The sequence below is a fragment of the Lactuca virosa genome, chromosome 3 (assembly GCF_052849685.1).
Source record: "Lactuca virosa cultivar CGN04683 chromosome 3, Lactuca_virosa_CGN04683_v6, whole genome shotgun sequence".
Taxonomy (NCBI): domain Eukaryota; kingdom Viridiplantae; phylum Streptophyta; class Magnoliopsida; order Asterales; family Asteraceae; genus Lactuca; species Lactuca virosa.
The window spans coordinates 51,160,020-51,232,108 of NC_136428.1; the positions used below are offsets into that span (position 1 = coordinate 51,160,020).

Sequence of the window (72,089 nt, forward strand, 5' to 3'; positions counted from 1 at the left end):
CGAAGCATGTCCTCAAGAGTCTGAATCGTCCTCTTGCTCTGTCCGTCCGTCTGAGGGTGGAAAGCGGTGCTGAAGTGGAGACGAGTACTCATCTCGTCGTGAAACCGCTTCCAAAATCTGGAAGTAAACCAGACATCTCGGTCTGACACCACCGAGACAGTCACTCCATGACGTGCCACTACCTCTCGCACATAAATCTCGGCCAACTTCTCGGCCGAGATGCTCTCCTGGATCGGTATAAAATGGGCGCTCTTGGTCAACCGATCCACGATAATCCATATCGAATCCACCCCACGTGCGGTCCTGGGAAGCTTCGTAATGAAGTCCATAGTGATATCCTCCCAACTCCACACAGGAATGTCTAACGGCTGCATCTTGCCGTGAGGCCTATGGTGCTCTGCCTTGACCTTCCTGTAGGTCAGGCATCTCTCCACGTACCAAGCTACGTCCCGCTTCATGCAGGGCCACCAGTAGTCGGGTCGAAGATCCCTGTACATCTTTGTCGCCCCTGGATGGATGGAGAACCGCGACTTGTGGGCCTCATCCATCAACACCTGCCGTACTCCTCCCCAGCACGGCACCCAAACCCTCCCATGCAGGGTCAACAATCCTCGACTATCGTAATCAAACAAAGCCACTCGGCCAACTATCCTCTCGCACTTATGGCGCTCCTCCTTCAGGCCCTCAACCTGCGCCTCCCTAATCTTCTCCAACAATGGAGTAACTACTGTCATCCTCAGGAAGATATCTCAAATCAGAGCTGCTACCGCCTTGCGGCTCAGGGCGTCGGCCACTACGTTGGCCTTGCCCGGGTGATAAATGATCTCACAGTCGTAGTCCTTCACCACATCTAACCACCGACGCTGCCTCATGTTCAGATTCGGCTGATCCATGAGGTACCTCAAACTCTTGTGGTCCGTGTAGATAGTACACCGGACTCCGTAGAGGTAATGCCGCCAAATCTTGAGGGCGAACACCACTGCCCCCAGCTCCAAATCGTGTGTCGGATAATTAGCCTCGTGAGGCTTCAACTGTCTCGAGGCATAAGCTATCGCATGCCCCCGCCGCATCAACACTGCTCCCATACCTGTGATCGAAGCGTCACAGTAGACTACAAAATCATCTACTCCCTCGGGCAGGGTGAGAATCGGCGCCTTGCACAGTCGCTGCCTAAGCGTCTCAAAGGCTGTCTGCTGCTCAAGACACCAACGAAACACCACCGACTTCTTTGTCAGCCGGTTCAGCGGAACTGCTATCTTGGAGAAATCCTGGATCAATCTCTTGTAGTACCCTGCCAATCCCAGGAAGCTCCGAATCTCGGATGGAGACCTCGGGACCTCCCACTGCATCACAGCCTCAATCTTGGCCGGATCTACTAATATACCCTTCTGGTTCACAAGGTGCCCCAGAAACTGCACCTCGCGCAACCAGAACTCGCACTTTGAGAACTTTGCGAAAAGTCTCTCCCTCCTCAAGGTCTCAAGCACCTCCCTCAGGTGTTCCTCGTGCTGATCCTTGGTCTTGGAATAAACCAAGATATCATCAATGAATACTATCACAGACCGATCCAGCATCGGTCTGCACACGCGGTTCATGAGATCCATGAACGCGGTTGGAGCATTGGTGAGCCCAAACGGCATCACCACAAACTCGTAATGACCATAGCGGGTCCTAAAAGCGGTCTTATGCACGTCATCATCTCTGACCCGCATCTGGTGATATCCGGACCGTAGATCAATCTTGGAAAACCAAGATTCTCCCTGAAGTTGGTCGAACAAATCGTCTATCCTCGGAAGTGGGTAACAGTTCTTCACCGTTATGTTATTCAGCTCCCGGTAATCGATGCACATTCGGTGTGACCCGTCCTTCTTCTTCACAAACAGGATCGGGGCTCCCCATGGTGAACTGCTCGGCCTGATAAAACCCATGTCTAGCAGCTCCTGTAGCTGCGTCATCTGAGCAAGAACTCGACGAGTTTTCCTTCAATCATAACCTCGGGACAATCTTCATCTGACTCGTCGAGTTCCTCCTGAACTCGTCGAGTTTATCTTCATCATAAGAACGTGTCTAGTCTATGACTCGCCAAGTTGTATGAACAACTCGTCGAGTCCGTCTTCATGAGTTGGCAGATGGCCTTGGACTCGCCGAGTACGTTCCTGCACTCGCCGATTCCCATGGTTTCCAGTTCCATGGCTATGTCTATTTCGTTGAGTCCTTTCTCTGGACTCATCTAAATCCCTTCTAAACTTGACTGGGTTCCTTTGAATCATAACAGTTTTGGGAACCAACCCACGACTCGCCGAGTCTCAAGAACGACTCCTCGAGTCTATGCATGTCCGAGTCTATAACTTGATTCCTGATGTGCAAAACTCATCCAAAAGGTAGATCTAGGCTCCTAAGATCGATATGACACGTAAAGTCATGAACTTTACGTTCATGCATGGGACTCTTATGCTTAAAGGACCAAAAATTGGGTTTATTTCATACATGGGGTTCTCATGGCCATAGAGATGGCACCTTTATGCCATAAGGATCCTCCAAGTAGGGATGAGAATTTGGCCAGAAAACCCGAACCGAACCGAAAACCGAACCGAACCAAACCGAATTAGACCCGAATAAGCAATTCGATTCGGTTTTCGGGTATCTATATAAGGCTTATTCGGTTTTCGAGTTATTCGGTCCGGGTTACCCAAATAAGGGGTTATTCGGTCCAAAAGGACCGAACCGAATATGAAAAGTTACATTTTTTTCCTAACACGATTGCTTATTCAGTCTTCTTTTCTAACGATTGTTACCCAACAAAACCCACGTAATACACCAAAAAAAATCAACAAAATCGAATTCGATCATCCGTATTACACCAAATCGACAGTAGCGTATTACACCAAATCGACGAGTCGACGACATTACTCTTTGATCGATTGAGGTTTTTCTCATCCTTGCGACATTACTCTTTTAGTGTTTAATTTGTTTCTTTAAAATATTTGTTATGAAATCATAAGCTACAAAAGTCATACAAAATACAATATTTATAATTACATTGTAAATGTTATTTGTAAATGTTATTTGGGTTATTCGGGTTATTCGGCTCATTAATCATCTTGTACATGTTATTTGGGTTATTTGGTCCGAAACCGAACCGAACCGAATAATACCCGAACCGAACTGAACCCGTATTTCTTATTTGGTTCGGTTTTCGGGTCATACAATTACCCTTATTCGGTTTTCGGTTTATTCAGGTTCGGGTCGGGTCGGTTCGGTTCCGACCCGAATAACATCCCTACCTCCAAGGTTCCAGATCTAAGGGTAAATCGACTTGGGACGTCCAAGTCTCAAGGATCAAGCTTCTTGGACCCAAAACTCCATAAAAGTGACAATAAGAAGATCTATGAAACTACAAGTCAAGTATGAAGCTTGATTACCAGAAAGTGAAGAGAAACTGATGTTGTTCTTGGATCTACAATCTTCTCTTGAAGTCCTCCTTCTTCCTCTTCTTCACACAAGCTTCAAATCACACTAGATTACTCAAAAATGGCATTCAAACACTCACAATGCTCAAGGTGGTGAGTTAGGGTTTTCTGGATGTTAAGGGGGTGATAAGGGAGGCCACAAGGATGATATGTTTCTTTAAGTAGGGGGACAAACCCTTAAAATTAGGGTTTCCATCTGACAGCTCCTACTCGTCGAGTCGGTCTTCCGACTCGTCGAGTAGGTCACTTAATTCCCGACCCATATTCGATCCTACTCGACGAGTTGGGCCTCCAACTCGTCGAGTCCAAGGTAAAATATGATGTTGACTCAAATTAAATGCATACCTGGAACTGGGTGTTACATTTTCATATTAACATATTTAGTCCTTACAATATATAAACTTTGTGAATCTCAACTTTGGCCACACAAGTTTTAAAGGTTGGCAATTTTGGTCTCCACAACAAAGGTTTTCCATTTTAACAAATTTAGTCCCTACACAACTTTGGCCACACAAGTTTTAAAGGTTCAGAATTTTGGTCCATACAACAAAGGTTCTCCATTTTAACAACTTTGGCCATACAAGTTTTAAAGGTTGGCAATTTTGATCCCTACAAAAAAGGTTTTCCATTTTAACAAATTTAGTCCCTACACAACTGTGGCCATAGAAGTTTAAAAGGTTGAGAATTTTGGTCCCTACAACAAAGGTTTTCCATATTAACAGATTTAGTCCTTAAAATATATATTATACACATATTAAATCTAGACATGGCTTAGGAATAATAATCTTTGGGGGTCTACAATTTTTGCCCAATGTTTCTTACACTTTGTCAAATATGGTCCATTTTTTCTTTAATTTGCTTAGTATTGGTCGTTGCTTTTACATTTTCGCATATTTAAAATTTGGCAGATTTACTCCCTAAAATTTTTTAATTTATAGAAAAGGTATTTGTAAAGTTTTTTTTTTCAAAACAGTCCATATGTGTAACATTTTTGTATTTTGACATGTTTGACCCCTATGTACAAAACTAATTACAAAGACTGTCCCCGTAATTTAAAGAAAATGTCTACGTGCTTCACACTTTATCTAACCCGGGGCGAAGCCCGAAATTTTTTTCTAGTAAAAATTAAGAAAGAAAAAAACAAAAGAAGAAGACATTTTTGAAAGAAGAGAAAACGGTTGAATGAGGAGATTACCCTAAACTCCTAAAGGTTTATCGATTAAATCATCAACCAAACAACTAAATTCAAAATAAAAAAATAAAAGTGATTGACTTAATAAGTAATTAAATACTATCACCCGTCTTATAGAAGCCCAGTAGAATATTATATTGTTTCGCAAAAATCAGAAGAATTGAATTCAAGGAAAACCAATCAAAGACTTGCGACCGTTCCTCCCACTTTACACCTTCACGGACTTGCTGCTCCCAGCGTTTTTTTTTCCGGCGGTGATACTAGATGGTATTGGTGAATTGAAACAGGAAGTGGGTTGAATCAAGAGATTTCTCTTGTTCGATCTGGAGATACTAGATAAGGTTAACATTATAGAACAATTGTAAGTTTGATGAATTTTGTCATATTTCAAGACATTTGACTTCGTGTTTCTTTTACACTTGATGTTGGAAATTCCAGGCCTCACGATACTTTGTCAAAGTATCTTAAAAAAAAGATAAAGATATCTTGGAAGCAACTTCATTAGTAAAAGGGAGAAAAAAATCATTGCTAGTTTTGAGGAAAGATGAGTTTCCACAAATTTTTAAGAAGGTGCGCTTTTTGTGAAAAACATAGTATTAGAATTGTGGAAATGTCAGAATATTATGTTACCCCACGAAACTGTAGGACCAGTATGACTAATCAACATCATTTTGAAGTGTGATTTTTAACACGGCTTTGGATATGCAAATTTAAGATTTTCGTGATCGATTTAGTGAAGTTGACACATAATTGATAGAGAACATGATAGGTGTCAAGTGGATGTGCAGTGATGTATGCAGCTGAGGCATCCTAACAAACCGGTAGACTTCGTCTTCAAGATGGATCACCCTTACGCGGTCAACGAACTCATACTAATGCTAAGACTTGTCGCAAGCAAATTCGGAAATAAAAGAAGTCTACTGAAAGCCTTGGTACTTGTCTGATAAATCACACTGTTCAATAGTTCACTTCAATTTTGATTGGGGGATTTCACCGGTTACTAATCCAATATCGGTATAGTAGGCCTCCTTGGCCACTCCACTAGTGGCTCAGCTTCGTCCTAGAAGCTACTGCTTCCGCCTCTCTAGGCTTTGCTATCATTTTTTTAGGTTTGATATATCAAAGTTGTTGAAGTTAAGTGAGATATACAAAAATGATTTTGACGATTCAGAAATGGTGCATTTTAATGGACAACTTGACATCTATTATCACTCTTTGCTCCATGATGAGAAATTTGTCAACTTGAAGAGAATTGCAGAACTCTCTTGTTTGTTGGTGAAAACAAGGAAACACCTCTCTTTTCCTTTGATTTATAGATTATTAAAACTAACTTTGATTTTGTCTGTCGCAACCACAACCGTTGAACGGTGTTTTTTCTGCAATGAAGTTGTTCAAGACCGATTTGCGTAATTGAATAGGTGATGATTTTATGAATGTTGCTTTGATTTGTAGTGTAGAAAATGAAGCACTTGAGAATGTTAAGACTGAAAATGTAATTACTCGCTTTCGGAAAATGAAAGAGTGAAGATGTGAACTTTAAATAGTAATATATATATTGTATAGTCTATTTGGTCACTTTATTATGTTTAAGGAAATTGCGGTTTTTATACTTTTCTTATTATATATCACGCAGATTTTTTTTGTGCTACCCCTGAACTTTAATTCTGGCTCCGCCACTGACGTATATGGTCACTTTATATGTTGACATATGTCCCTTGTAATGTCTATGTTACTAAGAAATTCAATTTGGACAATTTCAAAGTTCTAACTATGTATCATAACTATAAGATTCATTCTAATGTTCTTTATCCACTTGCCATTTTTTATTATATGAATTAACACGAGTGCCAATATGGATTTAGATTATTATATAATACAAAGTCAGAATATACAAAGTGTACATTTGTATATAAATCAAGTTTAATCCTAATAACGAAAGAGACGTAAAAAGAGCCGCTCTTCTTGCATGGTCCAAGGGGCAAAGCCCCTTCTAGTCGGTGGTGATCCATTAAAATGACATGATTCAATGGATTAGCACTTGGATCACCCACAAACCCATTCATGACATGTGTTTGAATATTTAAAATACGGTAACAAAATCAATTTTCAATAGAAACGTTTACCATGCAAGAGTAAATTTATTGTCTGTCTTACTGTCTAATATGATATGATTTATCTTGTATAAAGATGTTGTGTTGAAAGATGAAGCTTCCATTGTAAAGTTACATACTAAAAACAAATGTGTTTTATATTGCGGAGATGTTTTTTGAAATTAAGTTAGAAAGATATAAATATTCAATTTTATTTTATTTTATCTTATCGTATCAGCAACCCAAGATCGTGATACTAATTATCTAAAATTGATTATTTGTTTTATAATTAGACGACAAAGACATAATTTATTTATCCATACACTAAAATTCAATTTTTACAAACTGAAATAGTAATAATTATACGACATTCAAGCACCATATAACTATAGGGAAAATGACGTATAAGCCCTATAATGTTTTTAAGGTTTACCCATTTAGCCAGTTAATTTATTTTGTGGTTTAATAAGGGAACGAAGTATTTGTTACCTATCAATATAATCCCTTTCACCTATTGTAGCCGGTATACGTTGCCACATAAACCTAGCCTAACACGTAAGTGATGACATGGCAAGAATTTAAAGCGTCGAACTACCGCAACGACGTCGTATTGAAGGCGAATCGTAAGGAGCAAGGATTGACTATTCAAGCGCCTCCATATAAAATCAAGACTTCCTTGACCTAAAATGGCACATCTGCAAACTTCATTACCCCAATCTTGTCTCTAAGTTTACTCCAAAATGCCTTCGATCGCACATGCAGAACATAGTTGGTCTCCAAACTACCGCCGTCACATGGATGAGAATCATTTGAATGGTGTAACCAACGAAGACATGTCCATCAATCTACTGCAAACCCAGCTGGAACTGTCTCTTATACGAGAGGACTTCCAAGACCAGTTGCGTGAGCTCCGTCAGGCAGTTAATCGAGACTTGGATGCCATGAACCGTGAGGTCGATGACGTCCGCGCTGGTCAATTGGATATCTCAATATGGTTGCTGATCTTAAAAATCATTTCGTTTCTCTGCAAGGAGCATATGTGAAGATGGTCTTCCAGCACAACAAACGTAAGAAGCTGAAGTATTGTATTGGGATTGTTGGTGTTGTTACTGTGTCTGTGGTGACGTATATGTTCTTTAACTAAAAAACGTTGTGTAGGTTGAAGCATTTCAGTCCTGGGTTTGTGTTTTGGTGTGTTATTTATGTTGTTTAGTGTGTTGCTGGTATTAGTTTGTGATGTTGGTGTGTAGATTTGGTGGTGGTGTTGCCTGGGCTGCTGATGGTCATCGTTTTTTGATGAAGTTTTTTGTCGATGATCTGTAATAGGTTATTCAATAGCAGAAAGTGATGTAAACAAACCCATGACTGAAATGTGTTTTAATATGTTATTATTAAAAAAATTTGTCTTACACATGTATCTGTATGTGTGCATGAAAGAAAGAAACATTTGGGGATTATATATGTTTCAAGAACTTGTTCCCAAGCCAATCATGTGGATGTCCATCGACTGGGAAGGGACCACAAGCCAAAGAAAAAGGAATATACCTTTTTAATGCACATAGACAGGGACCACAAATGGTGCAGTTTGGGAAAAGGGACAAAAGTAAACAATATCTTTGCACACGATGCATTGTGTCTGCTTGTCTGCAAACTGTTTTTGGAAAAAAAATATAGGGGAGTTTTTTAAAGATGGACTTTTTTCATGTTGAATGGATTAAGTCACAAGTACCCTGTTTTTGACAATGACTTAATTACCCCCACGCCCAAAATGGTCAATTTACAATGACTTAATTACCCCACATCCAAATTGGTCGATTTACAATGACTTAATTAACCCCACATCCAAAATGGTTAATTTACAATGACGTAATTACCCCCACACCCAAAATGGTCAATTTACAATGACTTAATTACCCCCACATCCAAATTGGTCAATTTACTTTGTAATGACTAAAATGCCCATAAAACCCCTACATATTCGTGGCACGGGACAACAATAACATTCCATATAACAACTTACCACACAACAAAACAACATAGTTGACCATAAAAGAACATACGTAGATCATTTGTTTATTGCAATACACATTCACTACAAATAACAAACAATTATCTAATCCAAATCCATGGTCGTTGCAAGACTGCTACCTTCACCTCCCACGTTTTTTGCAAGCTTCATTTTAATGATTCTTTCTGACTTCTTTCGTTTGTTAGGCGGTTTAACATGATTGACTTGATGAACACGAGCATTGACCTTCACCCTTTCCTCCCGTCCATTGACTCCCACCATCCGCTCTTCCTTACCAGTTCTCTCCAAAGCATCACTAGCATCTACCATTACCTCATCATCCCCAACCCCTGTGGCAACGTTTACAGAATCCTGCGTAGGTATAGTTGTTTGTTTCTTTTTTCCATTTTGTTTGGATGTCCCTACACCTTTACTACAAGTTGCCTTGTTGTGTCCTTTCTCCTTACATATACTACAAGAAACTTTCTTCCCTTCCTTGGAGACAGTGTGTTTTCCCATCCGTTCAGAAGCATCTCTTCTTCTCTTTATTGTTGTCCTGTCTGGCATACGTCTTTTCAATGGAGGCAAAGGGGGTATCAAGTCAGTAGAAGGCCACAAATTTTTTCCATTCATACCATGGATTGGCTGTTTGTAAGTATTATGGTATAATGCAACCAAGTACATTGGATCTACATATGGACCATCAGGTGTGATATTTAAGTAGGCTAAGGTGGCAACTGAGTGTACGCAGCCATATCCATTAAGTTGCCATAGCCTGCAGCCGCATTCCTTTTTTTCAACATCAACAGTAAACGCCTCGTCCATTTTCCTTGCCTCAAACTTAATCCCCCCACAAGATATGACCTGCCAATGCCTACATATATAGATGAAAACCGCAAATATCATGAGATGTGAAGAGTAAGGTACTAATGTAATTGGATAAATGTACAAACCTTTGCTCAGTTTGGAGCATATTCAACCGTATTCTGATATTTGGACAAACAGAATAACGATTCCATCCTTGTCCGGTTAGTTTCATAGTCACCATCCTTTGCATCACATATAAACGAATGTCCTCTAAAATGCTTAGTATTGGTTTCTTTCGGGCATCCAAAATCACACTATTAAAACTCTCTGAAAAACCATTCTCTACTGACTCACAAGAATTATGAACTCTGAAAAAAGCCAAAGACCAAGTCTTTGGATCTCTATCCATAAGATGCACAACTGCTTTCGGATTTAATTTTCCAATCTCTTTCATAACTACATTAAATTGTGCTTCAGTTGTTGCCTTGCTCGCTTTCCAAAACAGATTTTCAAACTTGGATCCACTAAATCTCTTTCTAAAATTCGCATAGATATGTCTAGCACACTGCCTATGTTCGGCTGCTGGAAATACTTCCTTTACTGCCTCAATCAAACACTACATAAGTCACATTAATGTTTGAAATTAGAATAGCAATTAGTAATTTTAGAACATGCACTAGTTTTGAACCATACCTTGTGTTGATCCGAAATTAGAACCATACCATGTCCATCATTCCAACATTGCAAATCTTCTGAAAGAGTTTCTATGAACCATTTCCAATTCTCTTTGTTTTCCACACTAACAACTGCCCAAGCAATCGGGAATATTCCATTGTTAGCATCTCTACCCACAATACAAAGCAACTCCCCTTGACAAAAACTTTTCAGATGACAACCATCCAGGTTAATGATCCTCCTACATCCTCCCCTCCATCCCTCTTTTACTGAAGCAAAACATATGTATATTTTGCTGAAATAATTCTTACCATCAGGCATTGAATCAACACAAATTTTAACTGTGGATCCAGGATTTGATCTTCTAATCTCCTCACCATATGACCATATTCTTGCATAATTTTCAGCTATTGTGCCTTCAGCTAGACTCAATGCATAATTCTTGGCTCGCCTACACTGACTCATACTCACATTAATCCCAAAAGCGGTTTTTACCTCCTCTCTAAGTAATCAGACGCTCATCTTTTGATTGTTATAAAATTGGTGCTTAAAGTGGGTCCCTATCCATTTGTAAGTCACAATTGATCCGAAATTTGAAATTTTTTGCACAATTATGCTCACCGATAAGAGACTTTATCTGAAAAGACTTATCATCACTCATCCAAGAACCCCAAAGCCTAAAAGTATATTTTCCATCACAGCATTTGACAAGTAATCGTCTAGTATCATTCTTCACAAAACATAATTGATAACCATTCGCGACAACATAGTTACAAAGCATGTGTTTCAATTGCTTAGGACTCTCAAACCTCATACCTAAAACAGGTTCCTGCTCCTTCCAATTGAGCTTATCATTGAAAATGTTTGGCAATTCGGGGTAAACATCTTCATTGTCACCCATGTCTTCTTCTACTGCCCCACCTACACCTGCTTTCTCACCCATGTCTACCTGAATCTCATTACCCTTTATATAAAAATGAGGCTTCTGATGGTCATCCTCATCGTCATCGGCATCCTCATCCTCGTCGTCATCATCGCCGCCATTCGCTTCCTCATCGTTTGTGTCACCCACATCCCGATGCCCTATTGCAACTTCCTTAACCAGTCCTGCACCATCAAGTACTTCTTCCTGTACGTTACCAACAAACTCGTCTTTGTGTTCATCCAACCATTCCTGTATGTTACTATTCCCAAAATGGTCTACATACATAGGGAGTATAACACCACATTCATATGCAATTGCTATGAAGTCGTAATAATCGGAGTCATTACAAATTAGAGTCAAACCTTTTGGAAAATCAATATCAGGTTGGCAGTAATAGAGCTTCTCACACTTTTCCCCAGTGAACCTTTCGATGAACGCAACACACCCATCCTTGTCCATTCCTGCGAAATCGATGTCCGAAAACCTCTGAGTAATTCCACCGGTGTAGTGTATGGGGTTTTTGGCGAACATTCCTTGGAAGTGGACATCTACTTGTAAGAATACAGGTTCCATGCTTGAGGATGCAGAAGCAGCTCACAAAAAAGGGTTTATCGATGAGGTGTTGAACAGTGGAGGTAAAAGGGTTATTTTATAAAGCATATACCGACAGTAAGAAGGAAGCGACTAATTAATGACATGGCATTAGACGAAAGTCACAGTCAGCATTCGATGTGGTGTTAGTAGAAGGAGGTGGACTTAAAATGACCGGCTAACCCCTTCACAATTGAAATAAGGACTTAATCGACCCGACAAATAGTAATTTGTTACCTTATTAAGCCACAAAATAAGTTAAGTGACTAAATAGGTAAACCCTAAAAACATTATAGGGCCTATTCATCATTTTCCCTATAACTATATTGCAAAAATCTATTATATAATATAAATTTGGATATTACGATTATCAACTTACACTGTATAAGTCCCCGCATATTTATCTTATGGGTAAAAATGTTAGAACTAAATCTTATGTTTAAAGTTGGACATAACTTCTTTATTCTATTGATATTTTGATAATCTTTTTTATATTGGATGTAAAACTGGTTTAATAAATATATGCACCAATGATATTTAAAGAGATTTTTACATTATCTATATAACTTATTGCATTGTATTTGTTTTGTACAAATACAAATGTAAATTTCACTTGCAAGTTACAAATGTAATTTAATCATCAAATACAACTTGAAAAATGTTATCTTTTATTTTTCAGAAGAAGTTATATTCCAGGTTACCACATATCACATGTGGCATGGCCCACAATTAGATATGAACGAAAAGATGAACATGAGACCCGTCATGGGTTAGCCTCCTCACTGCCCATTTCGAAAAAACTCTGTCCTTTTACACACGGTTAAGCCCAACTATCATAACCGGGTTTGATCAAGTAATAGTCTCGTTAAACTATATTTTATTGTGTATTTGTCAGAAAAAAAAATGCATCTTATTTGTATCGTTTATAGTATATAAATATAAATATATATTGACTTTATTAAACACAAAAAAACATATATCACATTATATTATGGAAGTATCGCCATATAATAATGATTTTTCAAAAATATACTACATAGTTCGAATGTACTATAAAATATAATATTTTCGAAGTAAAAATTTCTGATTAACTTTTTTTTCTCGAAATGGCACCCTTTAATCCTTTACATAAGGCGCTATCCTTTGCACAAGTTTTTTTCATGAATTTCGACTTCAAACCTTATTAAATATTGTTTTATTAAAAAATGTGTTTGAATGTCAGAAAACATGTCTTCGAAAACATGTGAAGCAATTCCATTTTCGAAATCATTTTTTCACAAACAGAAGTACGTTTAATCTTCAGTTTATTTTCGAAATGCCCCTGATAATAATTTCAAAATGATTGAATATTTTTTGAAAACTGTGAAAATTACTATATCCGAAAAACAAGAACTAGTTCATAAATATCGACTGTACTTTTCGAAAGACTAACGATATGGATTCTGTGTCTTCGTTACGGAAGTTTCATTTCCAAAAAATGATACATTTACGCTCACAAATTGCCACTTACAATGTGAGCTACAATTCTAAGGTGTTGTTTGTTTTTTTAAAGTGAAAATTCATAAAGTCTGCGAACCACCTCTGCAACCCTTTGCAAAAGAATAAGTGGATCAAACGACTGCAACCTGTAATAAGAAATCTGTTTGTTTTTTAACATTTTCAGGCTGCTGCAATAAACTGGAATTTGAATAAACTGATTTTACAAACTGAAAATAGTTCTCAACACCGAAATTTTAATAATTGTAGTCTTAGAACATTGAAAGAATACTAAAAAAAAACAAAAATATAAAATTTCTACAAAAAATATTAAAAAATATAAAAGAAACTATCAGTTTTTCTAGAATTTTTTTAAAGAACATAAAAAAATTAAAAAAAAATTAGAAAATATTACAAACAATGTCTAGAAAATTCGTATAAAAATCACACATGTTAAAAAAATACAACCGAAATTGAAACTATTATTAAAAGAAACGGTAAAAAAATCAATTTTTTTTAAAAAAAAATCAAGTTATAAAAAATTATAGAAATTTAAAGAAATTGTATCAAATCCGTAAATCAAAGTTTGAAAAAAATCAAAGTTTAAAAAAATTCAAGTTATACCAAAATTTTAAAATAAAAAAAAAAACTTGGAAAAAATAAAGCTGATAAGATTTGAAGAGACAAATCATGTATTGCGTCGTATAGAACATGTGTAGGGGTTTTGTAGTCTGAAATCTTCAAAAAATAAAAAATTAAAAAACTACTGCAAAAGGAGACTCTAGCAACAAAAAAATAGTTTAAAGAAGTTTTCCTTAAAAAAAAAAGCCTCTTGTGGGGACCCATCTTGTTGCCGGGATTCTTTGCCAATCTAGGCATTAGACTGGAGGGTATGGGAGAGATGCTTCCCTCACTTTTTGTGGGTCATACCACTATTTCCCTCACTTTCCTTTCCTTCACCTAAAACCCAATGAATGAGTGGGAATGACTTTCCTCACTTTTTTTTTAAATAAAATTAATTTTTTTTATGATTTATAATTTTTAAATTAACACTAAACATAAAATTTAATTAAAAATAAAAAGCATTTCATTAATTAAAATAAAAAAATTACATTAAGCCTAATATTTAAATAAGTAGAAAATTAAAAAAAAAACGCAAACAAAAAATCAAACAACCCACAACATAGAAAACATAATCAATATCCTAATTTTAAATAAACCAAAATACGTCACTCGGAATCATCGTCCTCGTCATCGCCCTCATCGTCCTCGTCATCGTCTTCATCATTCTCCCCAGCGTCACTCTCGTCGTCGGAATCTTCGCTCTCGACCAACATATCAGAATCCTCGTCTAATTCGTCAAACAAGTCATCATAAGAAAACTCTATCGGAGGCTGAATATGAGCCCTATAAATGTGTTCCACCAAATCAGCACGAAGGGCGTGATGAATGTCGCGATTGTGTACTTTTCTTCTATTCACCCTATACTCTTGTGTACCAACGACTACTCCTTCGACATTTGGCAAAACTTCATTTTCGTTGTACTGACATATCGCTCTTCCTTCGTCTTCAAGAATCATATTATGCAATATGATACATGCATACATTACATGCTGTAACCTTTTTACTTCATATGACCTTGCCCCGACAGTTAGTACTTGCTAACGTCTCTTGGGTACACCAAATGTTCGCTCCATATCCTTCCTAGCTGACTCTTGCGCCTCTTTAAACTTTTTCCTTTTCGGGTCGTTAGGACATGTAAACGATTTCACAAAAACAGACAAGGGAGTATATATACCGTTAGTAAGATAATATCCACACTTATATGCTACCCCATTTTCTTGAAAAGGTACATCATGCGACTTTCCAAGGTAGATATCGTTGAATACCGACGACTGGTCTAGCATATTGATGTCATTGTTTGCACCAGCTGGACCAAAGAATGCATGCCATATCCAAAGATCATGTGATGCGATAGCCTCTAGAATGATCATCGGCTCTTTGTGGCCGCCTCTCATGTACTGACCACGCCATGCGTTGGGGCATAATGACAAACTCCAATGCATGCAATCGATACTACCTAGCATTCCAGGGAATCCATGCTTGCCTTCATGCACCATGTACAATTGGTGGATATCGTTGATAGTTGGTTTGCGCAAATATCGTTGCCCATAAACCAAACAGATCGTTTTGCAGAACTTGTACACACACTCTCGCACGGTACGCTCTGACATCCTAAAATACTCGTCCCATTTGTCTGCCCCAATGTCGTATGCTAACTGACGAATTGCAGCCGTGCATTTTTGAACGGGAGAGAAACCTTTTATCCGCCTTGCATCCATTTTCTATTGGAAATATGGAAAGCGGCCTTCCAAATCGCCAACAATACGTAAGAATAATTCCTTCCTCATCCGGAACCGACGTCGAAACTTTACAGCGTAGATGACGTCATCTGCAAAATAATCTTCTATGAGACGATCGTGTCCGGCTTCGTGATTTCTACGCAGTCGCGACTTTCTTGGTTTAGATCGTGCACGTGATGTTTCGCCTAGTCGGTTTTGATAGTATGCAACCGTGTTCGCCATGACGGAACCGAGAAACTTAGCCTCCCCTAGAGCCGTCGAATCGGATGATGACATTTTGATTAATATTTTTTGGAGAAAAGTATAAGGTATGGGTTAAAAAAATGGTTGGATGTTGTGGTATTTATAGTTTAAAAAATGTAATATATATATATATATATATATATATATATATATATATATATATATATATATATATATATATATAACCGTTGGAATCAAAAAAAGAAAAAAAAAGAAAAAAAAAATAACGGACCAATGAGGTGAGGAGTGAGAACACGGCATCCCCATCCCCCACCCTCTTCCCGCACCCACGGTGCGGTGTTCCCCTGTGCGGGAAACGTCCCGCACCCCCTCCCCGCACTCCATACCGTCCGACTTAGAACTGTCTTTGACAAAAGATCATTCATCAGGAGACTCTAGCATAGGTAGGATCCGAAGGGTTCTAGAAAATCATAATGCCTTTTTCCATCTATTTTTTATAATCTTTGACGTGAAAATGTGTTAAATACTAACATTTCACACGAAGCAATATCAAATAAAAAATAAAATTTTATTACTAACTTTCTATGTACAATAATCAATTAATGTTGGGAATGTATTATGTAATAGAACTTTGTTATAAATAAAGTTGTTTTATTATGCAAAATACGATTATAATGATTTTTGTATTTCCATTAATTGGTTTGTTTCTTAACAGTTAGAACTCGAATATTACAAATAAAACACATAAAAACTCATAACTCGAACATTAAAAATAAAAATAACCGGTATGAAAAATCAATCTCCTAAAGAAAACCGAATAAAACATATATTTTACCATACTTTTCATATATATCATATTAATTAAGAAAAAATTGACAGTAATTAAAAAGTTAAAATTTGACGATTTAAAGTAAAATTACAAATTCTACATAGTTCTTATATCAATTATGCTATGATTTAATATTTTCCCATAATTTATTTCAGTCATTTACATCAAACTTAAAAAGTTATTTAGTATTTCAATACAGATTTATTTGACATTGGAATATTGGATAAGACCATTTTAAGTTTTACAACATACTACAGCTGGGTTGAACGATATGCAAGCTGGACATTAACCTTTTGTATATTTATCAATAATTTAATTATTTAATACGAGTAAACGAAAAAAAAAAGTTGCAATTTAATTGATGCTACCGACGAATGTATCGTTGTTATATATATATATATATATATATATATATATATATATATATATATATATAGAGAGAGAGAGAGAGAGAGAGAGAGAGAGAGAGAGAGAGAGAGAGAGAGAGAGCTAGGTTCAAATGTTTTTAGCAAATATTGTGTGCATGTATGCACCAATGAGAATTCAAGAAAAAAATAAATCATTAATGTAAAAAAAAGGGTAGATGAGTCATTTTGTTTTTATAAACTAAAAATAAATTCTTATATATTTGGTATATCCCTTAAATCATGTCTACTATTGTTTGACTTGTTTAAAATCATCGTATCCACAACCCTAAATGCACAAAGAGGGGACGCGTCTTCTTCAACAGATCGGGAATAAGGAACGATCGAATGGGAGCAGTCAAAAATCAAGGGCACTAGTGAGGGTCAAACAGATTTGCAAGGAGGGCTGAGAAAGGGACTTCGGTCCTCATCGTCGTCTTCATCAGATCGAGAAGGCATCAGGCGATTTTCACCTTCGTTTTCCGGCGCCGTTTGTTCCTCCGGTGGTGGATTAGCTCGTGGCTGGTCTTAATCTGTTCGTCTCTTCTTCCTTATTCCGTGGATACTGTTAGTATTGTTCTCATGGAGGGGGTTCCTCCTGATTTGGAACCTGATGTTATTATGAAAAGAAAGGGGAAAAATGCGAACCCGAGAAACAAGCTGAAAATCGATTCTGGTGAGGCTTCTAAGTTACCGTCTGATCCTCTGAAAGCTAAATCAGTCACTCTTCTTGTCAATAAGTTTGAATCAGAAGTGAAATCTCCTGTGATAAAAGGATCGAGTGATGTGAGTAAATCTGAAGGCCCTAGGTCTGGAGTGAATTTGGTGGATTCCCTTTTGGATGTTGGATGTGATGCGATTTCTATTGAGAATAAGGGCTTGGGATTGTCGAATGGTTCTGAGGGTGTTGTGATGGGATCGAAGATTTCTTCTAAAGTGGTTATGGCTGATATCGCTGGTTCTCCAATGGTTAATCATGTCATTCGCAATCCAATTAAGAAGGAGGATGGAGTGATAGAAGGTTTGAGCTCCCCTGTGCTTGAATTTGAAAAAAACATTGAGGAGCCAATTATTTATTTAGTGCCTACAAACTGTTTGTTAAAAATCCTAAGAGACAAGATTTTTGTTTTTCATGTTTTTCACAGGTTTCAAGATTGGCCAAGGGATAAGCTGTCATTATTGAGAATTTAAAGAATTTAACCTTGTGGTATGCATTCTGTCAGAATTACTAGCAACACATGTTTTATGTAATTGTTTAAAAAGATAATTAATTTGTCTGTGTATTATTTTGGTTCAATTTGTGATTTTGAATTCCAATTTCTATTGTCCCTCGTTATTGTATTTTTGAAATCTAAAATTATATTAGCAGTAAATACAATACTTTTGAATGTATTCTATGTATTCTATCAGAATGTATTCTACCAGAATAAAATCGATGTATTCTGCCAGAATGTATTATATGTATTCTGTCATATTCTATGTATTCTACCAGAATATATTAAGTGATAGTTAATTGCAAGTAACATGTTTTTAACAATTATTGGTTTTTGTTGTATTTGTGATAGGAATGGCTGGAAAAAGGCGTTGAAGACCTAATATGAATAACTTGAAGAATGAATAAAGTTTGATCATACTCACAATTTAAGAATGTTGTTAGTTTTTAAGAATTTTAATCATTTTTGTTGATATTCTTTTAAAATATGTATAATTATATTAAAATGTATAAGGATTTTAGTCTGTAAGAATATGTATGAATTTTCTATTTAAGTTCGGATGTATAAGAATATATTAGAATGTTTGTTATTTTTCAACATCTGATTCAAGAATTTTGTTTTTCTTCAATAATATTCTATTAGAATAAAATTATGAAAGAACATCATTCTAACAAAAAATATTCTGACAGAATAAAATCGGTAAAAATTGAAATTGAATTAATTAGAAAATTCAGATTTTTTTTAAATTAGGAGAATTAATCATCCCTAAAAATCCAAAAATTTCCTTTTATAAATGTAGTTAATTGTCTAAAATACCATTTTGCTAAAAATTGTGTGATTATATAGTACATGTTACCCCATTGTAATATCATACACTCTCAAATCATATCCATTGATTAATTTCATCCGTTGGTCCATATCTGTGCATTCTTGCACACAATAATTAATAAAAAAAAAAATAACCTAAGCATATATATATATATATATATATATATATATATATATATATATATATATAACTGTTACATGTACAGTTTTATGATATAAAATAGTTATGGGATTCTTGTATTTTTCATCTCCTGGGGTTCTTTTGACATCATCAAATTACATAAGAGAAACCTCACAAATTTATAAAGAATAATAAATAAAACATTAAAAGAATCGTAAAATTTAAGAAATTTAGAAAGTCCATTTCCAGATCTTGATCCGAAGATCAAGCTTACATTTGGCAGCAGAAACAGTAGCAGCTACTGATGAAGATGATGAATTTCTTGAATTCCCACTGCCACCCTTTGGAATTAAGCTATGAATTCCTTCGCATTTTATCCGAATCCCAATCTTTTTGCTTCTTATGGACTCGATTTTGACTCGAACTTTAGTATCAAGCAGCAACTTTAATGGCAGCCCTGATTTCTTTTTCAGATCCGATCTCATTCGATTCACTGTTTCTGTTTCCAGAAGCAGGGAGTTGCTAGACAATGATGAGCGGATAATGGTGATGTTATTCGGATTACTAACAAACGAGTTAGCGAAATATCCGTTTGCGACTTGCGTTCCTTCGGATAAACACGTAATTGAGATTGAATCATAGTAAAATGTGATTTTCTTGTTTGGGTTTCTGGTAGAGATGGTAAGATTGAGGTTTGAAGTGAGTCGTGTGGTGTCATCGGCGGTGGTGGTGCGGTTGAATTCCGAGATTTTGAGGGAGGCGATAGAGAACGTTGGTCGGTGGGGGCGGTAGAGGAGGTAAAGTATACAACCTGCGATAGCGGATATGAGAAGGAGGAGAGTGATGATAAGAACTGACCAGAAGCAGCATAAGCAGAAGCATCCACGGCGGCTGCGGCGCCGAGTTCGTTGGTTGGTGACTGAGTTTGGCCGGTAGGGGTGGCGATTGGGTTGCTGGGCTTTGCTTGGTGGTGGTGGTAGTCTTGTGTTTGTTGTGACGGCGGTTGTGTTGCCGTTGGGTTTTGATGAAGGATAAACTCTGTCAGTCATTTTAGAGTCTGAATTGGTAAACCGGCGGCAGACGGTGGTGGTGGTGGCGGTGTCAGCAAGCACTTGGAATCAGAGGAGGAAAATAGGAGGTTAATAAAAGACTGATAAGAAAGGAAATGGAAATGGAAATCGAAAGGCTTTGTGGGCAACAAGTTATTTGTGAATTGTGATACGTGTACTAATGTAAAATATAAAATAAGAACCGACCATATACTAACCTCCTTATCAAATTAGTCAAAGACTTTCATATTTTTTATTATCCGGGAAGGTATTCATAAATGAGTCTTGCCCATCCACCGAAAGCCAGAAAGCGATTATTTTTGGGGCAGAAAGCGATTATCAATACTTCAATAGGGTACGAAATAGTACCTTTTATATAAAAAAAGAAAAAAGAAAAATCTTACACATATTAATTTACTATAGACAAAATTGCAAAAATGGTCCATGTGGTTGTGATTGGCAAATTTATATGCTTTTGGTCAAAAAAAAAAAAACGTTGGTGCACCACTGGTCCAAAATTAAATCTTTTTATCAGTTTTGGTCCCTAGCCACTTAAAAAGACGATTATGCCCCTCTTATTGTTTTTTATTTTTTATTTTTTTATTAATGTTAATGATTTTTAGTAATTAAAAATTATAGAATATCCCATTATCCCTCTGTCACTCTCTCTCACTCACACACACATATACTCTCTCTCTCTCTCTCTCTCTCTCTCTCTCTCTCTCTCTCATCACCGGTGGTACCTCTCATCTCTTCTACCCCTCTTACATCTCTTTCACTCTCTCAAGAACACCCTGACTGCCACCACCATTCACCTACACCGTCTGCCGCTAGATGTCGCCCCATAACCTTCAGACGCCACCGATCTGTTTGTACACCGGGGAAGTAGCGATCAACTGGATCAACAAAGACGACGCCACCGATCTGTTTGTACACCGGGGAAGTAGCGACCAACTGGATCAACAAAGACGATGAGGGAATTTAAACCCAAATTGGGTCAAGACCTACATTCAAACTCCGATGACGAATTTAGATCTGGATGTAGGCTCTTCTGTTGATCTACACCTGCATCTCCTTCTCAATCCTAATCCCGGTTAAATGTATCGATGAGTGGTGGTGAACGGTTTATGGTCGACCGATGAGTCAAAGTCATGTCTGAACCCATCGATGATTTGCAGTGGGGGTCACAGATGAGTATACAACTCCTCTTTAACACATACACACACAAACGAACAATCAGTTTTCAGAGTTGTCTCTTCTAGAATAATCGAATTTCTTGATTTGTTTCTAGAACTGGAAATCGATTTTGGAATTTAAAAATGATTATGGGTAATCGGTGGTCCGGTTAGAGAGTGAGAGAGAGTGGTGGGTTTATTGTTTTCGTTTTTCATTTTATTATAAGAATAAGAAAATAAATAAAAGAAATTAAAATATAATTATTAAGGGGCATATTAGTCATTTTAGATGTGATGTGGACCAAAAACACAAGAAAATACAACCATAGGGACTAAAACCACACAAGGTATCTAAAATTGGACCAGTGGTGCACCAACATTTTGTTTTGGACCAAAAGCACATAAATTTGCCAACCACAGGGACCATTTTTGCAATTTTGTCTGTACTATATATCAATTTCTAGTCAAGGTTTTTTTTTAAGAAAAATTTTAATTTCTTCTTTCTTTTTTTAAAAACAATTTACTAGCGGAAATATCGTATCAATATAAGTAAACTAGACGAATTCCCGCGCGTTGCGCGACACAGGTTAAAAATATATTGTTAGAATATAGTTTCCAGACACCTTTTAGTTAATTCGATTCATCAATTTAGGTTCTTTTATTATTATTATATTTAATGTTTTCCTTTTAACTATGTTAAAAAATATATATTGAATTTTTTTAAACATTATTTCATATTTTACTTTAGGTTTTAAATTTTACACTAAAATTTTAAGCTTATTTGATATATTAATGTAAGTTATTTATTTAACTATATATTGAAGTTAACAAATTAAGTATATCATATTGATAAGTCACAAATTCTTCCATTTATGATAATGTTTACAACTAAAAGCATATGTAAGTTAATAAATTAAGCATATTGAATGGAAATATGAAAAGTTGGGAGTTTCAAATGAATGTGGTGAAAGAAAAAATGTTTCCTTTATAATATAGTATGATATGATGGTTAGCATATTTATGAGCGGATATATTTATGGGAATCCAATTAGACAATTGTGTCCTATTTTTATCTAAAACAGTACACCACGATAAAACTTTATAAAATATTAATACCACACAAAATAATGGTGTATTATTTAAAACCAAAACGAAAACGATTAAGTTAAAACAAGGTCAATACGAAAAACATGATAAAGATAATATGAAAATAACCATTATTTTGGTTAATTCATACTAATTTTTCATATACAAAATACGACAAAAACATATTGATATCTTGTCAGTTTCATGTAGACCTGACATTTCATGTAGACCTGACAAAACTTGACACGTTACGACAACTTGACACGAACTCGATACGAAATTAACGAGTTTGGGTAAAAGATTTCGACACGTTTATGTAAACGGGTTAACACGACATGACACGATAATTAAGCGGGCAGGGTTATGGTCAAAACTTTCAACTGATGACTCGAATATGACCTATTTAATTATATATAATTTTTTTTATAAATTTTATATATTTATAAATATTTTAAATATTATACACTTGTAGTGGTCCAAACTTAAAAATTAAAAGTAAAATTCAAATTTTCAAAGTGATTTAATTTTACACCTCATCATTACCTATCTCATTTCTTCCTCAACTCTAACTTTTTCCATTTTGCTTTCTAAACTTACTACGTATTATTTTTTTTATTCCACCTCCTAACTCCAGTATTTCACTTTTTGATTTTTGCCTCCTCGTCTCTTACTTTTCAACCTTTAAAATGTTTTAACCCGACATGGCACAACACATTTATAAGGTCTAAACCTTGAAACCCGACATGAAAATAAACGGGTCGGCACGACACATCGATAATTAAACGGGTTGGGTTAGGGTCAAACCCTCTCAATCCATTTAATGTCTTGACATGACACGAAATCTACGCAACACGTTTGTCGGGTCTAGTTTCATATTGAATTTTGAACACAAAACGACATGACGTCAGGTTGTTACACTTTGAATCTCAATTCCGTTCCAATTTCATTTCGCTTTGTGCATTCAATTGACACCCCTAGACATGTTTAAATATCCTATACAAAAACAACATATTTTAGAGCAACAAACACATACATAATTTTCTCTATCTTATATTTTTACTTATAAATTAGTTTTTTTTTTTTTTTTTTTTTTGTCTCAAACGATACTTGAAACCTCCCGTTCCACCAATACATAATATTGACGGACTATAAGTTATTTGTTACAAAAACAATATTACATTTCTCAATAAGTTAAAGTGTAATTTTTTAAAGGAAATATTCAAGGTTCTAATCAACATTCAGAAGTTGTTGGCGTTTCACGATTTATTTCTCATGCCATTCACTCAATCACTCCTCTCCTCACAATCATCTTCGAAAATTGCTTCCAACCCCTGTGGTGTTTATTGAATTCCAGTAAATTAGCCAAAGATAACCCTTGTGGTGTTTAATGAATTCCAGAAAATTAGCCAAAGATAGGACGAGGGACTACTAGACAAATAAAAAGAAAAACGAAAAGTTTTTTTTTTTTTGATAAAATATGTCAAAAGACTATGAGATGAAAACTAAGAGAAATCATCATAGACCTAAAATATATGAAACTTTTAACGTAAAAACGAGACTAAGATTTGAGGGGTTATAGCGAAAAGGAATAAAGTGATTTTTTTTAGAACAGTAAAGATTTGTTAAAAAACAACTAGCAAGAAGCTAGAAATATATTACATCACACTAGGTGTGAGACCCGTGTAGTATACAGATTGAGTAAAAAAAGTTAAATACCAAGGTATAAACTTTAACAATTTTTTAAATAAAATTTTGAAATAAATACAAATGAAATGCTGAATAAGTAAGAAATTAAACTATTAACCTATTTTAAATAACTTTTCAAAATCACAAATTTCAAAAACTTATTTAAATACAACATTAGATGTCCTATTGCTAAGTTTACCATTATTATCTAAATTCAATATATTTAATCTATCTTTGTTTTTAACTATGAACAATGTAATATATAATTGTCCATTAGTAACATTAGTTCTCTTGAAACCAACCTCACATTCGATAGAGATCGTTGCATTCCATTATATAAACCACACTTCTGATCAATATTTCTTAGTAAAATAACTGAAAATTTGACTTTTAATACCAATTTATCAATTGCTAAACATTGGCATCGTACATGAACAATACCAAAAGAAAAAGAAGCAATAAGTTTTTGTCAAAATACCACCGCTTCCAACCATATGATTCATTTTTTGATACAATTTTCTTTCCGATTTATTGTGATTTGCTGATTTTTAAGGATGCAAACTTATCCCAGAATGGAATCCAATTTGCATAGTAATTCGAATTAGAAAAGTAATAACGAATTTGTTAATATCTACAAGTTTTAGAAAACAATTGGTACAAATTATAAGGAAAATATAACAAAAAGAAATAATAAATATAAAACTTAAAGCCAATATTATATAATCTATAGTTTAAACATTTATTTGGAAGGAAATTTTAAATGTTTAATATTTATTAGAATAACATCCTATATATAAGGTAAATGTAATTGTAATTCCAAAAGATTGAAAAACCGACCGGAAGGGGTGATAATTTGATTCTCAATTAATGTCTATTAATTTTATCATTTAAAAAAAATAAAAAATTCTCAAAAAATGACAAGTGGAAAAAGCTTATGTGTCATTTTTAGGGAGCAAGTGAAACAAAAATACAAATTTTGAGAAAATGACAAGTGGCAGAATGTGTTTTCATTTATTAGGGTATATATATATATATATATATATATATATATATATATATATATATATATATATATATATATATATATATATATATATATAGTAGGCGAATGCCTGCGCGTTGCGTGGGATATAAAAAAATATTTTATATTAAAAATAACTAAATTATTGTTATTAACAATTAAATAATAATTTCATAAAAAATATAAAAAATGATTTTTAGTATTGTTATTATGTTGAACTATATTATAAGAGATAAGGTTGGAACTTGAAGTTGTTTTGCATATACAAAGTTATATGATTAAAACAGAAAAAAAATTAATTTTTAAAAATAAATAAATCATTATTGTTATCTATTAAATAATAATTTCATATTAAATTAAAACGTTTATATTAAATATTATCATTATGTAGAAAATACGATAATAGAGGCATCTTTTTATCTATCTTAAATTTTATCATTCTGTACAACATATGATAATAGAGACAACTTTTTATCTTAAATACTAAAAAAAATGTTTTGTATCATAAATATTACCATAATTATGTAGAACATATGATAATAGTGACGTCTTTTATAAGGTTAAAACTTTAAATTGTATTACATACAGGGTTGTAAAACTTGGCTAACACAACCAAATACTCGGCATGTTACTTAAACTCGGCCTCCAATGGAAGCGAGTTTGCCTAACTCAGCCAGAAGACACTCGGATCCTTATTAAACTCGATCCAAATCTAAAAGATACGGTCCAAAATCATTTTCGAAATTCTGAAATTTAATTGGTCACTTGTCGACAAAGACAATCTCACCAAAGAATACATTCAACGTCCTACAAAGTTAGATGCAAGGAAGATCTCATGGCTTAGTCCTTTTGAAATATTTCACAACCTTTCCTATTTATAGAGGAGAATATATTCTCTTGTTTACTCTCACGATCAATGTGGGATGAAGACATTTTAATTAAACTCATTTCTTTATTTGCCAATAATTTCATTCTGTTAAATAAAATATTAAATAATAAAAATAAAACGTTATCCAGAAAATTTATTGTTCAATAGTTCCATTTTTCAGTACTCTCGTAAGTTGCTATAAAAAATTAAGTTTTTATTGAATAACTTTTTGTTAAATCCTAAAATCATAAATTCAGTTAGGTACTTAATATAGAAAGTTTGTTTATATGTATTTTCATGATTCAAAATGTCATTATAAAATGAATTCATTTATAAAATATAATCGAGTATATATTTCAAGCTTTTGAATCAAAGTGATTTTTCAAACAATTATAATTTTATGTTTAGGTAGATTTTTTTATATTTATATAACATTATGTAACTTATAATATTATTATAAACAATTTGAATAATCATGGGAGTTTCAAATGTATGTGGTGAAAGGAAAATGCTTCATTTATCGGTCCAAATTGATCAAACTCGGACCGATTCAACTTAATATACCAAACTACATAACGTTTTTTCTATTAAAACCCGGTTTGTATATATTTTGTGTTTTTGAATCAAATTTATTTGTCAAACGATTATAATTTTATGTTTAGGTAACTTATTTATAATATTATTAGAAACAATTTGAAAAATCATAGGAGTTTCAAATGTATGTGCTGAAAGGAAAATGCTTTCTTTATCGGTCCAAATTGATCAAACTCAGACCGATTCAACTCAATATACCAAACTACATAACGGTTTTTCAACTGAAACTCTGTTTGAACCTAAAAAAATCTTGTTCAAAACCATTTTCGTGATTCTAAAACTTAAATAGACAGTTGCCAATAAAGACAATCTCACCAAAGAATACCCTCAACATCCTAAAAAGGTAGGCATAAGGAAGTTCTCATGGTTTGGTCCCTTTGAAACATTTCACAACCTTTCCTATTTATAGAAGAGGAAACGTTCTCTTGTTTACTCTCACCATCGATGTGGGATGAAGACATTGTAATAAAACACGCTTTCTTGTTAATAAAACATTATTCAACTTATTTAATAAAACACCCTTTCTCTTGTTTACCCTTTCTTTATTGTTCAATAGTTCCATTTTTCTATAATCTCGTAAGTTGCTATCCAAAAAAGTAAGTTTTTATTGAATAACTTTTTGTTCAATTCTAAAATCATAAATTCAGTTAGGTACTTAATATAGAAAGTTTGTTTATATGTATTTTCAAGATTCAAAAGTTCATTATAAAAAGAATTCATTTATTAAATATAATCTGCGTATATATTTCGTGCTTTTGATCAATCGAATTTTCAAACAATTATAATTTTATGTTTAGGTAGATGTTTTTTTTATATTTATATAACATTATGTAACTTTTTTAAAATATCATTGGAAACAATTTGAAAAATCATGGGAGTTTCAAATGTATGTAGCGAAAGGAAAATGCTTCTTTTATGGTCCAAATAGATCAAACTCGGACCGATTCAACTAAATATACCAAACTACATATTTTTTTTCTAGTGAAACCCGGTTTGTATATATATTTCGTGCTTTTGAATCAAAGTGATTTTTCAAACAGTTATAATTTTAGGTTTAGGTAGATGCTTTTTTATATTTATATAAAATTATGTAACTTATTTATAATATTATTAGAAATAATTTGAAAAATCATGGGAGTTTCAAATGTTTGTTGTGAAAGGAAAATGATTCCTTTATCGGTCCAAATTGATCCAGCTCCGGTTCAACTCAATATACCCAACTACATAATTTTTTTTCTAACTGAAACATGGTTTAAACCTGAAAAAATTCGGTTCAAAACCATTTTTGGAATTCTAAAAGTTAACCGGACACTTGCCAATATAGACAATCTCACCAAATAATACCTTCAAAATCCTACAAAGGTAGGCATGCGGAAGTTCTCATGGTTTGGTCTCTTTGAAACATTTCACAACCTTTCCTATTTATAGAAGATGAAACATTCTCTTGTTACTCTCACCATCGATGTGTGATGAAGACATTGTAATAAAACACCCTTTCTTGTTTATAGAACATTATTTAACTTATTTATAATATTATTGTAAAGAAATTGAAAAGTCATGAGAGTTTCAAATGAATGTGGTGAAAGGAAGTTAAAAAAGGGGGTTTCAAATGCATGAGATTCAAGAAAAAATACTAGCTTTATAAGTATATATATATATATATATATATATATATATATATAGGTTTAGGTTCTATGGAAAACAAAAAACCCTAAAAATCATAAAAATACATAAAAAAAATACTTAGAGATCACAAAACTTTTTTTTGAATTCTTTTTTTTATAAATAATCGCAGTTTTTTCTTAAAATTCGCTGAAAAAAAAATCAAATTTCTTTTTTTTTCTTTTTTTTTATAATATTTTTTTTCAAAATTTTTGTTCAGCGAATTTGTATAGAAAGCTGCGATTTTTTCAAAAAAAAAAATTCTAAAAAAAGTTTTGTGATCTCTAAGTATTTTTTTTATGCATTTTTATGATTTTTAGGGTTTTTTTTGTTTTCCAAATAACCCTTCCCTATATATATATATATATATATATATATATATATATATATATATATATATATATATATATATATATATATATATATATATATATATATATTAGTTTATAACCCGTGGGAACCACGGATTATAAAATTAATTAAACTTTCATAACAAAAAATTATAATTATTAATCAATTATTTGTAACATCCGGATTTCCAGGTATCATAATTTAATTATTTGTTTTTGAAATGAGAAAAGGGACTCGACGAGTTGACGCCTAAACTCGTCGAGTAGGATCGCGACTGATGACTCGGATTAATGAATGGACTTAACGAGTCGGAGAGTCGACCCGACGAGTCCGCGCTGTTGGCAGAAACCCTAAATCTTTGGGCCTGAGCCCTATTTAAAGGCACTTATGGCCTTCAATTGCGGCTACCTTTCCAGAAGAGAGAACCCTAGCGAGTTTGAGTGTGTAGAGTGAGAGGAAGAGCTATATTGAGCTTTTTGGTGTGATTTTGCAAAGGAGGAGAAGAGTTCCAGCAAGAAGGACCAGAGGAGGTTGTTGTTCTGAGTTAGTCAAGCAAGGAGCTTCATTCTGAGGTACCAAATCGAACCCCTCTTCTTCCTTATTGTGTAGATTTCATTTTTGGAGTTAGGGCTTGAATCACTTCATTTTTTGGGGGTCTTGAATGCATCAAATCCCTCTTCCTAGTTGTGTTATAGATCTGGAGCTTTCTAGGTCCAGAGAGCCTGAAAGTATGAAGCTTTAGTCGAGTAATCATAGGGTTTTGAAGCTAGAAAGCATTAATGGGGTTTCTATGGTATATAATGCAAGATACACCATGGATAGACACCAAGTTCAGACCTTTACGTGACTTTTGGGTGTTAGAAGGTCAGATCTATAAGTTAGAGAAACAGATATGACCTCAGAAGGTCGTTTGAGCATTGTCATGGAGGAAAATCGCCGAGTCCATGAGAGGACTCGACGAGTCGGATCGGGTTTCCCCGCGATTCGTGATCAGTGGTAACCCGTCGAGTGAAAGGTTAACTCGACGAGTCAGATCGGGTTGCCCCGCGATTCGTGATCAGTGGTAACCCGTCGAGTGAAAGGTTAACTCGACGAGTCGAGTGAGGCCTTCGAAGGATTCAGAGGACACGTATGGACTCGCCGAGTCACCCGAGTGCACTCGAGAAGTCTGGTCAAAGTTGGACCGTTGAATGGAGTTGATTTTCGTTGACTTTTAGGGTTTGGTCAACAAGTGGACATTTGGACCATTGGAGGGGTAAAATGATCTTTTCCCCCCTTCTGTGAGATTATAGGAAGGGATTAGTCTAGCCTTTGAGAATCGTTGTTAATTAAAGGTACATTACTTTATGTGATTAGGCGGAGGCTACATCAGTATTTCGAGTTCGAGACTTTCCGAGATTACCCGAGGTGAGTCTTCTCACTATACATTACCTAGAGTGGTAACCATGTGCAGACCGGAGGGTCTTATGTGTTATGTGTTTACTTGAGATTATGTGTATTGTGATTTATGTATTCTATGTGATATTTAGACCGGACCGGAGGGTCCAACGATTTAGACTGGACTAGAGGGTCCAACGAGCTAGACCGGACCGGAGGGTCCAAAGAGCTACAGGACTGGAGGGTCCCGCTGAGACACATTGACCAGAGGGTCTTATCGAGTTATAGCCTCGAGTTACTTATGTGATGTATGTGATATTTTTGGGGAACTTACTAAGCATTTATGCTTACCGTGTTATGTGATATGTGTTTTAGGTACTAGCGAGATCGCGGGAAGGCACCGACATGATTTGTACACACTGGCAGAGGATTATGTTTTTGAGATTCTGGGATATGTTTTATTGGGATGACATTTGATACACATGAGATTTTAAGAATATTATATGAGTTGTATTGTGTTTGAAAAATGAAAAAATTTGTTTTAAAAATTACGTTGTTACAAGTTGGTATCAGAGCATTGGTTTGAGGGATTCGGATGCACCTTGGGCGTATCTGAACTCAAACTGAGGATTTGAGAAAATTTTTCATAAAAGAAACAATTTTTCTAAAAAGAGTAAAAGATTTTGAGGAAAGCAGAACGGAGCAGTGTGTACGATCAGCCAGCGCCCGAACGGTGATTTCCCAAAATACCCTTGCATTATGTGTTATGAGATATTATGTGATATGCTATGCATGCTAGAGTAGGCTAGGTATTCATATTTAGGACTAGAGTAGGCCTGATTTTTGATGCCTTAGCCTAGAAGTTACTGCTACTGTGAATTTCTTTGAGAGTGAGTAAGTAGCAGGGAGGAGCTTATGAAAGGTCTACTGGGTGGTAGCCTGCGCTCAGCGAGATATAGAGTACTTGTGAACTAGAATCTTAGGAGGAGGACTTGGGGTGATTACTGATGTGGTGTGGAAGGTAGTATAAGGGCCTGTACTACTGGAAACAGTGGATCAGTAAGCAGCCGAAGCAAGAATCCTTAGGGTACTAAGGAGCAAGTAGGTTTGAGTGATAGAGTGCGAGAATGCTCGAGCGAGTCTTTGATTTCTTTTGTGTTGTATTTCAGTGACATTATGGTGGGTACACGCCACACTCCAGAGAGCAGCGGGGTTAGCGATGATGAGATTCGCAGGATGATTCATGATGAGGTGGTTGCAGCCATTCGAGCCGAGATACCAGAGATGTTTGGGTCTATCAAGACCACGCTGATTGAGACATTTGACGAGCGGTACGCTGCTCTTACCGATGCTGCTGTCGATGCGGCCACAGCAACCGTTGCCGCTGCTAGGCCACAGGGGGGTGACTCGTTGCTGTACCGGGAGTTCAACAACACGAAGCCACCAAAGTTTGATGGGACTCAGGATCCGATAGCCGCGATGAGATGGATCTCTGACATTGAGGGATGCTTCTACACATGTTCTTGTCCGGAGCATCTGAGGGTACGGTTCGCGCTGAACCAGCTTCGCTTGGGAGCGAAGGATTGGTGGAAGTTTGTGACGGCTGACTTCACTCCTGCAGAGATTACAGCGGTGACCTGGGAGAGGTTCACCACCATGTTCCGAGATGAGTATGTTCCCCCTGTGGAGAGGGAACGTCTAGCCCAGGAGTTCTTGTCCCTCAAGCAGGGGACGGAGTCCGTGATTGTGATTACACGGATGTTTCACGAGAGGGCGTTGTTTTGCCCTGAACATGTGTCTTCTGAGCAGGCACGCATGAGTCGATATCTGAGCATACCGAGGAGAGACATTCGGGAGTTCGTGGCGAACTCGACATACCGGACATTTGCCGAGCTCCAGGCAAATTCCCGGAAGAGGGAGATTGAGCTAGAGACTCAGGCCAGGGAGGAGGCCGAGTCTCAGAGGAGGGACATGCGGCCAGCACAGTCTCAGCCGGCAGCCAAGCGGGCCAAGCCCGCTGATTCGAGATATGGAGGTCCGAAGGGCCGCACTTGCGGGAAGTGCTGCAAGAGCCACGAGGGAGTGTGCAGAGCAGGGGTGTGCTACAATTGTGGCAAGGAGGGGCATTTCGCGAGGGATTGCCCCAAGGGGTTTGCAGTTTGCTTCCACTGCAACCAGACTGGCCATCGGAAGGCCGAGTGCCCACAGCTACTTCAGGGATCAGCTCAGGGATCTGCACCTGCTGCTACTAGAGCCACATAGGCCCGACCAGTGAAGGCCGAGGCACCGAAGGCTCGCGGGAGAGCCTTTCAGTTAACAGCGGGGGAGGTCCGCGCAACGCCCGATGTCGTGGCTGGTATGTATTCTTTTATTTACTTATTCTGAGTTCGAGATATTGTGCTTATATTGTGGTATGCATAGGTGCTTTTCTTGTGAGTTCTGTACCTGCTTTGGTGTTATTTGACTCAGGTGCGAGTCGATCTTTCGTGTCATTAGCATTTAGTCAACACATCAGTATCCGGTGAGAGGCGTTGAGTCGAACTCTACGAGTTTCTATAGCTGACGAGCGAGCGGTGTATGCTACTAATGTGATTCGAGGATGTGTACTCGAGATTTTCGGTGTTGAGTTCCTGATAGACCTGGTACCGATTACGATGGGGGATGTCTGTGTCATTGTGGGCATGGACTGGTTGAGCCGATTCGGAGCTGTTATCGACTGCGAGCGTCAGTTGGTGACCATACGAGACCCTAGTGGGGGAGTACTTACGGTGTATGGCGAGGATACTCGATCTGGGTCAGCATTTTGCTCGGCTACCAGGGCGAGGCAGAGTCTACTGCAGGGATGTAGAGGGTTTGTAGCCTATGTGATGGATACACTAGTTGCCGCTGAGAGGTTGAGTTCTGTCGATGAGGTTCCGATAGTGCGTGAGTTCCCAGACGTTTTCCCCGAGGAGTTGCCGGGTGTGCCTCCGGAGAGGCAGGTGGAGTTCCATATTGATTTGGTTCCGGGAGCGGCGCCTATTGCCAAGGTACCCTATCGCCTTGCGCCACCAGAGATGCAGGAGTTATCCTCGCAGCTTCAGGAGCTGTTGGGGAAGGGATTCATCCGACCGAGTAGCTCGCCGTGGGGAGCGCCGATCCTTTTCGTCAAGAAAAAGAGTGGTTCACACCGGATGTGCATCGATTACCCTGAATTTAACAAGTTGAAGGTCAAGAACCGTTATACACTACCGAGGATCGACGATCTGTTCGATCAGTTGCAGGGAGCGTCTTGGTTTTCCAAGATAGACTTGAGGTCTGGATATCACCAGATGAGGGTGCGTGATCAGGATATCCAGAAGACGGCGTTCAGGACTCGATATGGGCATTACGAGTTCGTGGTGATGCCTTTTGAGCTCACCAATGCAGCATCGACGTTCATGGATCTCATGAACCGAGTATGCAGGCCGATGTTGGATCGATCTGTGATTGTGTTCATCGACGACATTCTAGTGTATTCGAGATCCAGAGAGCAGCATGAGGAGCATCTGAGGGAGATCCTTGGAGTGTTGAGATCGGAGAGGCTTTATGCCAAATTCTACAAGTGTGATTTTTGGTTGCGAGAGGTCCAGTTCTTGGGACATCTCGTTAATCAGAATGGGATATTGGTCGATCCGGCCAAGATTGAGGCTATCATGAGTTGGGAGGTGCCGAGATCCCCCACCGAGATCAGGAGTTTTATGGGGTTGGCCGGCTACTATCGGAGATTTATCAGAGATTTCTCCAAGATTGCCGTTCCCCTCACCAGAATGACCCGAAAGGGTGTTGCTTTTATTTGGGGTTCCGAGCAGTAGACCTCGTTCGAGACTCTTCGCCAGAGATTATGCGAAGCCCCGGTGTTAGCCCTTCCGGAGGGAATAGAGGATTTCGTGGTGTATTGTGATGCGTCTATATCGGGGTTGGGTGCGGTGCTTATGCAGAGAGGGAACGTGATAGCATACGCGTCGAGGCAGCTGAAGACTCATGAGACGAGGTATCCCACCCACGATTTGGAGTTGGGGGCAGTGGTGTTCGTCCTCAAGATATGGCGCCATTATTTGTATGGGGTTCGGTGTACCATATACACGGACCACAAGAGTTTGAAGTATCTGATGGATCAACCCAACTTGAATATGCGCCAGAGGAGATGGTTGGATGTGGTAAATGATTACGACTGTGAGATCCTGTACCACCCGGGCAAGACTAAACGTGGTAGCCGATGCTCTGAGCCACAGGGCGGAGAGTGCCCCGATTCGAGATATATGTATGAGGATGACGGTGATGACTCCGGTGTTGGATACCATTCGAGAGGCCCAGGCAGAGACTGTGAGACCGGAGAACCACAAGAGGGAGCGGGTGATTGGACAGGTATCCGAGTTTGTGACGGATAGTCGAGGGCTTATGACCTTTCGTGGTCGGATTTGGGTGCTGTATACGGGCGGGGCATGAAGCACTCTGATGAAGGAGGCGCATAGATCGAGATTTTCGATCCATCCCGGGGTCACTAAGATGTATTTGGACCTAAAGAGAGACTACTGGTGGCCCTGTATGAAGAGGGATGTTGCATGGGTAGTAGAGAGGTGTTTGACCTGTCGTCGGGTTAAGGCCGAGCACCAGTGTCCTCATGGCAAATTGCAGCCATTAGAGGTTCCCCAGTGGAAGTGGGAACATATTTATGTGGATTTTATCACCAAATTGCCGAGGACCGCGAGGGGTGTTGATGCAATTTGGGTGATCGTGGACCGGCTGACGAAGAGCGCTCACTTCCTTGCTATCAGTGAGAGCTCTTCTGCAGAGAAGCTGGCAGATACATATGTGAGAGAGGTGGTGTCACGGCATGGAGTGCCGATCTCGATTGTGTCAGACCGAGATGTACGTTTCACTTCCAGGTTCTGGAAGAAGTTCCATGAGGAGTTGGGTACGAGATTGCACTTCAGTACTGCTTACCACCCACAGACGGATGACCAGAGTGAGCGAACGATACAGACGCTCAAGGACATGCTTCGAGCGTGTGTTATGGACTTCGGGGTAAGTTGGGACACATACCTACCTTTGGCTGAGTTTTCTTACAACAACAGCCACCATTCGAGTATTGGTATGCCTCCCTTTGAACTTTTATATGGGAGGAGGTGTCAGACTCACATCTGTTGGGGAGAGGTAGGGCAGCGAGTGATGGGTAGCACTGAGATAGTGCTTAAGACGACTGAGCAGATACAGCAGGCCGGGCAGAGGTTACTGACAGCCCAGAGCCGCCAAAAGAGTTATGCGGATAGGCGGCGATCCGAGCTCGAGTTCCAGGTTGGAGACTTTGTACTCCTGAAGGTATATCCTTGGAAATGAGTGATCTGATTCAGGAAGAGGGGCAAACTGGGGCCCCGATATATTGGTCCTTTCAGGGTGATCGCCAGGGTGGGCAAGGTAGCATACCGTTTAGAGCTACCCGAGGAGTTGGGTCAGATCCATGATACCTTCCACGTATCCCAGTTGAGGAAGTGTATAGCCGATGAGACGGCGGTAGTGTCGCTAGAGGATATTCAGGTGGATGCGAGCCTGAATTACACTGAGAGGCCGATCGCGATCTTGGATCTGAAGATCAAGGTTCTGAGGAACAAAGAGGTGCCCCTGGTTCAGGTCCAATGGCAACATCGGAGAGGGTCCAAGCTGACTTGGGAGCCGGAGACGGAGATGCGGGAGCAACATCCAAAGTTGTTTGTAGAGTGAGACTTCGAGGGCGAAGTCTGATTCTAGTGGGGAAGAATTATAACATCCGGATTTCCAGGTATCATAATTTAATTATTTGTTTTTGAAATGAGAAGAGGGACTCGACGAGTCTACGCCTAAACGCGTTGAGTATGATCGCGACTGATGACTCGGATTAATGAATGGACTCGACGAGTCGGAGAGTCGACCCGACGAGTCCGCGCTGTTGGCAGAAACCCTAAATCTTTGGGCCTGAGCCCTATTTAAAGGCACTTATGGCCTTCAATTGCGGCTACCTTTCCAGAAGAGAGAACCCTAGCGAGTTTGAGTGTGTAGAGTGAGAGGAAGAGCTATCTTGAGCTTTTTGGTGTGGTTTTGCAAAGGAGTAGAAGAGTTCCAACAAGAAGGACCAGAGGAGGTTATTGTTCTGAGTTAGTCAAGCAAGGAGCTTCATTCTGAGGTACCAAATCAAACCCCTCTTCTTCCCTATTGTGTAGATTTCATTTTTGGGGTTAGGGCTTGAATCACTTCATTTTTTTGGGGTCTTTAATGCATCAACTCCCTCTTCCTAGTTGTGTTATAGATCTGGACCTTTCTAGGTCCAGAGAGCCAGAAATTATGAAGCTTTAGTCGAGTAATCATAGGGTTTTGAAGCTAGAAAGCATTAATGGGGTTTCTATGGTATATAATGCAAGATACACCATGCATGGACACCAAGTTCAGACTTTTACGTGACTTTTGGGTGTTAGAAGATCAGATCTATAAGTTAGAGAAACGGATCTGACCTCAGAAGGTCGTTTGAGCATTGTCATGGAGGAAACTCACCGAGTTCGTGAGAGGACTCGACGAGTCGGATCGGGTTGTCCCGCGATTCGTGATTAGTGGTAACCCGTCGAGTGAAAGGTTAACTCGACGAGTCGGATCAGGTTGCCCCGCGATTCGTGATCAGTGGTAACCCGTCGAGTGAAAGGTTAACTCGACGAGTCGAGTGAGACCTTAGAAGGATTCAGAGGACACACATGGACTCGCCGAGTCACCCGAGTGCACTCGACGAGGCTGGTCAAAGTTGGACCGTTGACTGGAGTTAACTTTCGTTGACTTTTAGGGTTTGGTCAACAAGTGGACATTTGGACCATTGGAGGGGTAAAATGGTCTTTTCCCCCCTTCTGTGAGATTATAGGAAGGGATTAGTTTAGCCTTTGAGAATCGTTGTTAATTAAAGGTAAATTACTTTATGTGATTAGGCGGAGGCTAGATTAGTATTTCGAGTTCGAGACTTTCCGAGATTACCCGAGGTGAGTCTTCTCACTATACATTACCTAGAGTGGTAACCATGTGCAGACCGGAGGGTCTTATGTGTTATGTTTTTACTTGAGATTATGTGTATTGTGATTTATGTATGCTATGTGATATTTAGACCGGACCGGAGGGTCCAACGAGTTAGACCGGACTAGAGGGTCCAACGAGCTAGACCAGACTGGAGGGTCCAACGAGCTACGGGACTGGAGGGTCCCGCTGAGACACATTGACCAGAGGGTCTTATCGAGTTATAGCCTCGAGTGGCTTATGTGCTGTATGTGGTATTTTTGGGGAACTCACTAAGCATTTATGCTTACCGTGTTATGTGATTTGTTTTTCAGATACTAGCGAGGATCGCGGGAAGGCGCCGACATGATTTGTACACACTGGCAGAGGATTATGTTTTTGAGATTCTGGGATATGTTTTTGAAAGACCTACACTTTCATAGTTGACAATTGTTACTCCAAAACATGCTACGTGCATATTCATAAAAACAATATTTTATATTGATAAAGTGATTACAAACTACTAGATACAAACCCACTATTTCATAGTGTTATATATTACATAACTTCGCAGGATTCTATAGATTTATACATATGTGAGTGCAAAATACAATAGTTTCAAACTATTCGAAGATCTTCTATCAATACAATAGTTTCAAACTATTCAAAAATCTTCTATCAGTATATAACTATACTGGAAGCTTATCTCCTGCAAATTAGTTAAACATTGAGAGGGGTAAGCGGTGACGCTTAGTGAGTTCAATAATAGATACAATATAACGTTATGCCATATATATACTTCAATATGATAGAGGCAAAGAGGATCAAGGAACAACAAAGACATAATGCGAAAAGCTTTCCATATCAATCAATGAGACATAACAATTTCAATACTTGATATACAATCAATAAAGTTTCAGCACAAATGGCACAGAAAATACTCAGGAATATCATTTTGCTAGAATATTCAGGCTTTCAGTCTTATCTTAGCATACTGCCGAAGCCAAAGTGATGCCTATGTCATACACTTCATGGTCAACGGTTCATACCAATACCCAAGTGATGCCTATGTCATACACTTCGTGGTCAGAGGTACGACCTTGCTATAAAAATAGCAGAAATAATAACACGAGATGATAACATGGAAAAGCACATAGCACATATAACACATAACATACAATTGTTCCTATATATTAAACTCACCGTGAAATAACTGGGGGCCAAAATAGTAATTTGGGCAGCACTTCATTACTATAATTAGCTTTCGTCGTTGAAAACCAGGAGTTTTCTTGAAAACCGGGCCCTGCGGGGGTTGGGCTTCGAAACCGAAAAGATAAATTTTTCGGGCTTCTCGGGAATTTCGGGGCATGTTTCGGGCGTTGGAATTAATACCGGGGCTTCGGGGGAAGTGGGCGTAGAAGAAATATAAGTTTAGGGGTGAAAATTGCCAAATTTCAAACATTTACCCGGGAGGTCTCGCACCCCTTGTATAGGTGCGAGCCTCGGATCCGAAGCGAGGGGGAAGGGCTAGGTGGCTGCGAGGCTCGGAACAGGTGGCAGCAGGGCGAGGCTCGGACGGACAGCTGTGCGCTTCGGATTGGTCGGATGACGCGGCTACTGCTTCGGATCGGGCCAGCATCCTCGGTCGAATCAGGAACCAACACGCGGGTCGGATCACATGACGACTTCAGACACCTGTGCGACACGCGTCGCTTCTCGGACGCGCCACGCAGCTGCTTCGGACACGTGGCCAACTCAGAACGAGGGTGACGTGGCTGGCACTATTAATGCGAATTTTCTCGAAAATTGTGCCCAATCTTGTAAAATCCATAACTTTCTCATACGGGTTCCGTTTTTGACGTTCTTTATATGCACGCATAGAGAAAAAATTATGCACTACAACTTTCGTTTAGACTTCGTCGGAAAATTTTGACTTTATTTTTATATTATTATTTTTAACAGACGGGGACTGGTAAATCCGTTAAAAATTCATAACTTCTTCATCCGACGTCCGTTTTCGTCAGACTTTTTACCGTTGTACTGTTAATGACGAAACCTTCGATTCTCGTTTAGGTTGTGTCGGCTAAAAATCACTCGATCTAAAATTCGAGTTTTTAGCTGTCTACTGCTAAGCTGAAACTTAGCAAAATCATAACTTCCTCATACGAAGTCCGATTTGGCGTTCTTTTTATCAAAATTCTCGGTTTAACGAATACTACGACTTTCATTTAGATCACTAAGGCTAAAAAGTAGTTTATCAAAAACTCACTTTTTACGTCATTCGGCACCGTGACGGTTTTGTCGCGGATCTTCGATTGGTCATAACTTCTTCGATATAACTCGGATTTCGATGAGGTTTTCGCCTACATGTTTCTAACGAGATTATCTACAACTTTCAATAATAAAATTTTACTAATTTCAAATTTTATATTTTCGCTAAATTTCACTATTTGGCTTTTAATTGGAATCTCATAAGACTTCCAATAATTTATGAGTGATTCTAAACATAGTTTTACTTCATTTCTAGTAAAAACTATCTGTTAGAACTCAATACTCAATATCACATAATAATTCATAATATTATTTACTTAAAACACGATTTCAAAACGTGTATGTTACAGTTTTATTGGGATGACATTTGATACACGAGATTTTGAGAATATTATATGAGTTGTATTGTATTTGAAAAATGAAAAAAATTGTTTTAAAAATTACGTTGTTACATTATTTTAAATAAATCATTTTAAATAAATTATTAATTAAGAGATATATCAAAATTTTAAAGTTATTATAACTTCAAATTTAAGATATAATTAGAAAATGTAAATTTTAATTTTGAAATGAGTTGCCTAATATATCTATATGACACATTGCATAATATTAATGAGGAGTTGTATTAGAATGACACTTGGTAAAAAGAGATTAAAACTATTTTAAATAAAATTTCAAAATATTAACCTATTTTAAATGATTTTTCAAAATCACAAATTTCAAAAGCTTATTTAAATACAACATTAGATGTCCTATTGCTAAGTTTACCATTATTATCTAAATTTAATATATTTAATCTATCTTTGTTCTTAACTATGAACAATACAATATATAATTGTCCATTAGTAAACATTAAAACAACCTCACTTTCGATAGAGATCGTCACATTCCATTATATAAACCACACTTCTGATCAATATTTCTTAGTAAAATAACTGAAAAATCGACTTTTAATACCAACTTATCAATTGCTAAACATTGGCATCGTACATGAACAATACCAAAAGAAAAAGAAGCAATAAGTTTTTGTCAAAATACCACCGCTTCCAACCATATGGTCCATCTGATTCAATTTTGGATACAATTTTCTTTCCGATTTATTGTGATTTGCTGATTTTTAAGGATGCAAACTTATCCCAGAATGGAATCCAATTTGCATAGTAATTCGAATTAATAAAGTAATAACGGATTTGTTAATATCTATAAGTTTTAGAAAACAATTGGTACAAATTATAAGGAAAATATAGCAAAAAGAAATAATAAATATAAAACTTAAAGCCAATATTATATAATCTATAGTTTAAACATTTATTTGGAAGGAAATTTTAAATGTTTAATATTTATTAGAATAACATCCTATATATAAGGTAACTGTAATTATAATTCCAAAAGATTGAAAAACCGCCGGATTTGAGGGGTGATAATTTGATTCTCAATTAATGTCTATTAATTTTATCATTTAAAAAAAATAAAAAACTCTCAAAAAAATGACAAGTGGAAAAAGCTTATGTGTCATTTTTAGGGAGCAAGTGAAACAAAAATACAAATTTTGAGAAAATGACAAGTGGCAGAATGTGTTTTCATTGATTAGGGTGTATATATATATATATATATATATATATATATATATATATATATATATACACACACACAGACACTAGTTTATAACCCGTGGGAACCACGGATTATAAAAATAATTAAACTTTCATAACAAAAAATTATAATTATTAATCAATTATGTTAAATAAATCATTTTAAATAAATTATTAATTAAGAGATATATCAAAGTATTAAAGTTATTATAACTTCAAATTTAACATATAATTAGAAAATGTAAATTTTAATTTTGAAATGAGTTGCCTAATATATCTATATGACACATTACATAATATTAATGAAGAGTTGTATTAGAGTGACACTTGTCAAAAAGAGATTAAAACTATTTATTTATTAGAATAAGGATATATATATATATATATATATATATATATATATATATATATATATATATATATATATGTATATATATATATAGGTTTAGGTTTATTTGAGACCATGTTAATTTTGTGAGACCGTGAAACGCAATTAACAATAATTTTAAAATGCAAAATAAAAGGAAAAATCCGAATTTTTTTTAATTATTATTTTCTTCATTTTCTTTACCAAAAAAAAATTACCGTTTTTTTTGGAAAATACATAAAATATTCTAATAGAATATTACACTGTAAATATCCAATGTGATTTTTAGAATGTTAGAATATTCTAGTATTCTAGTAGATTTGTCAGATTTGTAAAATATTTTAATATTCTACTAGATTTTTGTAATATTTTACTAGAATATTTACAGATATTTCAAAAAAACGGTGATTTTTTTTCAATTTTTTTTGGTTAAAAAAAGCGACGAAAATAATATTTTAAAAAAAATTCTAAAATTTTCAATTATTTTGTATTTTAAAAATGTTTTTTTTATCAACAAAATGAGTGGCTAGAATTGTGTCTTCCCATCTCACAAAATATAGTGGTCGCAGATGAACCTAACGTGTGTGTGTATATATATATATATATATATATATATATATATATATATATATATATATATATATATATATATATATATATGGGAAAAGAGAATATAAGGTTGTGATGTATGTATGAGTCTTTCGAATCTCGTTCCCCTATTATATGGTTTCTTTAAAACTACATATCTTTTAATTATAGATACCTTATTTGATTCCCATGTTGTTCAATTTCCATAAAAGAGACTACCTGTTGTGAATTTGATTACATTGTTTTTGTCTTCTGTTCTTCCATACCTGCTAATTTTCTCTATATTCTTATACCTTTTGTCAAGACTTGTTGATCATTGTGTTTTGTATGACCTGCTATTTGGTGCCCTTACTTTTCGATTTCAATAAAGTAACCACCTGGTTCGAATTTGACATCATTTTTTTTCTTCTGCCTTTCTCTTTGACATGCATCTATATCCAAATTCCCGTGCATTGGGGTCGGTTTGGGCATTGACTGATAACGAAAATTAGAGAATATTTGAAGCCTCTTGGCTCTTTTTTGGATTCGAAGATATTGAGCAGGAAAGTTAGGAAATTTAAGTCTAATCTATTAGCAAACATTTTCACAGGGAATTTTCATTATCTGCTTTCAGTATTTTTAGAAAACATGATGATCTACCGAGTGTACTAGAGGTGTTCGATGATATGTCAAAGAGACAAGTTGTTATATGAGCTTATATTGTTCAACCTTTCGTGGGTCTGCTTCAACAAGTCTTGGTTAACGATTAAACATTCACGTGTATGTTTACATAACCTCACGTGTATCTAAAAAGAGACATACTATTTATTCTTTTTCTTCTTCTTCCTTTTTGGTACTAGTTAGTGATTGAATGTATCAATCTGAAGTCATTGGCATCCTCTACATAAGGAGTGAATAAACATTGATGAATTGGAGATTATTAAACCAATTAGTAGACGGGCTTGTGATAAAAATTTTCTTGCAGGTATAACACCGTCTCTTTAATGAAAAAACCCACATACACATCAGGATTCTTTGAAAAAGAGAAAACAGAATATCAAAAGTTCCATCTGAATTGTGATTTTGGCAGGACATCTATTGTATTCCTGGAAATGCTTATAGTATTTAGCGAATTTGTACATTCACTTTTGTAATTTGTTTTAATACTTCAATAAAACTTGGTTCATTATTTCCACTTTTTTTTGTCTTTGGCTGTTTGTAAGTCTGGAATAGCAAACAAGTGACATCATGTTCAAAATCTGAATCGAAATCTGATCTCTCATTGACAATACTATGAGGATATTTGACGTCTTGAAAGTACATTGTTATCTCAATATTTTTCTTATAATTGTAGAAGTACATAAGTATTCAACATTAATTCACTGAAAATTAATTGCTTCTAACCCTCGATGTTGGTAAATTTGGAACTTAGTCCATCCATTTTATGTTTGATAAGCTATTAGTTCATATGTGTTCAGTTTTTTTGGCATTTAGTCCATCCTAAGGTCAAAGGGCTAGTGGTGGAATTATAGGTTCACTAATCAAATTAAAAACGTCATTGCATTATCGTTTATGGTAAATCACTGATTCAAATAAGAATACAACTCCGGGCCTCAAATATGAAGTACATTGCTACTGCAGTAAAATCAAAGTCTCAAATAACCAATTTCAATATTTTAAAGGAACAAATAGCAACTCAAAGTCTCATATGTTGAATTTCATCAGTTTAGTAGGAATTCAAATTATCTTTTTCTTTTCCACCTCTATAATAACTTCAAAAAATAACATCATTGTTTATCTTGTGAAGCCTCCTCCACCTGATACAAAACAAAGTGTTAGACTATAAAAACATGAAACATAAAAAAAACTACAAGTTACATTTTTACTTGCACAACTAGTGGCATAATGACCCAATCCCTTGCAGTGAGAACAAGTTCTCTTTTTCTTCACCAACTCTAAAGAAGACTTAATCTTGCTTGCGTTTTTAGGACGCCCTTTCGTATTAGTAAGAACAACAGGATCCCGAATTGACATCTGAGGCATCATATCTATTTGAGAAATGCTCGTATAAGAATTTTGCGATGCATTTTCAAGTCCATTTGGCTTTTTATGAATCACTTCTTCTTTTAAAAACTTTACAACTAAATTATTGAATTTTTTAGCATTGAAGGGGAGTTTTTTGCACGTTCAATTGCTTTACTACATTTTTCACAAGTGTACTATAAGGTTAAGGCACTAACCTCGTTTTCGTTATTCATCTCATCAAATCTGATGCTACGAGCACTCACCCTGAACCTAGAATCAAGTGTCCACCTACGTAAAATATAAGGATAAGGAAGGGTTTCAACATTTCTCTTCTTGAGAACATATAGACTATGCTTGCATAATATGCCACATGTTTCAAATTTAGCACATGAACATTTGAAATCCAGTTGATTCATGAAACGATAACCGACAAATCTCCAATTTGCTTTGTCAACATTCACTTGTCCAACCATGTATCTGATTTCTTCTGTACATTTGGTTAATGTCTCATGAGTTAAATTATTTTTTAAAAAAATCTCAAATATCTTCCTGGTATAACATTCATCTGCTTTTGCTTCTATTGGATGAACAGATGAAAGAATTGGCTTCGAGTTCATAGTTTTGAAGTCTTCATCTTCTTCAACGGCTCGTCGTGATTCAACTGCTTTATCATATTGAACTACAAGTTCATTCAACATAGTTTTGGAATTAACGTATCCATCAAAAAAGGAATGAATGCTCTCGCTTCGCCCGCTTGTTGTCATGTGTCGCACCCCCAAACCAGAACGACGGAAATGTTCGGGGGCGGAGGACTTAAGGTAAGTATCACAACACATGTAACATAGTAATCAAAGTACAAACAACCATTGCATTAATAAGTATAATTTTTACATAAGTGTTTAAACATTACATATTCAAACACTAAAGTAGGTACAGTAGAAGACAAGAGTCGCAGTACGGTACTAGGTAGTCTTCTCAAACGCTTCTGGAGTGTACCTGTCTACTAGATTCCTGAGAATACAAGTTATTTGGAAAGAGTAGATCAACATTTAAGCTGGTGAGTTCATAAGTATTTTAGTTCTGTTAAGTATACCCTAAGTTCTTTGAATAAGTTCACTGGTTTCTCCAGGAAATCCTATATTTCCTGAGGTGCTAGATTGATAACCTCAATAGTTTCCCTCTGTAATTACTTAGTTTATACTGATTATACATAACACCATATCGAATGGACAGTCAACTGGGTGTATCTGCTCTAAGCCCACAACCAAACAAGGAACAGGAAGTAAGGCGGAAGTCACACACTTCACTGTCAATCGAACATTACTTATGTATAACTATGATGTAATAACTAAAGAATTATAGAATTAACCACTAAAGGTCTTTTATGTTATACTAGTTTACCGAGATTGAGTGACTAAGTTCCATTGGATAAGTGGTTTAATCCCATAAACCGTTCTTTTTGTATTCCTTTATGAAAACTTGAAACTGAGAGTGTGCCTGGCTCCACCAGGTGTTAATGAAAACTGTATTAAACCATTGTATTTTGTATTCTATAAACTGGTACTTTGAAGGTGTACTTTCGTTTATTTGTTTATACACTAACGTATTGTTAATATCTTTTTAATGAGTAGTTATTATAACCATACTATGACGGATGGCCTAAAACAAACGCTTTGTGGGCGTTTAAACTGGTGATAACAATTGTCACTCATCGGCGTGTATGCCGGACTGTAGCTAGCAGCCTGAGTGCGGGGTTGTCAATCCCGATATAGATCTACACACACTTGTTTTGATCCCCGGCTGGAGATTATGGTTATAATGTCAGGACTTTCCTATGTTGTCTAAAATGAATTAAACAAACTGAATATAGAGTCTCATAAAAAGTATATTAAACGTTACATGTATATTAGTTTTGAAAACCCAATCATTCTGAAATAATGATTGACAGTATATTCTTGAATCAAAACCCTAGTTTCTTGTAAAACAGTGTATTCTAGTATACTTGAATCATGAATTATTACCTCGTGTTTGCTAACTCTGGTACTCTGTATAGTACCATTGCTAATGTAAACCCGGCATTACCCCATGTTTGCTAACTCTGGTACTCTATATAGTACCATTGCTAATGCAAACCTGGTATGATGTATCTTTACTTCTTTAATATGTTGTTTTTATATTAAAGGTATTATACATATCTTGGTATAGTTGAATGTATTTTGGTAATTTCCTTGGAAAGTATACAGTCGTGAATCATACTTGTATATTTAGTTTTGAATCATAAATTATACCTATTATAATTTATATGTTCTATCTGATTAGCATGAATTCTCATGGAATATCACCTTTGCTCAGCCTGATACAAAGGTAATGATACTAAAAGGAGTAACCTTTTAGACTCATATATGGATAATATATATATAATTAAGAAGGAAACGACCTTCGGACAAATAACACAACCTTAATTCCACATCCAAACAAGGAAAATGATATAAGGTAATTCATTAGTCCTAAGCCCTTCAAGTCTTATTTATATATTTATACATATATAAACATGATTTTGACATTTATAATTTGAAATAGTTTATAAAACATTTTTTAAAGAATTTAACATGACTTTACGTTATTTTGGAAGTATTTGGTAATTCTTAAAAGCATACGGAAACTTTCTGTGTGATTATTATCACACACAGTTATTAACACAATTTATTATTGTGTTAAACTTGTATTCCCCCCCCCCCCTAAAAAGCATTTAAAAACCATTGAAAAGGTAAATTATAGGGGTATGAACTCACTTTGATAAGCGGTGATTCGGGCAGCGTTTCGTTTCCCGGAAAAGAGTTTGTTTGACGAAAAACCGGCTCAAACCGGGCAGAGTTTCGACAGGAGAGAGGATGATTTCTCGAGAATTCCGGGGCTCCGGGGCTTGCTACGGGCTTTAGATACGATACCGGGGCCTTGGGGGGTCGTGAGAAAGTTTACGGGGCTAAAATGTGAAAAGGGTAAATTTTGGGGTGAAAAATGCCTTTCAGTCGAGAAGGCTCGCACCCTTTATATAGGGGTGCGAGGGTTCGGCCGAGCAGCTTAGTCATCGGACAGGTGGCGAAGCGAGGGAAGAGTCAGTAGCGAAGCCACGTGCGAAGTCTGAGGCGGTTGCGAAGTTTCGGACCCGGTGCGAGCACGTGACTTCGGACAGATGCAACCTTCTAAGTGGACCAGACTTTGGTCCAATGGGGAAATGAGGTGACGACTTCGGACCTATCAGGAGACGACATGCGAGGCTGTGGTCCAATGAGAATCGAACACGTGGAGGCCTCGCATGCGAGGTGACGTGTCCGAGGAGTGACTCAGCGAAATTTCCCGATTATCCATTAATTCTCGGTTTTTGTGCCAAAAACTTGCGAAAATCATAACTTTCGCATACGAGCTCCGTTTTTGGCGTTCTTTATATGAACGCGTAGGTAAAATCATACTCTACGACTTTCGTTTAGACTTCGTCGGCTGGTTTTGACTTTAATTTTTAATATTATTATTTTAAGCAGACCGGGACGGGAATCCGTTAAAAATTCATAACTTCTTCATCCGACGTCAGTTTTCGTCTGTCTTTTTACCGTTGTGCTACTTTTGACGAGACCTTCGATTCTCGTTTAAGTTGCGTCGACTAAATATTGATCGATTTTTATTTCGAATTTTTAGCTGTCTACTGCTAAACCGAAACTTCGAAAAATCATAACTTCCTCATACGAAGTCAGATTTTGACGTTCTTTTTATGAACGTTCTCTGTTTAACATATTCTACAACTTTCATTTAGATTGTTAAAGCTAAAAATCCTTTTATCCAAAATTCGCTTTTTACACTGAACAGTGTTTTGCCGGTTTTACCGCGGATTTTCGATTGGTCATAACTTCTTCGTTATAACTCGGATTTCAGTGTTCTTTATGTTTTTGGAAACCTTGTTACAAACTCTACCACTTGGTTCATCCCAATTACGATTATTGATCAATTTATTTTTGACCAAAATTTGACTGGTGTCACATCATGCCAGCAAAAAAAAACATCTTTCAAGTAGGCTTTAACCCAATGTTTTCATTGGTTAAACATATCGGTGATCCAACGGTTACTTTCAAGCTTATACTTCACACTCATAACTTCCCACTTTGCTTTAAATTCTTCAGTTGTATGACTTTTTACCCATTGTCAATAAGATTATTTAAAATCACTATAACGGGATACCAACGGTTGAAGATGTTCAAGCTCGTGTTTCTTAATATGCCATGCACAATAGCGATGTCGAGTGTTTGGAAACACTTTTTTGATTGCACTACACATAGCTTTATATTGATCGGTTATCATTGCAGATGGGAACTTGTTGAACATGCACTTTAAAAAATGCTCAAATAACCATTGGAAAGTTTCTTCATTTTCATTCTCTAGCAATGCACCACCAAAAAGTATGGATTGGCCATGATGGTTCACTCTAACAAAGGGAGAAAATGAAATCTTAAATTTATTTTTCATGTACATAACATCAAACACAAAAACATATATAAATTTAGTATATGCATCCCTTGATCTTACATCAGCCCAAAAAACATTTCGAGGAGATCCATCCGCAAATAAATCAAAAACTGGTTAACATCAACTAATGATTTATCTTGGAAATGTTTGATGAGCCCATAAAACTCCTTCCCTTTGTATTGTCTTCGTTGCTCAGATAAGATATCCACACACTGTTTTGAAGTAACATTGATGTCAGATGGAGCTTTCATTGCATTAACAACCTTTTTGATTTGAGAAGACTTTAACCCTGATTGGCCAAGTTCCACCATAAGAGATTTACACGCCAATGAACGATGTAACTTTCCATGCGATCAATGCTTCATTACTTTTGTCGGTGTAATACTCAACTCATGATTGTGTTTATCGTTAAACACATCCAAAACCATTTCCCATCTTTTTGTTTTGAAATCCGAACCATTGATTTACACCCGATCCTTAAATTTCTACGCCGTTTTTTTTGCATCTCCATGTGAACTATTAGCCTTCAATCTTTTGAAACCTTCTTTGTTGCAAACATACATCTTACGATAAACCTCATTTGTCGTCTTATTTTTATAACCCCGATGAATTTGTATACCAAATCCATGTAAAAAAGCATATTGATTATAAAATGCATACACATCATGAGGTGTATAAATCCATTGGAAATCCGTCACGAATTCGTTGTAAATGTATCACAAAGTCTGATAATTGTGAATTTAGAGTAAATTTGTCGGTTTATTGGCGATTTTGTGATGGAAAGTACCTTCAGAAATAAGTATTTTCTAGTAGTTCAAACCCTAAAAATTTTGTGCAACCCCTAATTTTTCTTTTTGGATCCGCCATTGGTTACCAGAGTTAGAGAAGGAAACAAAGGATATGCATGGAAAAAATCCGTATAAGTTGGGAACGTTATCTGGTGGGTTTTTCCACAAAACGGTGTAGTTTTGAAGGGTTCTATACCCAAACATACATACATCACAACCTTATATTCCCTTTTCCTTATATATATATATATATATATATATATATATATATATATATATATATATATATATATATATATATATACAGAGAGAGAGAGAGAGAGTTTCAAATGTTTCTAGCAAATATTGTGTTCCTAAATGCACCAATCACAATTTAGCAAATAATTAAATAATTTATTAAATGAATAAAGGTATTTTTGGGTTTTTGACACATTCAATTAATGGAATCATTTAATTAAATCCTTTTAATTAAGGAAACAAAATAATTAGGTTTGACCTAATCTGTCTCTCTTTTATCTCACGTATTATTCACCTACAAAAGAAAAAAAATCGGCTTCACAGTTTCGCCACGTCTTCTCCACTGTCGCTGCTTCAAACAGCCAGCCACCACCTTCATCGGTTGTCGCTGCTTCAAACAGCCAGCCACCACCGCCAACCACCACCTTTATCGGTTGTAAGTACCTCCTTAACATTTTTTTGATGATCTTTATACCATTGTCAATCAAAACCGAAGCCACATAACCATTTATGCTTTTTTTTCGATCGTATGAAAACCGAACACAGGAGGTATACCCTCCTGTGTAACTCATTTACTTTGCAAACTTTATTAATTAAAATGAACCCTCATCTATGAAATTTTAATCCAATTGCTTTTTGATTTTGATTTTGGAACACAATCATCAGTTTTTTACCCAACAAATAAGTATATATGTTTATGCATTCTATGTATCCTGCTATTTCAATTTCATAGTTTTTTTTTCTATTTAGATTGTTAGGTTTTTTTAATGCATCTTAATGTCGATCATTCTACTAGAATGGAATTTCGAATTCTAATTTTGTCAGAATAGAATCTTGAATTCCTTGTCACCTTAAGTAGTGAATTACTGTAACCAATTCTGTCAGAATAAAATTGGTTTCTATTCTTGTTATTGGTCTTGATTCTTATAGAATGACATCCTAAATAATGAAACATTACATTCTTTCAGAATAATATACATTGCAAGTTTAGGGATGATTGTTAATGTTGGTTTGTAGAAATTATAGTTATATTCTATTTGAATGTATATCACATTCTATTAGAATATATTGTTTTATTCTATTTAATGCACTAAAAATTTTAATATTCTGAAAGTTGATTATGTTTACTTGTGAATTTAGGTTTTGAAGAGGTTGCCATTAATGTGGAAAATGAAGAAAACATGGAGAACGATATTGTATTCTAACAGAATGTATTCTGTCAGAATTTATAAATTGTTTCTTAACAATAATATTCTTTCGGAATAGATTAGTGTTTTTGTTAGATTTTGATATTTTTTTTTCTTTTTTAACCATTTTTAGTTTTAATCTTTAAGAATAAATGTAATCGTTAAACCATTATTAGTCATAATTTTTTTAGAATGATTGTAATAATTGTTTATAGTCTTTTTCTTTACTGATTAATGCAAATAGTGATTATTAAAGAATAAAATTTGTATTCTTTAGAAAATGTTACTCTTGATAATATGTTGTATAATTTTTTAAGCATGTTTAATATAAAAAGTATCTTGAATGAAACAATACTCTGCAAGAATAAAACCGCAAATATATTTACTAGTTTATTGTTGACTTTTTGTCATTCTGACAGAATAAAATCGGTTATTATTAAAAGTAATATTAAAATTTAATTAGAATTATTTTAAAAAATTTTTAAAAAATTTAGATTTTTTAAAAATAAGGGAATTAATGATCCCTTAAAATCCGAAAATTTCCTTTTTTAAAATAGGTTAATTGACCAAAATACCCTTTTGCTGAAATTTGTGTGATTATATGATACATGCTACCCTATTGTAATATCATAGACCCTGAGATCATGATTGTTGATTCTATTCATCCGGTGGTCCAGATCTGTGCATTCTGGCACACAATAGTTACTAGAAACAAAATAATCTAACCCTATATATATATATATATATATATATATATATATATATATATATATATGTCCCCAAAATGCTTGTGTATCAATCAGATCCGTTTGATGGTGCGGAATCCCAATCAAACGGATGATGTCAGATCAAATAGAAGAGAAGAAGAAGAAGAATAATATGAATCTTGAATGTATTGATTAGAATGAAGTTCCTTTACACAAGATTCACACACTTACACACATATGCTCCTTTCTCTCTCTCTTGGCCGTATACTCCCTTCTCTGTTCATCAATCCCTCCTCAACCACCTAACACCTATATATATACTTGGGGAATATGGGCCATAAATGGGTTTACGGCCGTAAATGGGTTTACGGCCGTAAACACCCATTGGGCCGTAAACAGGGTTTACGGCCGTAAACACCCACCTGGCCGTAAACCTGACCGTAAACTCATAAAATATTACATAAAAATACAATTGCTCAGAAAAGCAAAGTATAAACCATAATTTTGACCCAACAATCTCCCCCTTGGTTTATAGCTTTCTTTTCTTAATTGACCTAACAAGCTCCCCCTAGGAAGTAGCTGGTTTTTCTTATCAATCTTCATCGAGAGCTTGGCTTCAACATTAATCTTCAAATTCTTCACAACTTCAAGATGAACTTGATGAATCTTCAATGAATGACTTCATCTTGAGCAATTGGGCTTTTCTTCAGAATTTGACATTGAACGCACATTGGGTGAGGAGGCTTCTTGTACCGATTCTTGAAAGATAGCGCTTTCAGTTTGAGAATCTTCAGAGAGAACATCAGAGAGAACAAATCTTCTGGATCACTTCAGCAGGTTCATAGATAGCAGCAGACTGATTGAGGAGGCTTCAATGCAATCCGTCACATAATCTTTAATTGCAGCTTCACCTTGCTTCTGGGGTTGAAGGATTGAATATTGAAAGAATAATCTTCATTTCTTGCTCCTTCGAATGAGAATTCTTCGATGATCACGGATGAAGCCTTGGCTCAGAAATCTTCGACACAAACTCCATGAGTTTCATCTTCACCTGAGTTCACTTTTCAAGACAAAACAAAACTAAAAGAAAATTTAGCACACAATATTTTTGGATTTTTCATATTTTCTGAAAAAGAAATAAAACAGAAATATTTTTAATTTTTTTTTATTTTTGATTGGTTTTCAATTTTTTTTATTCTCCCTTAATATTTAAATTAGAAGAAAACTATGAACAAATTTAACAAAAATAAAAATGATATCTAACTTTAAGAGTGATTTGGGATCAAAGTTTTTAGACAGCCTTTATCCATTTATCAGTACCTCTCCCTTCATGAATAGATCTGGTCAATCGCCGGTATTGTGGTCCACTTAAACACGAGAGATTGTGACAAAATTAGGACATACTATAAGTGACAAGACAATGTGATCCTAAGTTCCTAGATAATATTCCTTAAGGACCATTCAGCTGACGACGACCAAAGATATTGTTGTCCACCAAAATTGAGCAGCGAGATCTACAGACAACCTAGTGATTGTTCAATTTTAAATATACTAGAACATGTTTCCTGCTTCCTGACATACCCCAATAATCAGGAACTTCCAAAGTACTCCTTACTTTAGGTGAGCAGACAATTATTATGAGAGAAGTCAGATTTAGAGTGCATATGCTATACACCTAGGTCGGATCTCTTCCAATCTCCCAGAGGGTGAAACATATGACTAACCAGATTTAGAGGGATTGAGAAATAGAATGGTGCATATGTTGTGTACCAGGTCGGATGTATTTCAATCACGCAAATGAGACAACATATGACTAACAGACAGGAAGAATTGCATAGATAGAAGATGCAGAGAAATAGAATTGCATATGTTGCAGTCCAGGTCGGATGTATTTCAATCATGCAGAGGAGGCAACATATGACTAACAGAAAGAAAGCAAGAAAATAATTTCCTACAGACTTACTTTATCGGAATTCCCCAGTCGCCCCATCAATACCGGAATTAAGGACAAAGTCCGTACATCGAGGAAAAGTTAAACCACGGTTCTAGATACAGATTATTTTAGTGTGACCGGTGGATTATCATGTATATCTCCCTGCTCAACCTATCTGAGCGTCGTATTGTTAGGCTAAATGGATCTATCTAGGTCAAGATTTTTCAAGTCTCTAGATTCCTTAAGTTCATTAATGCCTAGTCAAGTCCATTTTAATCTTTCGTGCCTACCAGCGCATCGAACACAGAGCCTAGACAATTCAGATTCAGTCCTTTACACATGTTTTAGACTGCCCGTTATCACTTTCTTGATATCACTTCCCAAAATATCTCCCTCAAGCACATTTCATTAACAACATATTTTTGATTTTCTGATTTTCTAATGTTTTTGGATTTTTTTTGTTTTTTTTAATTTTCTAATTTTTTGAATATTCTAATTTTTGTTTTGTTTTTATTTCTCCCCCTAAATTTGTGCATAGGAGAGAAACGAAAGTAAATGCGCAAATTTAAACTATCCTAAAACAAAAATTAGTCTTTAAAGCGAATCAGCTTAAGAAAAACTCAGGAGTATCGAGAGGAAAACTCAAACCGTAAGTCGTCGATTGAATTTGCATCCAGAAGGTCTGAGAACAGCACGCATAAACTCAGAACAGATCCGAAAATTCTTCATGTCATTATGCACTAACCCCATGAGTGATCCCTTCCTTTCTTCCCTTCCCGCAAAGGACACATACTCCCAAATAAAGTTATGAATGTTGTACAGTTGAGAGATGTCCCCTATCATGTGCCTGGAACAGCCACTACCAACAAACCGAAGTCTGATGATATGCCTCCATAGCTGCTCTGACACAGAGCGGGATCAGTTGGTCTTTGGAACCCAGTCCATTTTGAAACTGGGTCGACCTTTGTCATCTTTGCAAGGAACATTCTCCCACGACATGTCCTGTTTATCACAAACAGAAGATGAAGAAATATTAGAATCATTTGTTGATTTGGGAGAGTGAGCCTTCGGAACCCATTTGTAGTTGGGTTTAACCCATTTCTTTTTCGATCCGATGGGTGGCTCAGTACTTGATTTTGATCTTGATGTCGGCCGTTGAGATGACTTTGACCTAACCGGTCTTTGTTTTACTGGAGCATCTCTTGGATTGGGCTTCTTGGCCGACATTCCCTTCTTGACCTTGGGATTCAGATTCTTGGCCTTGTGGGTTTGATTCTTGGCCTTCTGCGCGTTCCAGTCACCATTGTCTGAACGTGACCTTGAGGGGTTTCTTTTGGAGTATCTCCCTCTTGGCGCGTTTTGCCACCCTTGTGCATAGTAGGGAACGTATGCGCGATTAGGACAATTTCTGGCAATGTGTCCAGGTGTTCCACAGTGAAAACAAGTCTTTTTCTTCACTGGGAAATTGTTTCTTCCTGCCCCTGGTGGCGTGTACTTGCCTTGTCTCCTATTTTTCCCACAAGCACAATTACAACAGGCACTCTGTTTCATTGGAATTGGTGGCCTGTATTTCTCAACAGCAGGTTGATCAGAAGCAGCTGAGTTCGAAGCAACAGATTCAGAGTTTAAGGAGATGTTGGTTTGTTCAATGGTTTTCTCCTTGTTCTCATCCTCTGCTACTTTACCTACATATGAAGTAGATGTGCTAGAAACATGAACATCAGTATTTTCAAACAAATCATCAAATATGTCAAAAAATTTAACTCAACATGATCCGGAGCAGAAGCATCACAAGATGTATCATTGATTTTAACATCGGAAACAAAAGAGTTATCATTTGAAACAAAAACATTAGGTTCAGACTCAGTTTTGTTATCAGAAACAGATCCTTCAACTTCGTGCTTTGACTGATCTAAGGATTGATCTGCAGGGGAAGTAGAAAGGTTAGTACTTTCAACATTAATAAATCCTCCTGAAACAAAACCAGATGGCTTGCCATACACCATGAAAGGTTCGTTTGCAATCTCCTCTTTAGACAAAGGGTGATACTGATATGTATGATTAAAAGGAGGAGGTACATTATCGTATCCTAAACCCTTTTGCTGGTTTCGTTTGAACTGCAGGAAATGGTCAATCATGTTGGCAACTACCTCGCTTGATACATCAAACCTTTTAAAATCAAAATTTGCAGTTTCAAATTGTCTCTTTAATGTATCAAGCTCAGCAATTAACTCATCATTCTGTCTCTTGATATAATCATAATTTTCACATTTTTCACTGTAGTCTTGCTGAATTCTCCTAAAGTCCTTTATTTTTGTTTCTAACTGGGCATTTAGGGGTTTTTGTCCTTTTCTAAATTGATATCCTTCATATCTCAGGTCCTCAACTTCTCTTTTTAATAAATCAATTTGTTCCCGAAGAAATTTAATCGTAGTTTCACAAGCTGGAGTACATGAAACTTCATTGACCGGAAGGTTTGCGGAACTCATTGTTTTTCCACACTTCAAAGCGTCAAGTTCTTCAATTACAGCAGCAAGACTAAGACGATTGAGATCTTTTGTCTTCTTGATGACATCCACGTTCATATCCCACGACTTTGGAAGTGCATTCAGCAGCTTTTTATTTATCTCAGATTTAGTCAAGAAAATCCCAGCTATACTCATCTCAGTAGTAAGTGTAGTAAATCGCTGCAACTGAGCTTCCAGGGTTTCTCCAGGGATATAGTTGAACATGTTGAATTTTTGTCTTAACATATCCAGACTCTCTTTCATGTCTTCATTTCCCTTGTTGACCTCAAAAGCCATTAAAAACACAACTAGAAGCCAAAATCAAACTTAAAAGTCAAACCCTTTGACTATAAACCTGAAAAGTCAACCTTAAAAGTCAAATTTAAAAAGTCAAATTCAAAAGTCAAACTTGAAAAGTCAAACTTAAAAGTCAAAACGAAAAGCTAAATTTGAAAATTTAAAAGTTAAATGAGAAAGTCAAAGTTTAAAGTCAAAGGTCAAATTTTTTTAAAAGTCAAAGTCAAAATTTTAAGTAAAAAGTCAAAAATAAAAGTCAAAATTTAAAAGCTAAAATTTTTGGGATGAAAATGGAATTTGAAAATAAAGGAAATTGATTTTTGGGCTGAAAATGACAAAATTGCGAAATTATGAACCGAGAAAGCGAGTCTTTAAGAATTAAAAACGAGAGTTATGGAACAACACGGATGCTAGAGGAGTTGGTAAAGCGCTGAGTTGATTTGGGAGGAGACCCGGGTTCGATCCCCGGCACCCCCAAAATTGATATTTTTTATTTGAAGCACGCTGCGAAGATGTTGAGATGCGAGGACGAGAACGAAAATATGCGATGCGAGGCGAGGACCGCAAGCTGCTGAGCCGTAAACACCAAGGCGAGGCTGCTGAACGAGGCGAGGTGCGAATCGTAAACGCTGCTGGACCGCAAACTCGGACCGTACACGTGCGAGGACCGTAAACCGAGGGCCGTAATCTCGGACCGCAAAACTCCGCGCCGTAAACTGATTCCGGCCGCAAACACTTCGGAAACCCTAGCTGCTGGCCGTACACGCCGCCACTCCCTCGCTGGTTACGACCAAAAACAACGTTTTTGCCCCTTTTTTGCTCCAAAACTCGATCAAAAACTCGTTTTTATCAAAAACACGAAGAACAAACCCCCCTTAATTTTCAGAGATCTATCCAAAAACGCAGGAATCCTTCAAAAATAAGATCAAATAAGCTCCAGATCTGGCAAAATTGACTGATACAATCCAAGCTCTGATACCAATTGTAAGTCCCCAAAATGCTTGTGTATCAATCAGATCCGTTTGATGGTGCGGAATCCCAATCAAACGGATGATGTCAGATCAAATAGAAGAGAAGAAGAAGAAGAATAATATGAATCTTGAATGTATTGATTAGAATGAAGTTCCTTTACACAAGATTCACACACTTACACACATATGCTCCTTTCTCTCTCTCTTGACCGTATACTCCCTTCTCTGTTCATCAATCCCTCCTCAACCACCTAACACCTATATATATACTTGGGGAATATGGGCCATAAATTGGTTTACGGCTGTAAATGGGTTTACGGCCGTAAACACCCATTGGGCCGTAAACAGGGTTTACGGCCGTAAACACCCACCTGGCCGTAAACCTGACCGTAAACTCATAAAATATTACATAAAAATACAATTGCTCAGAAAAGCAAAGTATAAACCATAATTTTGACCCAACATGGCACACAATAGTTACTAGAAACAAAATAACCTAACCCTATATATATATATATATATATATATATATATATATATATATATATATATATATATATATATATATATATATATATAGAGAGAGAGAGAGAGAGCTAGGTTCAAATGTTTCTAGCAACTATTGTGTGCATGTATGCACCAATGAGATTTCAGGAAATAATAAATCATTAAATAAATTAAAAAAGGGTATAATGGTAAACTTAGAATATCTAATTATGGTAAAAATAATAAATCATTTAATGCCTCCTTTAAATAATGGAAATCAGTTTAAAACCCTAGATATCACCCTCTTTTTCGTCTGCATCGAACGACCACTCTGTTTCAACCTAGGGCTTGTTTTCCTCTTTGCATCCTTTCTCCAATCGAAATAGCTCCTCCCCCTCCACTGTCAGCTCGATCATCCATTGTCGAAATAGCTCCACAACCGCTGCCATGGGATGTTTTCAACTCAATTTCTATTTTTAAATTCAATTTTTGATTTTTTTCAATTGAATTTCTTTTGAGAATAAAATGCTAATCGATTTCTGGTTATTCACTTTTTGATGTGTATGAATACGATCCCCACCATCGCTGCTCTATCAAAGGTCCTCACGCCTCCACCTTATCTTCATCTTCTTGATTTTAATCCTGGAAGGTACAATCACCATGGATGTAATCTTGAATCCGAACTGGGAAAATGTACGTTATATGATTTTTCTCACTTTTTGCTAATGTTTACTTGCTAGCTTCCATTTTTGATTAATCGTTTCAATCAAATCAGGACTTCAGCGACATCAGGTGGGAACGATTTGGCAACAAGGATCGACGGAAGGAAAAGAAAGGTTGGAGGATAGATTGTTCGGTGATTAGAGGTCAAACGCATAAGGTATCTCAGTTTTTTTTAGATGTTTGGCAGTGATCGGTAGAACCCAAATGAGTATTTGTGTTTAATTCATTTGACAGGAAAAGGAACATGAAAATTCAATCAAATCATGACTTCCCGAAAGACCCAAGTGAAAATCTTATTGAGTCGAGGGATTTTATCAAGGAGAACATTCATGTGAATATGAGGCATTTACAGAGCAGCATTATCGGGAGCTTTGAGGCATGAGTAAATCTGAACAAAAAGAAAGTTGACTCAGTAAAAGCCTGAATTGGAGAAATATGTAAACTTTTATACCTTTTTGTGAAAGGAGTAGAGAAAACTTGAAGTAAACCCACGATTGCATCCGACAATGGGAAGATGTTGACATATCTTTTACTGATGCACATGTAAGTCTTTGTTATTATTCATTGATTCTTTTTCTACATAGAATGCTATGAATGGAGTTGCATATGATTGATTTGTATGATATTTGTGAATAGCCTGTTAATAAACACGCCATGTAGGGGTGTTTTTCTTTCTCCATTGGAGAATAAGGCTGTAATATGTTTTTGAAGTCTGTAAATATAGCTTGCTCAAGGCTTGTTTTCATGGAAGTATCAATGTCATTCGGTTTTGATTTAGAATGTAAAAAACAATAAACAGGTGTAAAATAGCGATTTTGAAAGAATTCAGGGTTTGTGTTTTGTATTAGTGGAATTGAATCATTCAATCCCCAACAAATGATTTTTTTAATGTTACAAATTCTTTAAGAATATTCAAAACTATTCTGCAAAAATAGTTTATTCTGTAAGAATATTTATTGCTGTATTCTATTAGAATGCATTGAATTGTTTAATTTTTGAAACTTGATTATGTTTTCTTTGTGGATTTAGGTTTTGTAGAGGCTAACATTGATGTGGAGAAGGAAGAAAACATATAGAACGAGAGTGTATTATACCAGAATGTGTTATGCTACAATGTATAAAGTGTTGCTTAAAAATAATATTCTTTCAGAATAGATTAGTGTTTTTGTTAGATTTTGATGTTTTTTTTTCTTTCAGAATGTTGTTATTATTCAATGAATCACAATCATACAATGTAATTATTTGTTATATTATTAGTTCAAAAATTGATTTGTGTATTCTTTCAGAATGTATTTACTAGTTTATGGTTGACATTCTGTCATTCTGACAGAATAAAATCGAAAAATATATTTACTAGTTTATGGCTGACATTCTATCATTCTGACAGAATAAAATCGGATTTTTAAAATTGAATTAATTTAAAACATTCAGATTTTTAAAAAATAAAGGAATTAATCATCCATAAAATCCGAAAATTTCCTTTTTTAATATAGGTTAATTGACTAAAATGTCATTATGCTGAAATTTGTGTGATTATATGGTACATGTTATCCTATTCTACTATCATAGACCCTCAGATCATGACCTTTGATTATATTCCACCCGATGGTCTAGATCTGTGCATTCTGGCACACAATAGTTAGTAAAAACAAAATAACCTAACCCTATATATATATATATATATATATATATATATATATATATATATATATATATATATATATATATAGAAGTAGGTTCATGCGAAAACATAAGTATCTTGCGAAAACGCGAAAACAGATTTTATCTTATAAAAATCAAACACATGTACTATAAAAAAATAAATTTATTAGCAATAAATTGAAGATAGTAAGTTTACATTGGATTGTGTTATGGTAATATAGATTTAAAGACGATTTTAATAATATTTTCAAGTCCTTAATCATTTTTAAATTCATGTTTTCATAATAAAAATGTTAAAAATCATACTTTGAAACAATTTCTCATCTGTCATCGATTATCATCATGCATTTCAAAGTTTGGATGAATTATTTTCCAAAATATAATGTTGAGGTGACACAATATCATAGGTTTTTCTTGTTTTCGTATTTTCGCAAATTATTTGCATTTTCGCATGAACCCTCCTCTATATATATATATATATATATATATATATATATATATATATATATATATATATATATATATATATATATATATATATATATATATATATATATATATATATATATATATTCGAGGTGCCCACGACATAGACGATCTATAACGTGGAATAGTCCATTTAGTTATTAGAATTGTACTTGTCGTTCACATATGTTTTCGATCTTTTAATATTTTTTGTGGTTTTCCAATTCAAACTAGTCTAGGTTTTGTGCACGTCTAAATTTTTTCAAATTAAATACGCTAGACTTTTATATTTTGTTAATATAACAATTAAAATACTTTTAGTACTTAATTCAAAAAAAAAAAAATGGATAAGAAGGTGTCTTTGGTAAACAACCGAAAAGTATAATTTTTATTTGTATCGAATTTGCGTGTCAAAATAACCTGTTGAAGTATGTACAAATGTAAAATTCTAGAGTAAATTACACGGATGGTCTTTGTGGTTTAGGGTAATTTGTTCGTTCGGTGTGTAATCTTTTTTTTTTTTTTTTTTAATTCGGACAATCCCTTAAACGTTATTTTGTTGCGTATTTCGTCCCTACCATACATAAAAAGACTGTTTTATTGTTATCTATTTATTTTAATATTTTTAATATTTATTTTTGTTATTATAAGACCATCATTTATCCTTTATACCCACACCGTCAGAAAATTTGGTACCGTCAGTCTGATCCCCTTTCTCCATCTTCATAATTATCGTCTCTGGCAACTACCATGACCACCACATCCCCGGCAGCCACCATGGCCACGCGAATAGCTTATAACCATGGTGCTTGCTTCTACAATTTATACATGATGAACCAAATGAAAATAAAACCAAATCAAAACCAAAACCAAAACAAAATCAAATCAAAAATTAAACATGTTACCTTGTAATCAAAACCTAACAAAATCAAAATCAAAATCAAAATGTTGAAATCAAAAACTGATGAAAGTCCGGAGTCCAATATCAAAATCAAAGATAAAATTCAAAACATGAAAATCCAGCTTCCAAAAGAATTATAAAAACACTCTCGATTTCAAAATCAAAACCAAAGACGAAAATAATAATCAAACATGATGAATCGACCATCGATCTATGATACCCAAATCAAAATCAAATGTTGGGTTTATGAAACGACCACGGTTTCTGGAACACACCCACTTCATACACGATTTTTGGTAGCGGTGACACTGATTCATGAGGTATCTGAAATGATTTCTGAACAAGGTTTGAATAACCATGAGAATGCGACGATGGTGGCGTGTTGGCTCCGATTCACGTCATTGATGGTGGTGGCGGCTCCGATTCACAAAGTTTCTGCAATGGTTGTTGTGTTCCAGTTTAATAGAAGGCAACAATGGTTGATCTGATCATGAGCTTTACAGTTGGTTGATGTGCCGCCGGTGGTAAATGAATGAGGTTGTTGTCCAACGTGGTGGGGGTTTTTCTTGATGACGATGTTGTGGTGACGGTGGTAACCGGATACCAGAGGTGGTCGAGATGAAGCAACAAAGGAATGATGGGTTGAATGTCAGCGACGTGGGTTTGATAGATGTCTATGGTGATGGTGAAGAGAATTCGTTCACGAGAAGTGAAAAAGTGGAGTAGGGTTGGGCTAAGGGTAGGTTATAGTGGTGATCCCTGTTTATTTTATTAAATTATAATAACAAAAATAAATTTTAAAATTTTTAAAAACTAAATACGGGTAAAAGAGTTTTTATGTTTGGTAGGAATGGAATACACAAAAAAATAAAGTTTAACGGACTGTCCGAGTTTAAAAAAATAATTAGGGACCAAACACGTAAATTGCCCCAAACTATAGACATCATCCGTGCAGTTTACTCAAAATTATATAAAAATTACAACTTAAAAGTTTTGATATACTAAAACTTCTAAAAACCAAAAACTATTTGAAATAACTTTTGAATTATTAATTTTTTGTTTAAAATAAAATCTAAAGGCTGGTACCGTCGAACAAAACTTTTTAATTTTTTTTTATTAATAAAAACTTAGTTATCATCGTACAACGAATGAGAAGGCAAACGAGCAACAAATTGCGTCGCTAAGCATTTTTGTATGGTAAACCAATTCTTTTGAAGACTACATCCGTAGATCTAAGGGATATAACATTGCTATGCATGATCCGTTGTACTATATTCAGAAGCTCCACCGCATCCGACGCAAGGAAACCAACCGTATCAAATGCAAATGGTATGAACACGTGTTGATTTTCCATGCATGATTTCTCATGTTTGGTGAGCTTGCATCTAGCAGCTTTTAATGCAGCCTGTCCGACCGTGAAACCCCCGACCCTCAAGCCTAATAGAAGGGATACCCCTGTAAGGTCTACACATGCGTGTTTCCCCTCAACCCATCCAAAAATCAAAACGTTAGTCGGTCTAAGGGTTGACCTTCATTCTGTCGGGTCAGTCAAGAAGAGGAGCCTCTTTCTTGGTAGAAACCCCGACACACTTAAATATGTCGATCAAAACATCCCTAACCATATCGTGCCTATATTTGAAACCCGTGAGTTCTTTTCAATGAACTGCATGCTCTCTAAAAGAGTCCAAACATGCCTTGCGACACACCAGACATATCTCGTCAGCTGAGAATATTGTAATCATGAGTCGGTATTTGAGGATAGTACGATACTCCATAGGAGACATATGTTGGCCAAACCCATCTATAGGGATAGCTAGAAGAAAATCTAAAGCGTGTGGTGCACGTAAACACTGAAAAACTGCTTTTTGCCGAGCCTTCATGTTGAAATGCCACTGAACACATCTTAAATTAACGTTATTTACTAAAATGATCACAGATCTATTTCTATAGACTATTGGAAAATAACTATATGCTCTTTGATAAATGTCTCGTGAATTCGTTTTTCTAACAAACAGTGAATTTGTAGACAATTTTCCAACTTTATTGAACTCATAAATAACTGTTATTACATATTGAAGAACTTTAGCCTTGTATTTCACGTGTAGCTCCCTGTGACTGATTTTGATCTATGAGTACATATTCCCCTCCATACTTACGTCTTAACTAAAAATGTACTTCCTGAGTATTTGTGAATTACATGAATAGTTCATACTATTCATGTAGTTTGGGGTAGTTTGTATGTTGTCCCTATAAATAATTTTTAACTCGGATCATTCTTATAATTTGTATTTGTTGGGATTTTGGTTCGTCGTCGATGTAAAAAAACTAATTTACCCTTATTATTTTTTTACCTTTTAATACTATTAATTTATCAAAAGAATTAATAAAATATTTGGGTCCCCATCCCTTCTTGCTTTATTCCAGTATTCGAACTCATCGAAGAACAATCCTTCCATTTTCTTGCCCCGTATTTCACCGATCTCCTCTGCCGCCACCACCGCCCACCCTTCCTCCATTTCCATTTTCACGGCCACCTACAACTTTTTTCGCTCTCCTCTAAATACACCTCACAATCATACTAGGGCGTTTACCAGTGAGGGTGAAATCCCCAAAGCGAACAAGATGTTGTAGATCGATGGAGTTCGGAGTGCATATGGTGCAGATCGATCGTCGGCATCAAAACGTTTTCGAAGGCGTTGGAACTTTAGAAATCGATTTATTTTCGTGGTCACCGAATATATATCGATCATGGGGGTGGTAGTGTTTGTCAGACGTGATGAAATGGGGAGTCGTTTCTAATATCAATGAAGAGAAACCTAACCGATGGTGGATTTTCATAAATGAATCCAGGGGTGGATCTTCGTTCCGTGTCTCGATGTCGACAGGTTCCTAACAGCGATTCAGATTCCGATGTCGATGACGATACAATTGTTCTGGGTTTGTCTTCTATTGTTGGTGGGTTTGGGTTACAAAGGAAGCAGTGTGGAAAGAGAAAGGGAAAAAGAAGAAATGAGTTCCGATGTCTTTCCTTGAAATGAAATGGGCTTCCCCGATGGTCTAACATCTAAGTGTCATGGGATACCCCCACGGTCTTTCATGTAAATTTCATGGGTTTCTCCCATGGTCTTTTATACAAATGCCACGGGCTACCCCTAAGGTCTTTCATGCAAGTATCACAAATACAACTAGCACCCTACATAGTATAATGAGAAGACTCACCTCAATATGAAGACAACTCGAGTTGCCGATACTGGAACTCCCCACACTAATCAATATATAATAAGACCCTAATTAGAAATTAAGGTAATAATTCCCACTCAAAGGCCTTACCTTCATAATCACTCTCTTTGGGGTAAAAGAACATTTTACCCTTCCAAGTCTAGAACCCACTCCACTTGACCAATAATCCAATTTGTCCAAAAAATCCTCTTCTGGTGCTATGCCGTGTGTACACCATGCTCTACGCCCATCGTAGAGCCTTAATGAAAATCGGGGACATTTAAGGCTACACCATACGTAGCCCAGATTACACGCCATGTAACTGTGCTGTTTGCCAACTTCTCATTAAGTTCTTAATACTCAAGGTCTAAATGTCCAATTCTCAGATCTGGACCTAATAAACATCCTAAGTGATAAAGTCTATGACTTTACACCTTTGCATGGCTTAAAAGATCATAAGACCAAACCCTAAGTCCAAAACACACTCTAATGCTCAATAACTCATGCATGGATGGATGAGAGTGACCAAGCTCCCATTTTTATGGCTTAACAAGCTCATAAATGACTAGAAATGATACACATATGTTCCGGAATAGCTCATACTCCTTAAGACCAAAGTTAAGGGACAAAAAGCATAAAACCCATGAACTAATTAGATCTACCAAAAAAACATCAAGATTCAAGCTTTATACCTCCCAGAGACGGTTGATGAAGTAGAAAGCTTGGATCTACAAAACTATGGACTTCTAAGAGCTTCTTTAATGGACTCCTTCACAAAACACACAAAGGAACACACAAATGCTTCAAAACTCTCACAAGGTGGCTAGGGTTTCGAGGTCACTGAATATGAGGGTGGAGTCTGAGCATGGGGAGTGCCTCAAGGAATTAAAGCCTTTAAATAGGGCTCACAAACCCACAATTAGGGTTTAAGTTCTGCGTGTAGGTATCTCTATGCTCAACGTAGAGTTAAATCCCTCGATGGAATCTTTCCCCTACGCCCATCGTAGGGCACCAAAAATGAACATATGCCAAAATTAAATATTAGAAGCATACCTGAGGACACGAGTGTTACAGGATGTGCATAGATTATCGGGATTTCAATAAGTTGACAGTGAAGAACCGTTACCCACTTTCTAGGATTTATGATCTTTTCGATCAGCTAGAGGGTGCATCTTGGTTTTCCAAGATTGATTTGAGGTCGGGATACCAACAGATGAGGGTCAGATATGAGGATGTGGAGAAGACATCATTTTGAAATCGATATGGTAATTATGAGTTCGTGGTGATGGCTTTTGGGCTCACCATAGCACCTGCATCATTTATGCATTTGATGAATTGAGTATGCATGACGATTCTCGACCAATCGGTCATTATTTTCATTGATGATATTATGGTCTACTCTAAGACCAGGGAGCAGCATGAGGATCACATGCAAGAGTTACTTGGAGTGTTGAGAATGATGATGCTATATGGCAAGTTCACCAAGTGTGATTTTTGGTTGCTAGAGGTCCAGTTCTTAGGACTCCCCGCCAATCAAAATGGGATTATTCTCGATCCGGCCAAGATCGAGGCAGTTATGCAGTAGGAGGTCCCGAAGCTCCATCTGAGATCCGAAGTTTTCTTAGGATGACAGGTTACTATCAGAGGTTTACCCAAGATTTCACCAAGATTGATGTTCCTCTTACTCGCTTGACGAAGAAGAGTGTAGATTTTCGTTGGGGGCCTGAGTAGAAAACTACATTTGAGACTTTGAGGCAGAGATTATGTGAGGCCCCCGTATTGACCCTTCTAGAGGGTGTTGAGGATTTTCTGGTGTATTGTGACGCTTCGATCATGGGTCTGGGGCAGTGCTCATGTAACAAGGTAGGGTCATTGCGTATGCTTCCAGGCAGTTGAAGCCTGATGAGGCTATCATTATGGCGACACTATCTTTACGGGGTCCGTTCTACCATCTACACTGATCATAAGAGCCTGAGATATCATATAAACCAGCTGAATCTTAATATGTGGCAGCATAGGTGGATTGACGTGGTCAAGGATTATGATTGTGAGATCATTTATCACCTAGGGAAGGCCAATGTGGTCGCCGATGCCCTGAGCGACAATGCGGCTAGTGCACCTATTAGATACTTGTGTTTGAGGATGACCATCATTTCACCGCATTTGGATTTGGTCATGGAGGCTCAGGCTGAAGGAATCAGGAGGGAGAATTGGAAGAAAGATAAGATCAGGGGTTAGATTGGCAGATTTGTCACCGATAGTCGAGGAATTATTGTTGGATAAGGTGTCTAAACCCATAACTATATTTGGTATGTACTTGACCCGAGAGTAGCATGGTCCATTTGGGTTGCACTTCATCAGAACAATATGAAGGATGGACTTTTGAGAAGAGGATAATTATGATTTATTAATATATTATAAGTTCTAATATATTTATATGAAATCATATTATTTAATTAGTATTGATCAAGAATTAATTTGGAATTAATTTTGTGATCAAAAGAGACTAATTAAATATAAGGGGTTGATTTGGTAAATCATTCATTCTTATAAAGTGGGCTAATGATCCATGATTACTTATGTTGGGCTAAACCCATGTGGTGACCCATGGATACTCCATGGAGGTTTTAACCCATGGAGTATGAGGGATATGGAAGGTCATTAGGGTTTACATGGTGTAACCCTAGTTTGCCACACTATATAAGAGACCCTAAGGCTACCAAAATTGGCACCTAAGTGAACTTAGAAGAGTGCTAGCCAATTTTATGAAACAAGGAATTCTCTCTAGTTCTTCCATTTGTTGGTGGTGATTTGTGATTCCATTTGAGGCATTCACATTATTGGTGCTAGGTTCTTAAAGCTTCAAGGTTTTCAACTACATTAAAAGGTATGTCATCTAACTAGAACTTTGTAGTATATATACTCCATTGTATGTTAGTTAGGATGATGGTTTGGAATTTTGAAAGTTTGCATGTATATTAGAGAAAACATAGATCCAAAGCATCTAGGGTTGTATGTACACCATAGGAGTGTTAGAATGCTCAAAACCCATCAGTGGTATCAGAGCCTAGGATTGTTTTCCAATATACTTGATGCTGCTTGCTTTCAAATGCTTAAAAAATCGATTTTCTGCCTTCTGAACAGTGGACTCGCCGAGTCCACTGGGGAACTCACCGAGTCCCCTCACAAATCTGACCAACTTGCCGAGTTAGTTCATCCACTCGACGAGTTGGTGCCCTGAGTGCATATTTTCGAGTTTTAAGGCTTGAATTGGACCAGGATCATTACCCTAAACTGTTTTTGAACTTATAAACCTGTTTTTGATGTGGTAATAATCATGCTAATCCAATTTAAAAGATAATTGTCATAGTTTCATGTTTTGTATTAGTTTATATGGTTAGGCTAATTACATGAAATTTGTTTGATTTGAATTGTCTTGTTCATATGAGTTTGATTGTATCTTCTATGAATTATTTGATTATTGTATTAGTTAAATAATGTTTTAAATGTTTTTAAATGACTCCATAACTTGTCCTCAAGTTATGGATGTTATGGAACATGAAAGGTTTTTCTATTAAAGATGTCATTAAACTCATATGTTATAGGCTTGAAGAGTTTTGACAAGTTTCAAAACTTGCCCTCAAGTTTTGGAATTTGTAAAGTCTCACTAAATGAAACTTTAATTCCAAACCTTAGAATTTAAAAAGTTAAAATTCAACCCTTATACTATTGTAATATTATAGGTTTAATATTTATATATATGTATAAGACAAGTCGGTTTTACCGTTAGTAGGCCTCATTCACGAAGCCGGTCTATAAGGGGGTATAAGGTTACGACCTATAAAATGGTGGTTTAATGGGTGTCCACTCTCACCCACCGCTTCCTTGACTGGTGGAGGGTCGTTAGCCGAACGAGTAGGACAAAGACTATAATTCTCATTAAAAGTATAATGATAATAATAAAGTAACTAAACCTTTTATAAATTCCCAATCTTAGTTACTTTAGGAAAATGTGAATTTGATGCTAATCCATGAAATTACACTTTGCACCTTACCAAGTCGTTGATGGAGCGTGTGTAGTTAACCGACACATTAACTTGGACTAGTAAGGGTGGCAAAGGGTAGCTTAATGTTTATCATAAGGTCAATGGAGCGTGTGTGGTTAATTGGCACATTGATTAAGGTGATAATTGACATTGAGGGTACCAAGTACATTTGCATGGTTATTCACACCTTGTTTGTGATCCTCGGTATCCCAGTCACAAACCTGAAGGGTATAATTGATATTTAAACATGCCATTGAGTTGTTCAATGAACCTCAAAGGATCTAGGAGTTTCAAATCGAATTAAAACTTAATTAACAAATTTCGTTTTCATGGTGGAAATTGGTAAATCGTCATTTACCTACCTTCAAATATTTTGCAAGTTCGATTATGGCATCCCTCTTCCAAATTGTAAAATATTGTGTTGGGTCCTAGCCTTAATATTTCATTTGGGTGTTATATTAAGGACTCTTTATCTAATCTAAACTTTGTCTTTCTTTCTTTTCAGATGTCTTCCAACACTGCTTCTGGCTCAAACCCTACTGGCTCCTTCTCTCTCATGAACCTCTGTGGGAGAGTCATCTTTGATGGGACTAATTTCAATAATTGGATTAGGAACATTAGGATGGTCACTCGCTACGAGGACAAGGAATATGTCCTCAACAAGGAGCTTAAGGAAATCGATGAGTTTGCTGCTACTCCTCAGGAGATTGCTGATTTCAGGGCACATGAGAAAGATGCCACCAAGGTAGCTTGTATCATGCTTGCCACCATGTCTCCTGAACTCCAAAAGTCCTATGAGGACTTCTACCCTTTTGAGATGCACCAGTACCTGATGGAAAGATACCACCAGAGTGCTCGTCAAGAGCGGTATGAAATCATCTGCTTCATTATTACAACAAAGATGAAGGATGGTGAACCCATCACGAGCCACTTGTAGAAAATGCAAAGTTTTGTGGACCGTCTGCTCAAATTGAATGTGAACTTTAATGAGGAGCTGGCTATAGATATCATTCTACACTCCTTACCTCCATGTTATGATCAGTTTCGCATGACTTATCATATGAACAAGGAGGAAGTCACTCTGAGCAAGCTTCGGGGCCTTTTGAGGACTGCCGAAAGTGGTCTCAAAGGTAAATCCGTTGTAACTACTCCTACTGCTAATGACCTTGTTCTGGCAATTGGGCAAGGTAAGGGGAAGAAGAGGAAGGCTCCTTCCAAGAGCCGCAAGGGAAAGTCTCTTGATGGATCCTCTTCAAGTTGAACCAAAGGAGGTTCTGCTACTCCCTCGACCATCCCAAAAGAAGCAGAGTGTTTCTATTGCCATGAAAAAGGGAATTGGAAGCGAATCTGCCCCAATACTTGCAGGATGTTAAGGATGGGAAGGTTAAACCCACCCATGCAGGTATTTATACTATTCTATCTAAAAACTCATCACATTCTAACTCTTGGGTTCTTGACACAGGTTATGGAATTCACATTTGTTCTGATGTGCAGGGCCTAAAAAGAAGTAAGGATGTGGAGCACGGGAAGATAAACTTGATCATGGGGAATAGGAAGGTTTCACCTGTCACCAAGATTGGAGTTTACTCTTTATTGCTTAGTAGTGGGTTAGAAATAGATTTGAATAATTGTTGCTACTCGTCTGAAATGGCGAGAAATGTTATTTCCTTTCGTGGTTTGTACAAACAAGGGTTTAGTTTTTCATTTAATAATGAATGTGGTGCTATTAATGTTTATTATAATGGTGTTTTTTATTTTAAAGCATTACCTTGTAATGGTGTATATGAAACTGTGATGGTTGTAGACAACTTAGGAAATAATGTGTTGCATATTGATTCTTCCAATGAATTAGATAAGACATCCTTGTGGCATTGTCGTCTTGGACATGTCAACAAGAAGCGCATGGGCCAACTCCAAAAGGTTGGAGTTTTGGAGTCATTCGACTTAAGGTCGGATGACACTTGCGAGTCCTGTTTGCTTGGAAAAATGACTAAGTCACCCTTCACTGGTTCTTGTGAAAGGGGTGAGGGTTTGTTGGATCGGTGTGTGGGCCCTTCATAACCGCCACAAGGGATGCTGACCGCTTCTATGTGACTTTTACTGATGATTACAGCAGATATGGCTATATCTACTTAATCAAGCATAAGTCAGAAACCTTTGAGAAATTCAAAGAGTTTAAAGAAGAAGTGGAGAATCAGCTGGGGAGGAAGATAAAGATGCTCCGATCCGATCGGGGTGGTGAGTATCTTAGTATTGAATTCCTGGACTATCTTAAGGAGTGTGGAATTGTTTCACAGTTAACGCCACCTAGGACACCACAACTTAATGGTGTGGCTGAGAGGCACAACTGAACCTTGTTAGACATGGTTCGTTCCATGATGAGTCGAGCTTCGTTACCAATCTCATTCTGGGGGTATGCCTTGGAGACTGCCGCCCATATCCTTAATCGAGTCCCAACTAAAAAGGTTGCCAAAACACCTCACGAGATGTGGACAGGGAAGGTTCCCTCGTTAGCACACATCAAGGTTTGGGTTTGCGAGGCTTTCGTGAGGCACGAGACTCATGACAAGCTCGAACCTCAGAGTGAGCGGTGTATTTTCATCGGCTACCCACTGATATCCTTTGGTTATCTCTTCTACAAACTGAGTGACAATGTTGTCTTCGTTGCAAGAAGAGCAGTCTTTCATGAGAGAGAGCTCATATGCCAAGGAGACAGTGGGAGGCAAATTGATCTTGAAGAACTTCAAGAGTCAAGTGGTGAAGGAACCTCAAACACTAGCGATCAAACTGAGGAGGAAACTCCTCTTGAGCTGATTGACGAGTCCTTACCTCTGAGGCGTTCCAGTAGAGTTAGAAATACACCTGAGTTTTATGGTTTCCATATTACTACTGAAGGTGATACATTTATCAGTGATAGCACACTGGTAAATTTGGATGAACCTAACAACTACAAAGAAGCCATGGCAGGCCCCAAATCTGCTAAATAGAAAGAGGCGATGGACAGCGAGATTCAGTCTATGTATGGCAATCAAGTTTGGAACTTGGTTGACAATGTACCGGGCCGTAAGACAGTCGGGTGCAAATGGATCTTCAAGAAGAAGACCCACATGGATGGAAAGGTACACACTTATAAGGCGCGACTGGTTGCGAAGGGATTTACTCAAACTCCGGGAATTGACTATGATGAGACCTTCTCACCAGTAGCGAAGATTAAGTCTATTAGGGTTATGCTAGCCATTGCTGCATTTCATGACTATGAAATATGGAAAATAGATGTCAAAACTGCTTTCCTTAATGGGAAGTTGGCTGAGGATGTTTACATGAGTCAGCCAGAGGGTTTTATCGATGCTAAGTACCCTAATAGAGTGTGTAAGCTTGAGAAATCCATTTATGGATTGAAACAAACATCTCGCAGATGAAATCTTTGCTTCAATGAGAAAGTCAAAGAGTTTGGATTTTCAAGAAGTGAGGATGAGTCTTGTGTATATGTTAGAGCTAGTGGGAGTATAGTTAACTTTTTGGTACTTTATTTGG

General features: G+C 36.5%; 4 protein-coding genes across 4 annotated transcripts; all 4 read right to left on the reverse strand.

Annotated features, from left to right (window-relative positions):
- Nucleotides 1–8,865: 8,865 nt before the first annotated feature.
- LOC145163502 (uncharacterized) lies at nucleotides 8,866–10,707 on the reverse strand. Its single transcript, XM_079082341.1, has 3 exons — nucleotides 10,261–10,707; nucleotides 9,714–10,183; nucleotides 8,866–9,634 (listed from the first exon to the last, which is right to left on the reverse strand). The coding sequence occupies exons 1-3, from the start codon at nucleotides 10,705–10,707 to the stop codon at nucleotides 8,866–8,868; spliced, it is 1,686 nt and encodes a 561-aa protein (XP_078938467.1).
- A 4,188-nt stretch (nucleotides 10,708–14,895) lies between these two features.
- LOC145163503 (uncharacterized) lies at nucleotides 14,896–15,576 on the reverse strand. The gene has a single exon (XM_079082342.1). It carries the CDS (start codon nucleotides 15,574–15,576, stop codon nucleotides 14,896–14,898), a length of 681 nt encoding a protein of 226 aa, XP_078938468.1.
- A 3,774-nt stretch (nucleotides 15,577–19,350) lies between these two features.
- LOC145165667 (NDR1/HIN1-like protein 13) lies at nucleotides 19,351–20,579 on the reverse strand. The gene is made up of 2 exons (XM_079084456.1): nucleotides 20,465–20,579; nucleotides 19,351–20,308 (listed from the first exon to the last, which is right to left on the reverse strand). Exon 2 carries the CDS (start codon nucleotides 20,244–20,246, stop codon nucleotides 19,428–19,430), a length of 819 nt encoding a protein of 272 aa, XP_078940582.1. The 5' UTR covers nucleotides 20,247–20,308; nucleotides 20,465–20,579; the 3' UTR covers nucleotides 19,351–19,427.
- A 23,094-nt stretch (nucleotides 20,580–43,673) lies between these two features.
- Nucleotides 43,674–44,384, reverse strand: LOC145163504 (uncharacterized). Its single transcript, XM_079082343.1, has 3 exons — nucleotides 44,127–44,384; nucleotides 43,765–44,019; nucleotides 43,674–43,703 (listed from the first exon to the last, which is right to left on the reverse strand). The coding sequence occupies exons 1-3, from the start codon at nucleotides 44,382–44,384 to the stop codon at nucleotides 43,674–43,676; spliced, it is 543 nt and encodes a 180-aa protein (XP_078938469.1).
- Between the last annotated feature and the right edge of the window lie 27,705 nt (nucleotides 44,385–72,089).

Excerpts from the sequence above, each read along its gene's own strand:
- LOC145163502 (XM_079082341.1), bottom strand. The coding sequence starts at position 10,707 with ATGAGTCAGTGTAGGCGAGCCAAGAATTATGCATTGAGTCTAGCTGAA. Across the intron at positions 10,184-10,260 it reads TAATTTCGGATCAACACAAG|TGTTTGATTGAGGCAGTAAA; the intron begins GTATGGTTCAAA and ends TGACTTATGTAG. Across the intron at positions 9,635-9,713 it reads ATGCTCCAAACTGAGCAAAG|GCATTGGCAGGTCATATCTT; the intron begins GTTTGTACATTT and ends CTATATATGTAG.
- LOC145163503 (XM_079082342.1), bottom strand. The coding sequence starts at position 15,576 with ATGGATGCAAGGCGGATAAAAGGTTTCTCTCCCGTTCAAAAATGCACG.
- LOC145165667 (XM_079084456.1), bottom strand. The coding sequence starts at position 20,246 with ATGACTGACAGAGTTTATCCTTCATCAAAACCCAACGGCAACACAACC.
- LOC145163504 (XM_079082343.1), bottom strand. The coding sequence starts at position 44,384 with ATGGTTGGACAAGTGAATGTTGACAAAGCAAATTGGAGATTTGTCGGT. Across the intron at positions 44,020-44,126 it reads AGATGAATAACGAAAACGAG|TTTTTAAAAGAAGAAGTGAT; the intron begins GTTAGTGCCTTA and ends TTAGTTGTAAAG. Across the intron at positions 43,704-43,764 it reads CTAGTTGTGCAAGTAAAAAT|GTGGAGGAGGCTTCACAAGA; the intron begins GTAACTTGTAGT and ends GTTTTGTATCAG.